The sequence below is a fragment of the Saccoglossus kowalevskii genome, chromosome 5 (assembly GCF_978046115.1).
Source record: "Saccoglossus kowalevskii chromosome 5, keSacKowa6.1, whole genome shotgun sequence".
NCBI lineage: Eukaryota > Metazoa > Hemichordata > Enteropneusta > Harrimaniidae > Saccoglossus > Saccoglossus kowalevskii.
This window is the reverse complement of record NC_140645.1, coordinates 30,085,262-30,157,350: the sequence shown is the minus strand read 5'-3', so window position 1 is coordinate 30,157,350 and position 72,089 is coordinate 30,085,262. Positions and strand designations below refer to the sequence as shown.

The window sequence follows — 72,089 nt, the reverse complement described above, 5'->3', positions numbered from 1 at the left end:
GCAAAACTTAGTGAATTTCCGCCAGTGGAACTGTCTGCGGCACACTCGCCCATTGTTGTGGGTTGTTGGTGTTGAGTTTATGACAAGATTTGAACTTGGTTCTAATGATCGTGAGTCTTATGCTATAACCACTATGTTATGCCAAAATGTTTTACAATCTAAATTCCCACTTTGTAGCCATACCTGAGAAACCCACAATAACTGAGACAAGCGTCACTGACACAACCATAACAATCACCTGGACTGCCGGATTTAATGGAGGGCGCCCTCAAACATTCACGGTGAAATACCAGAACTTGGAAACGCTGGATGAAGCTAAATCAACTGAGATGAAAGGTGATGGTTCAGAATCATATACATATACAATAGAGGGTTTGAAAGCAGATACTGAGTATACAGTATGGGTGCTAGCAACTAACACCAAGGGTGAACAAGAAGTGAAGTCAAGTGTTTTGAAAACTGGCAGTAAGTAATATTCAGTACTAATCTTGGATTACTTTCCTTTCACAAATATGGTTCATAATTTGAGACAAGGTATGTATTGGGGATGGTGTAGCAATTCAGTAACTCCTTTTATTGCCTTGCTCGAATCATAAATGAGCAAGGGTATAGAAGGGGAACGTTTCTCTTAGTGGCATCTGTTGTCGGACTTATTAACTATGGCTTGCTAGTACAATAAGTCAAACAATATGTATTCAACTGCTTTCTACTATGTGCTCACAATATAGTGACATTAGAGGCAATATGTACAACTACAAATACTGTGGGATCTAGTACACCATATACCCAAATAGTATACAAACTATGTAAGTATACAATGTGCTAATAATAGATAATTACAATTCTAGACCAGGGAGACATTGAGAACTGACTGGGATTTATTGTATCCCTCCCAAATATGCTAATCAATAGATAATATAATTTTTAATATTTTTGAGATTGTGCTGGCACCAAAACCCTGCGAAATACTTTTTGTATTTTTTTTCATTCACTAAAAATATCAAATAGAACTACTTGAACCAGATCAATATTATTGTCACGTCAAATGCAAATGATTCTAATGTGATATGTACAATTTTTTTCCTAATCAGTTTCATTTGTTTCGACAACGTTCCTAAAAATATTCACACCTCTTTATTATTCAGCAGTGATAGGATGTCAGACGCACAGTGAAACTGCTTTTGTTCTTGTGGCAACCTTTGTCAATACTCCATATGAACACGCCTGTGTGCTGCAAGTTTTCGACATTGAGCTGTGGAACTGTTAAATTCTTTTTCAATGCTCAGTTTATCTTTTGAAAACAACTAATTTCTTGTCGGAAATCAAAGATAAAATATCACACTGAGTTATCGGTAAAACCCTTCCGTTTTGCGTTCACCATCAAGTCGCTGAACTCTCATTTGCATATTTAAATGAACTAAGGTAATTTAAACACGTGGGCAGCATGCAGCATTTTGATTGGTTAATTAGCGATTTGACCTATCCAATCAAGAAACGTCTCGTGTGCATTCATACAACATGGCGGATATCGTATCGCATCAATCGTTTACATGTGACCGAAATCATTCACTTACGGTGAAACTAAGTAGAATTTTACTTGCATTTGATAACAATAGAACGAATTTATTTTTCGTGCGTTATTGTGATCACTACTGAGTAATAATCAAGAATTTCAACACTTCAAAATCAAGTTAGTTCACTTGTGAGCCGAAGCATGGCTGGATTGCGTTACCGTACCCACTGTACCATACTTTTCTAGTAACCGTATCAATAAGCAATGCATTCGTGTTTATTTTCATTTGAAACTTCTGTCAGAATATACTTTCCGTTACGAAGAAAAAATAAATAAATGCATATTGCATTAAATATACTGACTTTTGTTTTTAGTTGTCAATGCATGCCACACTTATGAGGTCTATAGTTATTTACATCAAATTTTATAGCGTCTGTCAATTTGAGTGGACATTTTGTAGCCCACATGTCATGTGCAAGTTCTTTCATTTTCAATCCAAATATACCTTTTATTTTTATTAGTTTATCGTGATATAATGTACAAATAAATTTGTTTGCTAATAAACCATTTGTCTTTCTGTCTCTTTTTTTCTAGCATTAAAGCACAATGTGAGCTTTTAAGTTTAAGGTGGGTGTGTGGGTCTATTCCACAGAAATCTACAGAACTGTTGATATTTCGATGTAATTTGGTACACACATGCTTTGGGGCATACTACAGACCCGATTACATTTTGAGCTAAATCTGTTGAAGTTAAATACGTAAATTACCTCATGAACAACGCAACAGATTTTGACCAAATGTGATAAGGATGTACATTAATGTAATCTCTATGTCATGTTACTATTGTGGATAATTTGCATATGTAAATTAGCATATTGTTTTTGACTCCCCCGTGCAAAGCACACAATGGGAGTCTTTGCAGTAACCCTGTCTGTATGTGTGTGTGTGTCTGTCCGTTCTACCGATATCTCAAGAACCGTGTGTTGGTTTTTAATGAAATTTAGTGCATATGTGCTTTAGGCTAATGTGCAGATATGATTAGGTTTTAGTTGAAATCCATGCATATTAATTACCTGATTATCATGACAATTAGCTAATTTTTAGCTGTTCCGTGACTCTTCAACTGATATCTAAAGAGCCATTCATAAGATTTTGATGAAACTTGGTGCATAGATTCTCTGGACTAATGCACAGATATGTTTAGTTTTGACATTCCATGCATATAATTAACCCAAATTGCATATTGATTAGTCAATTTTCAGCTTTTCCACTGATATCTCTGGTACTAATCATAACATTTCAATGAAACTTGCATAGCTACATAGTATGATGCACAGATAAGTGAAATATTAATTACCTAATTTGCATAATTCGGCAATTCTAGGTATTGATGTTTCAAGTACTATTACTATTACTATCAGTGAATCTTGGTACATAGATCTTCTAAGATCTTCTAATACAAAGACCTGATTAGTTTTGGGTTAAAATCAGTGTATATTAATTACCTAATTTGCATAATTAGCCATTTCAGCTTTTATCACTTGTACTAATTATTCCATTTCAATTGATACATTGATGCTCTAGAACAATGCACAGACCTGCTCAGTTTTGAATTAAAATCAGATCATATTAATTAATTAATTTGTATAATAAATCATATTTTCGGTTCCAATCACATTTCAATGAAACTTCGTACGTAGATGGTCTGGGACAATAATTTTGATACATATTTACTCTAACACAATGTGATGATCAAATTAGTTATAGGTTTTTATTCGTTATTAATAATTACCTAACTTAATAATTTACTTTTCAGCTTTCCACTAATTTAATAACGATTAATTATCACAATTTGTATAATAATTCATTTGGTTCATTGAGGTAATGCACAGACATTATTACTTTAATATTGATTGTCTATTATTAGCCCATTTCTGATATCTAAAAAAATCTGATTTAAATTGAATTCATTGCAGAGGTGCTCTGAAACTAATTAGATTAAAAACCATGGATGAGAAATCAAATATATTTTCTGTATGTATTACACAGTTTGATAATGTGAGTCATTTTTTTATGTTAGGCATCACAAATAACAGACAAAAATTAGTTCCCAAGCTTCTCGTTCAAAAAGGAAATCCTAAATTTTGAAATGATTTTTATTATGTCTCAAATACTCTCAGCACACGGGAGTTCTTTCTAAGCTTTCTTTGATTACTAATTCGGGATTACCTCATGAACAACTCTACAGTTTGGGATCAAATTTAGTAGTCGTGTGCATTGATGTAATGTGTATGCCATGTTAGTATTGAGAATAATTTGCATATTAGTTAATTTGTATAATGTGGCTATTATAGTGTAATTTCATGAACATGTTACTAAATGATGCCCATATTTGTATTCTGTAACGTATTCTGGATAAATGACAGACCTGTTTATTTCCAACATTTAATTCTTAACCCTTCTAAGCTATCTTTGATTTTATAATTGTGTAGCAGTAAATCCTGAGAATGGTGATAAATCAATATTATTCTAAAAACCAGCAACACATTATACCGTATTTATCCTGGTAAAAACAAGGGGTGCCTGAACGTTCAAATTGTCACTAAAATGTGGGATGGGCCTTTCTTGACCTTGTACACAGAAGAGCATGTGCAAATGCAAAATTGTCAAAATAGACTCGTGGGCCTTTACTAGGATAGTAAATGTAAAATAAAGTCATTGACAGTCCCATATAAGTTGTTTATTTATGTAGCACTATGCATATTCCATTTATATATACAACACAAATGTAGATACATGTAATTCAAGAATTTTTAATATGGCCTTTATTTTTTTATGGATGTACTAAATGGTTCACAAATCAAAATAACATAACAAAATAACTACTTGAATCTGAGTGATGATACATGCCAAGTTAGAACTAAAATTGTATTTCACATCATTTTAGTGTATTCATGGATGTAAAGTAGTATTTACCTCAATGGTGTCTTTCAATGATATAATGTATTTGATTTATTTTATTGCATATTATTCCAGAAACTGACAAAAATTCGTGTATCATATGTGTCAGCGTGGCGGCATTACTTACAGTTCTTCTGTGTTGCTCAGTGACTGGCAATATCGTCGCATTTGTTTTACATAAGCGTCTTAAACAAAGTTTTTCAAAACAGGTATGCTCTATGTTAAATAATGACGAGGAAATTGCCATGTTTTCTATGTTTTTCTGTGTGGTGCATAGCGTGGATATTGACAATTTATTTGAATACATTAACTCATCCACATTACAATTAGATCACAGTATTAGTAAATAGTAAAAAAAAATACTGTCAAATAAACTAGTTTTGAAAGTGTTATTATCAGCAACATCATTTACGTATAAACGGTAGAAACGTGTATCCGTGTATTTATTTAAAGTGTTGTATTGTTTAAGCGTTCTATGTAGGTATTTTGTATTTTGTTTCAAAGTCTATGTCGGACTCGCGTGGTTATTATACAACACTTTCTACAATGACTAAAGATGCAGAACATGTATATGAAAAACCTAAAATAGAGGCAGCCGAGGTAAGAGACCATATTAACACTTAACAATCGCATACAGTCACAAAGTGAAAACATTATTGATAAATTGAATGCAAATTAATTTATAGAAACCTACAAATTCTTTTGAATTGACATTAGCCTGAATGAATCATTATGGTAATAAGATATTGTTGATTTACATTATATTTTATTGTAGAACATTGAAGACATTAATTATGCTTATGAGGTGATAAACACAACAAAGGTAAATACAGAGCAATCTGATTACTTTCTTTACAAATCGATTTATATGACATTTGTTTTCTATTTTATTTAATAAGAAAGTATATTCTGTGGAAGTTCATGTTCTAGTATGTATATGCAATGAAACAATATACAGGATTATGCCGTAAATTCGCCCTGGGCCGTTAAACGGCAGTTTGGGCTTTAAAAAATGGGACCAAGAAAGTCAGTTTTTTGAAATTGTTTTTTCTAATAATTTGGCGTCATTTATTGGACATTTCAAGCTTTCCTGACGCCTAAGATTTATTCAAGATTATGTTTATTGCGACTAGCGTGAATGGGTAAGCTTCGTTTCGACAACGAGCTGTTATCATTGTAAACAATGTTAAAATATTCTTCAATGCTCAGTTTATCTTTTAAAAACAACTATTTAGTCCCCGTTGAGGCGACTATCTCGCATATTTTCTCAGGGACTGAGCAGCAGATGTTAATGAAACTTGGTAGGTTGAGAACAAGTATATGTTACATATGCACGTAATTTTTTTTTCAGATCTGATTGACCAGCTTTGTTATTAGTCCAAGAAAATTGTTCAGCTTGGAATGTGTTTGAACCCCTCATTTAATATGCACGAATGTAGGAATATACCAAGAAAATTGTTTTTTTTTTCTGGAGTAAATTGTAGTGCATTTTACATATAAATGGTCAAAACAGTGCATGGAGATTTTATGAAAATGTGGTGATGTAAACAGAATGATGTCGTTTGGTCACAGTTGCGCAAAAAAGGACTATTTTGCGCGTAGCTATAAAATGTGTCACCGAAGTACACATGTGCTTGATTCCAAGCGTTTGTGATGTGAAGAAACGCCATCGAATAATAAGTATTGTGTAATTTGTAGTACGAATGTATTCAAATAGATTTATGTTTATGAATCATGTTTCTTTTGAAAGTGCATTTTATACAATAAACATTGTTTATGAAAATGTTTTTTTTATAATTGAATGATGAGTCATTTTGTTGTACCATCATTTGAATTATGTTTTACGAATTTCTGATAGTTTTGGCTTTGTGTTCAATGAACTGTTCTTTCAAGTGTCCATGTCCACTGTACGCCACTTTTCCCGTTTGCAAGCGTTTTGTGTTAATTTCGCGGAGGGGGAGGGCTGTTTTCAGTTGCAAATGCTGAAATCAAGGTCGCATATTTTCTTAGCGAACGTATTACAAAAGTTGTGAAATCATTGTACTGTTTTGGCATTATACGACTAGCAGTTTCCTTTTGATGATTTTTTTGTGCATGGCCGTGGTGTTTGTAAACTTATCGAACTGTAGTACATGTAAATCTGCTCCGGGAAATCTGCATGCAAAGTTTTAAATTGCCATTTTCACGCTGCGTTAATCTTATGTTCCCCAACGCATTTAAAACGCATTGACTTTGTGTAACTGACCGTGGTGTTTGTAAACTTTAGTCGAACTGTAGTAGTGTGGAAATCTGCATCGTCTCTTGTGTACCAACTCATTTAAATACGTTTGTGCCTCAACGAGAGCTGAAAAGCGATTTCCATTTACTTCGACGGTTATAAATCAAGTGTATCAGCTTTCTTCGAACTTCCCATTGCCATCTGGAGTATGTCTACTACACTCGGTGGTGTAGTGCGTATCGGTCTTCTTATATATATATATATATAATTATATGAAACGCACTCGAACCCGGAAATCGACGACAAATCGGTTTGGTCTCGTCACGTAATTTATTCCTTTGTTCTTGACCGCAGTACGCTTGGCTATGAACTTCCACTTACCCATGCTTATAGGAATAGTGCATTGGCGATTTGGCTGTGGCCATGCATTTAGTCATTGTCTACTGTTCTTCTCGAATTTGTTGATTGTCATAGTAACATACGCTAAGTACAATTAAATGTCCCAAGTTGAACAGTAGTCATTTCTAACATTCAAAATAAACAAACATGATTATTTAATTTAGTTTAATTCCTTCAGTTAAAATTTAATTTTTAATAGAAAACTTCAGTTGAACAAGTACATTTTTCTACCTTCATCTTTCTAAATTCAGATTCTTGAATTCCTGATTTCTGATTCACAAGTTTCACCAATTGTATTCGATCGGTAGTGTATACTTTTCAGAACCTCAAAGCCTCAGAACTCAGAACTAACTTTGCAGAACCTCAGAACCAATTTCTCAGAACCCAATGTCAAAATCGCTTCCTTATTATCAGAAGTAATCTTTTAGGTTATTATTAATATGACCACACCCTACCCAACAAATATGCAATTGTTAAATTCAGTTATTTCCTTTGATCTCAGCAACCATTGAGCCGATTTCGTTCAAATTTGCTAGGATTGCACCTTCACACGAGTAGATGTGCTTCTGGCAGTAATGACCACGCCCTCCCAAAATATGCAAATTAGATCAATGCAGTTATTTGCTGCTATCACTACCACCACCGTGTTTATTTCATTCATATTTGGTATAATTACACCTTGGCATAAGTAGATGTGCTTTTGGCAATAATGATCATGCCCTCCCAAAAATATGCAAATTAGATCAATGCAGTTATTTCCTGCTATCTCTACCACCACCGTGTCGATTTTATTTATATTTGGTATGATTACACCCTTGCACGAGTAGATGTGCTTTTGGCAATAATGACCACGCCCTCCCTAAAATATGCAAATTAAATCAATGCAGTTATTTACTCTTATCCCAGCAACCATTGAGCCAATTTTGTTCAAACTTGGCAGGATTATACCTTGACATGATTCGATGTGCTTCTGACAGTAATGACCATGCCCTCCCCAAAATATACAAATTAGATCAATGTAGTTATTTGTTGGTATCTCTACCACCACCGTGTTCATTTCATTCATATTTGGCATGATTACATCTTGGCACGAGTAGATGTGCTTTAGGCAACAATGACCACACCCTTCCAAAATTATACAAATGAAAACAATGCAGTTATTTGATCTTTGATTTGATCCATGTCCTGGTAATATACTAAGACCTTAATGAACAAAGAAGTCATGTGCATCAAGGTTCACTCAGATTTATGAATGTAGCTTCTTATACTCGTGATGAGCAAGTATCATCCAGCATTTTGATTGGTTAATTAGCGATTCAACCTATTATGCTGTTAGGTCAACACATGCAAGACAAGGAACATGGCGGATACCCGACAGCATCAAGCGTTTATATGCGACTGGAATCATTTACTTACGATGAAACTAACTTGAATTTTAGTTGCATTTCATAACAATTCAACAATTTATTGTGTGTACGTTATTATAATCACTACTGAGTAATAATCAACAATTGTGAAACGCGGTATGACAGAATTGCGCAACCGTGATCATTTGCTGCTACGCAATGCAGTTGTGTTCGTTTTGAGTCCCCGTCCAAGTTGCTGCCAGTTATCTCTCACATTTTCTCCGGGACACTGCAGCAGATGTCAATGAAACTTGGCAGGTTGATGAAAAAGTCTGGGTTACATATGCACGCGATTTTTTTACAGATCTGAAAATCCTAAGTGGGTCTTTCTCAAGATTTTCATCCAAAATTACCTCTCTCTACTACACTGACAGATCAACTGAGCAGAATAATTGTTTCTGTTAAATTCAGATTCATGAATTCCTGATTTATGATTCAAAAGTTTTACCTAATGTATTCAAACCAAATGAAACAGAAACTCAGTTTGCACTATACATCAAAAATACAGTGCCGTAACTAAGAAACCAAAAATTCTGAGCGTAAGAATTTGTGTTACAGAAAATATTCACAAAATGTATAAAGATACAGCACGCCTTATTATCATAAAATTTAAAATTATTATTACATAATATGTACTGTTTAATATAATGAAAACTTTTCATTACGAAAAACATGAGTATTGTATATGCCCTTTATATGTGCAGTTTTTAAGTAAAATAATTCTGGATTTGCTGAACATTTTCAACAAGTTATAAGCAGATAAACCTGTGAATGTGTATTATAGAAGTACTTGCAAATTATAATGAAGACAAGTTTTCTAATCATGGATTTTCTACCAACAAAAAATTGTAAGAAAAATATTTGTATTATTAGTTCCCGTTCGGACGGTAGTCCGAAACGAGAAGTAGTGTTCTTAGTTTCGTGCTTGCGTGCGTGCTTGCGTGCGTGTGTGCGTGCATCGCCATATTTCAAACACGCGTTGATGGATTACATTAAAATTTGGTACACATACATGTCATGAAGGTATACATACGCACGTGAAGTGGAGCGTTTGGCAGCTATTTTAGACCCAAAAATGTGCAGATTCTGATTAAATTACATACATCTAGCGTCTGTAAATTACATACATCTAACACAAAGTTGTTTTTATGTTGTTAAATTAATGTCCATAAAGTAGTGGTAATAGGTTTGTTTGTCAGAATTTTACCTTTATTAGTATTTTGTTTGATATCCTGATTTGATTATGATTGCAATAAATATATCAGTACTTTTACTACGTACCTCGATCATGGCACCCCCCTCCTCCGCATGATTTCGGGTTCAGGCAATGTGTCCTACTATTGCATCATGGGAGTGAATTCACTTCGTGTACGGCACTTTCTTTATGATGCTCTCTGTAACTTCGCGTTAATACTGAATAGTTTGAAGATCAATATATTATTTGGTAAGTACAATGGTGTAAAATATATCTCCTGTCTACAGGGTTTTATGTATTTAATTAATGCATGCGGCAATAACCGATTTGCCTGTTTTTTATTTACGCTCCTTCAAACCAATTTTTATTTTAATGGCTAAGACAGTAATGTCTTTGTCGATCTACAGAGGTAATTTGTTCAAATCGTCATTTCAACCTTGAGTAATAACACTAAAATGTATTCTATTTTTGCTGTGTGCCATGTGTTCAATGAATTATGCCCGTTTCTAGCCACAAGGCGTGTATTTAACCGTTTTTGTGGACCGGACCCGGGCGGTCCCATGAGTCGTTGTATGTATGTCACAGTCTATGTTCTGGATGTTAGTCGGCAACGGTCGACAGGGTGATTTTAGGCATGTGCAAAGCAGACAGATTTGTGGAAATTGGCACCGGGAAATGTTGTATTTGAAAAAAAAACCACTGTGATGAAACCATGAAATTTCGTAACAAATTGGAAAGATCTTGAAGATTTATCGCTATGTATATATCGACATCGCGTCCCAATGACTGGCTACACTATTCGAAGTCTAATGACTGTCAATATATATGACACGGTCAAAACAAATGAATGGTTTAAATTTCATTATTTAGACGGTGTAACTCGGATTTTATCTAACTGCAATTTTTTAATGACCTGAACTAGTCTACATTAATATCGTGACAACCGTCAGTACTTTTCGTCAAAACGGGCGCCATCTTTAATATTTTAAGTGCGTCTTGTTGCTGTCACAGCGCCATCTACGTCACTGTCACTTGTTTGAACATATTTGTTTAAATGAACTTTGAAAGAACTGAATTATTATTGTGAGGTTTTTGTGGTTTCATGTTATGTTTGTAATTTTTTTTACAGGATCTGGGTTTAAAAGAAGATTTTTTTGTCTTTCATTTTTTTTTCTGTATTTACTACAGCACCCCTCTCACCAACTGTTTTCGAGAAGCTTGTCAGTTTTTAACGTACTGTAACATACACTTACCAGAGTACTCCTGATTGAACCAGTATACATTATACCATTATTATACTATATCTTTACCATACTATTAGTACCATATAAATTATCGTACAACAGTACCGCATCCAATATTATATTATATTACAGAGAAGACTTTCTGACTGAGAAATCATATATGTAGAAGTATGCATTTGGTCTTCTGAATTTGTCATTGTATGCAAACTAAAGTTTGTAATAAAAAGATTTTTTCCTGTCTGGATTATGCAACTTTATTTGTATATATATAAGGATGATTCTGTTGCTAAGTAGTGATATAGAAGGAAATCCTGGTCCCACTTAAAACTGTGACATAACAGGTCAAGGTAAATTGCAGGTAATGTTAATCAAGGGTCACCTAAATATTTGGGTACTACATCTGGGGCCAGTACATGCATGACAAACAGTCTTGTAGCCCTGGTATATTCAATGATTATGGATGTTGCTAACTGGAACAGTGTGAATGTTGATAACATACTAGATGTGGGGCAATTGTTGTATTTAAAACTTTATCCTAACAGGCATTCCAAAAATTCTAGTACGTATTTACAGGTTGCTGATTTAAATAGTAGCATTACATTTGGACCATATCATTTTAGATGTATTCCATGCACATCAATTTTTGGGTGCCTTGCTGAAGTTGACTTTGACCTTACAGTGCATTTCAGACATTGGACACTGCATTAAAAGATGTTTTTTGAAAGTACTGCTCATGCCATTATTGTCAAAGACTAAGGATTAGGCATATTTACTGATAAGACTATGTTCTATCTTTTTTATTCACATAGCAGAGAGGGCAATGTTACATGGATAGTGATAGACTTGCCTGTAGTCTGTTGCGATTCCGATGAAAAAGTCTTCAAGAATAAATAAAAATTGCGAGGGGTGAACGCGAAAGTCATGTGGCCGCGAAATCCAGACAGACTTGCCATCAGTGTAAGCGCCCTCACATCACTGGCCAGATTCGGGCTTGTAATGATTGACATGTCTAATATGTTTCAACCAATCAGAAGACAGGCTAATTAGCATATCAACTGATACCCCGGAATCGGTTTATGATCCGTGACTCGACCGTTCCTCCCACCGTATGACGTATATGCAAATTTACAAGTCACTGCAATTGGAGATTCGTTAGAATTGGAACCAGTATCAAAACATTTATCATCACTTTGTCATCTGTAGAGACAATTGATTAGTACAATTATACCATTCATGAAGATTGTAGCATTACCAACAGGTGCACAACATGGGTTGCATGGCCAATTTGTACTTGTGCCCTCCAATGTACAAAACAACTGTTGTTACTTTACCAATATCAACTTCTCAGTCACAGATAATAGCTCTAAGTTTGAAGAGACGTTTGTCTGACAAACACTCTGTAACAGAGCAGTTCATTCGTCCTAATTGTGTTAATGATGCATTAGAGTTTCTTCAGGAAGACAATCCTCATTATAAGGATGTCATAATTAATGCTGATTGGACAGATATTAGTAAACGAGAAAATCCTGAAATCTGGTCATCTGTTACTGAGCTAACTGAGACCATTTCCATTCTGATATTCATGTCTTGAATACACCTCCCCTAGACAAAAATACTGATAAAGATGTGGTAAATTTCATGTGCTATTCCTGATCAGCAAGAAGATTCGATACTTTACAATTTGGTTGTATGACGTCAAACACATCATCACACTCGAACATGCAAGAAGAGGAAGGGCCTGGAATGTCGATTTAAATGAAACTATTATTGCAAGACAGGAAGCTTCCAAAGATGTTATTTCACATGCAAAATATGTTATGAATAGCGTTATGTAGACTTTGGAAAAAAGTGGGCCTCAAATAAATACATCTGATTTGTTTATAGAGGCTAATGTATCTGTTACAGATTACTATAAAGCTTTGACAGTCTCCTTAAAGCGTACATCAGTAATTTAAAAAAAAAAGAAACCAGTAGAGGCTAATATCAATCCATATATATTAAAAGCTCTTCATTCTAACATGGATATTCAGTTTGTAACACATGTGTGCGCATGGATTGCATATATCACATCATATATGTGCAAACCTGAAAGAGAAATGTCAGTACTTATGAAGAATGCAGTACAACAAGCAGATACTGTACCTGACAAACTCAAATGTATTGGCAATGTATTCCTATGGTCTCGTGAGATTTCTCAGCATGAGGCAATTGCTGGGCTGATTAGTTTGCCATTGAAATATACAAATACGGCAGTATTGTATGTCCCGACTGGATATGAAAAAGACCAAACGAGGATGTTAAAAAGTAAATCAGAACTTGAAAAAATGGCAGATAACTATGAAAGTGTGTACATGATAAGCATTTTAGATACTTCTGCATCAAGACCATTTAGTCAATCATATTTGCTTGGCAGAGTTTACATCGATGTATTCAACATACACACAATCTTAAAAAATGGATGATGGAGAACTTGTTGACACACTGTCAGATGATGTTAGTAACACAACAGACTATGAATCAGATAACAGTTTTAAACTATTAAATGGGCTTGGTTAGTTACACAAACGACGAAAACCTATTATAAGTTATTCGTTACTATTATGTGTCAAAGAAAAAATATCCTGGGAAATACTACCATCGATTGATTATCTTATATTTACCATGGCGATCGGAATCCAACTTAAGCATAATGATATCCATGAATCGAAGTTTTTTTCAGGTTCATGATTCTTTACGACAGATAATTAAAATATTTGAACCCTGTATTGAAGAAGTGGAAGATGCATATCGGAATGCACATAAAGCCGATGACGTCAATGAAGAAATGTGGGATTCAGTGGCACCTGTACATGCAGAACAAACTGACGATAATGAATGTTCAAATGACATCAACCATGAATAACTAGATCAATCTAATTTAGATACAGATCAGTCTTTACCAGATAACATTATTGTTGCCAATATACCATCCAATACCAAGCAATCAGTTTCAGTACATGCTAAAATATTGTCGGATAATGAGTATTACAAATAAATACGAAGTCTAAATGCACAATAAAGACTTGTACATGATTTTGTGTATGTATGGTGCACTTAATATAGAATAACTAAATTCCTTGGCAATGCAACACCTGATTCTTTTTATGTATTTCTTACTGGCGGTGGTGGAGTAGGTAAAAGTCATGTAGTACTTTCAATATTCCAAAGTGCTATTCACTCATCACGTAGAGAAGGAGAAAGTCTTGACACACCAACAATTATTTTGACAGCTTCTACTGGTAAAGCAACAGAGAACATTTGAGAAACAACATTTCACAGTGCTTTCAGTCTTCCAGTGCGGAGAACAGGTGAATCATATGAATATCGCAAACCAGCTACACAGACCTAAATACCCTGAGATCATAGTACATTGCACTTAAGATAATTATTGTGGATGAAATAACAATGATCGGTGGCCAGACATTATCAAATCTTTAACACTTTAAGACATTTTTGAAGATAACAGACCTTTTGGTGGCATATCCATTTTAGCAGTAAGAGATTTATTACAACTGAATCCAGTAGGAGACAGGCCAGTGTTTCACAACCCTCTAAACATAACTTGAATGTTTAGGCTGGATCACAGTGGTTAAACCTATTTAAACTACATGAATTAAAATAAATAGTGAGACAACAACATGATTCAGAGTTTGCAAATATACTTTCAAGAGTACAATTAGCACAGCATACTCAAACTGATATTGAATTATTGAAAAGTACTGAAAACAATATAAAATTAACTAACAAAGTAGTTGATGCATACACTACAAAACAACTGAAAGCAATTACCGGTAAAGCCAGTATTATAGAAATGCATGCACAGGATACCAGGATACCAAGAAATATTCGCTTACAGAAAGAGCAAAAATTGTTGTAACTAACAAAAATCCACATGAAACAGCAGGACTGAGGGGTGTAATAGACATTGCAGTCGAAGCAAGATATATGCATACCAAAAACACTGATCTTAGATGGTCTTGTCAATGGTGCTACATGAGTGATAGAAATTGACACTCGCTATCCATTGAATAGGACACAGAACGAGAAGCTCAGAAAGAATACAAATACCCAGGGTCTGTACCAATAAAAGCTGTAACTGACAATTTTTTCTATTCTGTAAAAAAACATATTCCGTCAAAGTGGAAAGAACCCAATACCCAGGGACATTGGCATTCGGGATGACTGTTCACAAATCACAAGGAAGTACATATGATAGGCGACATATATGATAAGTGACATGAGTTATAACTATGCCCCCAAACCTGGTCAGATGTACACTATGTTCAGTAGAGTAAAAACAAAATCTGGACTTATAATTTGATTTGATGAAAAGAAAACTAAAGTCAAAAAATCTGCATTAAAAGAAATGGAAAGACTACTGAAAACAATGCAAATCAATTATAAGTATCCTACTATGAACAATGTTCCGAACTAATCTCAGGTTGTTGGTCATCTTAATATCAGATCTTTAAAATCTCATCATGAAGATTTGAACAGTCATCTTAATATCAGATCTTTAAAATTTCATCATGAAGATTTGAACAGTAATCCTTTTACAGACAAATTTGGTGTAATTTGTCTGACGGAAACAAAGGTTAACAAACAAAACAAATATAATCTGCAAAATATTTTAGTATTTTTCAGTCAAGTCTGATCATGGTTGTGCAATATATACTGCCGGACCTGTCACAGAGCAAGTTTTCTGGAATCATCGAAATTGACAAAAAAAAAACACTGTTCCACCGAGCTGACCATGGTTTGTGGTAAAAGAAACTTTTACTCAGTTACTTGGCGAATGCACAGCAATCCAAGAGCAGAAAGACTGTGACACTGTAATCATAACTGGTGACTTTAATATGGATCTTCACCAATCAACCCAGAAGATGACAGCCCTATTTCTTCAACTCACAATCACGGAGGAATTCTTGATCTGTTTTTTTACGAATCACAAAACTACATATACATTTCCGAAAATTGACTGTTTGCATATTCGTAAATTTATAAAAATCAAATTCAAATAAAAAATGTCATACGAACATGTGTCGCGTCATTAACATGAACAACTTCTGTATTCAATGTTGGGACAAATCGCTGGGAACACAGCGTAATGAAATACAAAGGCAACTATTTAACTATATATTGAAACATGTGAATACACATTTAATTTATTTGTGTGTTTCTTAATTATACTAAAGTAAAATTACGATAACGTATGTTTATTGTTGTTGAAAATAATAAAATAAAACTACCCTTTGTAAAAAGTAACCAATCATGTGATAAATTCTCGAATAATAATGTTTGCCTAAATATGATGCAAAACATGTGTTTCCATCTTTAAAAAAATAACAGTAAAATGTCAGTATTTAATAGCTAGGCCAGCAATGTTAATGGTAGTAGATATAAACATACTAACGCTGCACTATACGTTGTGCCAACTGTAATCCTTATTTTGTTGGCCTGTTATGTTTTTCTCAATCCATGTCATATATTGTTTCATTTATAATCTGCATATATTCAAATGATAGCTTACAAAAATACATTGTTACAAAAAGTGTTTTTCCCGGCAGACGACGCAGCTTTCGGTGGTAGACGATACAAAAATGTGGCTGTAGGTGAGTTTAATATCAAAACATTTGTCATGAGCATGTAGAATCACAATTTAAGATATTGTAACTTACTTCTTTTATATATGTTTAGAATATTATTCTTGTTTTGTGTTTATAATAATATCTTCACTGTTTGATAATTTTCTTCTTTTGGCAAGATTTGAACCTACACACCTTTCTAAACACACGTGTCCATTCATCGCTCACCACGTCAGTGCCGAATATTTACTGTCAGTAATTAGGGTCATCCATCTAAACTTGGTTAAGGCCTAAACTATTATATCTAGACAAGAAAATGCATTTGCGTTAGTAAACGAGTAAATTGAATACATCTAAACTTTTTATGAGTTGAAATAGTTATATTGATTAATCAGCTGTTTACTTATATACAAGCGGTATGGATCATATTTATATGTTATGGGACTTCTTGTTTCAATAGCATAACTTTGGACTGTATCTACGTGGGCAACCGATAACCAAATAACAATTATTGACTAATCCATGTATGTAAATATCTTTCAAATGGTGTGCATTTTTATATCAAGTGCCATTGGGTTCTATCATAATATTAGTTGAATTGAGTATATGTACACTTTGATAATATGAGCACATGTAGTGTATGATATGCGTTTCTTTGACACAATGTAACGCTTTTTGGAAACATTTGCCTGTGTCGCATACGACTTGTTTACCACTTCCGTGTGACTGAGAATGTTCTAGAACCGTACTGTGTCTGGGTGGAATTTGTAGAAGTTGGTTGAATAGGTAATAGGACACTGTAGAAGACAATAGAAGGTAATGGAACATTCTAGAAATTTGTAGTAAGTTCCAGACTCATTATGTATGCTGATGTAATGGTCTATTTATACACAGTGTGGGTATATATAGGGGAGTTGTTCAGCACTAAAATCAAATCGGATATCTCGTTGAATTGTATTGGAGTTTAAGTATCTATTTATTGGCGTAGTGGAGTTTTACCGCGTTATTGTACTTGATGTTTGCAGAGTATAATAATACCAGTACCAGTTGAAACCTCATATGTTGGCTCCGTGTTCGTATTTTACCATCGCCGCCAGGGAAGTCTTTTTGTTATTGTTGCCATTTTGGTATTTGAACCATCACACTTGTACTATACCAATTACGATAATATTACATTGCGTGTGACATCTGGGGGCTCGTCCGGGAACAGTGTAGACATATAGAAGACAACATAGCCAGCAAGATGAAAAATATGTCGAAACAAGAGTTGATGGAATGGGCGGATGAACGGGGAATGACTGGAGAAGACAAAAGGAAATTTATTTTGAAGCAATTGAGTTCTCAGCGGGCTGGCAGACAAGCGGGGAGGGAAGAGAGAAAGGCAAAAATGGAAATAGAAGTAGAGGTGAGGAAAATGGAGATTGAGGAAAGAAAGGAAAAGTTACGGCTGGAAGCGGAAGCAGAACAGCGAAAAAAGGAAAGGGAAGCAGAGGTAAGGAAAATGGAGATTGAGGAAAGAAAGGAAAGGTTACGGCTGGAAGCGGAAGCAGAACAGCGAAAAAAGTAAAGGGAAGCAGAGGTAAGGAAAATGGAGATTGAGGAAAGAAAGGAAAAGTTACGACTGGAAGCGGAAGCAGAACAGCGAGAAAAGGAAAGAGAATTTGAGTTGAGGAGATTAGAGATTCAAGCAGCAATGCCGGGGTTCCAACAGGCTGTCTTTGGCGGTCAACGAAATGTGGTCAGTGATGCACAGTCACCAAAGTTGCCTGCATTTTTTGATGGTAAGGATGAACTTGATAGTTATTTATTGCGGTTTGAGAGGTTTGCAACGAATGCGAGTTGGCATAGAGATGGATGGGCCACAAAATTGAGTGCGCTGTTGACTGGTAGAGCACTTGAAGTATATTCCAGGATGTCCGACATTGATGCAGTTGACTATGATCTTGTGAAGGTGGCGCTATTGACAAGGTACGATTTCACAGAGGATGGGTACAGGAAGCGATTCCGTGAAATTAAACCTGAAAGTTCCGAGAGTCCTGACCAGTTAATTGTGCGGCTTAGAAATTATTTTGCTAAATGGGTTGAGTTGTCAGGCACTGCAGCAACATATTATGGTATTACCGACTTGATGGTGAAGGAGCAGTTTATTGGTGCCTGTACAAGAGATCTTGCAGTTTATCTTAAAGAAAGAGCACCCAAAGATTTAGATGAGTTGGCAGTAATAGCAAAGCAGTACCTAGTGACACATGGTTGACAGTTATCCACGAAGGACCAGGTGAAGCGTAACGATAATAAGACTGCCATGAGAAATACTGATGTGGGAAAGGGTAGTAGTATCCGGTGTTATGTATGTCAGGGTGTTGGTCATCGAGCAGCACAATGTCCATCCCGCCTTACTAATGTCAACCATGACAAAGATAAACAGTGCCCTCAGTGTGGTGACATAGGACATGTGGCTAAGTTCTGCCATAGTGGACAACACAAGGGTCAAGTACGAAAGAAAGAGTGTCAAACCCAGCACTACTACTGGTGCAGCTGCAATGGTTAAAGAGGAGTCTAATATCAGTGCTAGCTGTGCTGTTCAAATTGGCAGTGATGTGCCTAAAACGATTGAGAAGGACCATTTGTTGTTAGCATCGGGGGAGCAGTTAAAGGTTGTGAATGGTGCATGTATGGAACGGAGTGGCGTTGTGGAAGACAGGACTTTGCCTGTGGGTCAAAGGAAGGTTGGTGACACAGTTGTGACCATGTTGAGAGACACTGGGTGTAATGGCATTATAGTCAAGAAGAGCTTGGTACCAGATGACCAGTATACAAAAAAGATGGGTCATATGTTGATGGTTGATCGTACTGTAAGAAGAGTTCCAGTCGCCATGGTGGAAATTGATACGCCATATTTGAGAGGCACGGTTGAAGCATTATGTGTGCAGGACCCAATCTATGAGTTAATTGTTGGGAATGTGCCCGGAGCAAGACCACCAGATGACCCGGATCCAGTGTGGAATGTGAGTGGAGCAGTAACAACCAGAGCGCAAATGAAGAAATCTGGTAAGGTGAAGCCGCTCAAAGTGTGTGATGTAAAGACTGGAGCACATGTAACAAAAGACAAATTAATCGAGATGCAGCAAGCAGACACATCGTTGAAGAAATATTATAATAAGAGAAAACCAGAAGTGAGTGGGCACCATACAACCGAGTTCCAGGTATATGGAGGCTTGCTATATCGTGTGTATCGGGATCGTTCAGTTCCAGGAGGCAAGACGGTATGTCAAGTGGTTGTGCTAAAACTGTTGAGGACTCGTGTTATGGAGATTGCCCATGATTCAATATTTGGTGGACACATGGGGATAAAGAAGACAGAAGACCGGATTGTGACTAGCTTTTATTGGCCTGGGCTACATCAAGATGTTACCAGTTATTGTAGGTCGTGTGATGTGTGCCAGAAGACTGTTTCAAAGGGATCAGTTGTGAAGGTCCCACTAGGTAAGATGCCTTTAATTGATATGCCATTCAAGCGTGTAGCTATATATTTGATTGGACCAATTACACCAGCCAGTGACGGGGGTCATTGATACATCTTAACTATGGTGGACTATGCTACACGGTATTCAGAGGCCGTTCCACTTAAAAATATAGATACGGAGACTGTAGCCGAGGCATTGATTGACTTATATAGCCGATTGGGGGTTCTAGAAGAAGTACTAAGTGACATAGGGACTCAGTTTGTGTCAGAATGCATGCAAGAAGTATCAAGATTGCTCAGCATTAAGAGACTGACGTCTACGCCCTATCACCCCATCTGTAATGGACTGGTGGAAAAGTTTAATGGTACGTTGAAGAAGATGTTAAAGCGGTTGTGCCACGAACAACCAAGGCAATGGCATCGGTATATTAGTGCTTTACTCTTTGCATATAGAGAGGTACCACATGAGTCAACTGGTTTTTCCCCATTTGAGCTGTTATATGGTCGAACAGTTAGAGGCCCAATGAAGATCCTTAAAGAGTTATGGACCGAAGAGAGCGATACTCCTGAGATAGTTAATAGTTACCAGTATGTGTTTGAGTTGAGAGATCGGTTAGAACAGACTTTAGAGATTGCTCGAGAGGAATTACAAAAGGCACAGAACCGATACAAGTGTTACTATGATCGTAAAACGAAGAAACGAGTGCTTAAGGAAGGAGATATGGTGTTAATTTTGCTGCCAACTGACAACAACAAGCTATTGATGCAGTGGAAGGGTCCTTATGTGGTGGAGCAGGTAATAGGCGAAAACGATTATCGAGTGAGGGTAGGTGACAAAGTGAAGACGTATCATGTAAATATGTTAAAGTTGTATGTTGAGCGGGAGATGTTACCTCAACCAGATGGAAGTGAGACAAGTTACTCACCAAATACTGCCATAGACTTGATGAATGCTGTGCGCGCAGCTACAGCGGGGTGCAACGAGTCAGATGAAGAGAATGATGTAGACGAATATGATCTTCTAGGAACTTGTAAACCCAAGGAGTCAGGTAAAGATGTTTAAATTCGTACAGACCTGACAGAACAACAGAGAAAAGAACTGGTGGGTTTAGTCAATACTTATGATAAGGTGTTTACTGACTTGCCAGGAAAGACCAAGATAATCAGTCATAAGATTGACCTGACAAATGATACACCAATACGATCTAAGCCATACTCACTACCATATGCAATAAGGGAGAACCTTAGGCAAGATATTGAAGATATGTTAAAAATGGGAGTAATCAGGAAGTCCACATCACCCTATGCGTCACCGGTGGTGATTGTAAAGAAGAAGGATGGATCGAATCGCATATGTGTAGATTATAGGAAATTAAATAAGGTCACTGTAACCGACCCTGAGCCAATGGTAACAACAGGGGACATATTTCAGAGGCTACATAATAGTAAGTTCATGTCAAAAATTGATTTAAGTAAAGGTTATTGGCAGATACCAGTGGCTGAAGAAGATATACCAAAGACAGCATTTGTTACTCCTGATGGAACTTATGAATTTTTAAGGATGCCATTTGGAATGAAGAATTCGGGAGCTACTCTGGTGCGGGGAATCAGGAAATTATTGTCAGGTATGGAGGGGGTTGGAAGCTATATAGATGACCTGATAGTTTATTCAAGCTGCTGGGATGAGCATGTTCAAGTATTATCTGAGTTGTTACGAAGACTGAGGGCAGCGGACATAACAGCTAGACCATCCAAGTGTGTTCTGGGTGCAACATCAGTTGAATTCCTGGGTCATGAAATTAGACACAATTGGGTGAGTCCGAGTCACGACAACATGGAAAAAATCGAGAAGCGCAAAGACCAGCGACCAAGAATGGTGTCCGATCATTCTTTGGGCTGGTCAATTACTACAGAGACCATATCCCCTTATTCGCAACTATTGCAGCACCCCTGAGTGATCTACTAAGGAAATGACAACCCAACAAAGTTGTATGGGGAGAGGCCCAGGAGAAAGCATATAACACTTTGCAGGAATACTTATTGGGCAAACCAATTTTGAAGTTGCCAGACCCACAGAAACCATTTGTATTTCGGACGGACGCGTCTCAGGTAGGAATTGGAGCAATACATTTGCAGAATCATGGGGAGAAGCTTTATCTAGTTGCGTATGCAAGTAAGAAGTTATCCGACGCAGAAAAGAAATATTCAACTGTAGAAAGGGAATGTTTAGCCATTGTATGGGGCGTGAATAAATTTCGCCTATATATAGCCGGTGTGGAGTTCATTTTGCAGACGGATCATAAACCATTGTCTTACCTGGATAAAGTCAAGTTTGCAAATGACCGAGTGGTGAGATGGGCGATGACTCTGCAAGGATATAATTATCGTGTTGAGGATATTCCTGGACGGGACAATGTGGTAGCGGACTACCTGAGTAGATTGATGGACTGAGGAACTTTTGAACAGTATAGTAGAATGTTATCCGCTTATGACTGTATTTCATATTTTATTATATTCTACTGTATGTGATTTTCGAATTTTTGTACTCAGAGCTTTATTCAGTTCGATTTGATATATTGTATTGTTGTTTTATTTGAAATTGTTATCGTATTCGTATCATTGACGTCGTTGTTAGTCATGTAATATTATATGTTATAATATTCTTGAGAGGGGAGGCATGTCGCATACGACTTGTTTACCACTTCCGTGTGACTGAGAATGTTCTAGGACCGTGCTGTGTCTGGGTGTAATTTTTAGAAGTTGGTTGAATAAGTAATAGGACACTGTAGAAGGCAAAAGAAGGTACTGGAACATTCTAGAAATGTGTAGTAAGTTCCAGACTCATTATGTATGCTGATGTAATGATCTATTTATAGACTGTGTATATAGGGGAGTTGTTCAGCACTAAGATCAGATCGGAGATCTCGTTGAATTGTATTGGAGTTTAAGTATCTAGTTATTGGAGTAGCGGAGTTGTACCGCGTTATTGTACTTGATGTTTGCAGAGTATAATAATACCAGTACCAGTTGAAACCTCATGTGTTGGCTCCGTGTTCGTATTTTATCATCGCCGCCAGGGAAGTATTTTTGTTACTGTTGCCATTTTGGTATTTGAACCATCACACTTGTACTAGACCAATTACGGTAATATTTCGTTGCGTGTGAAAGCCTGGAATATATATAGAAATATGTTTATGTCTTTGCCATTCATTCGACAACTGACCAAATATCAGTAAAATGAAAAATAACTGAGGGTGAAAATTTTTATTTTGGCCTTGGTGTAACTTTTTCGACTTTTATAATTCAATTGCACATGGACATACATACTTTGGCGCTTTAATTCTACCATATGACACACACATACTTAAAACAATAGTATATATTTACTTTGTTTTAAATATAGTGGTCACTTTGGTTCATTTTGAATGTACTAACTGTAAATACACCATGGCATACGACAGGGATGTGCGTGAATAAATGATTTTTATGTAACATAATTTACTTCTTACAAGTTAAAATGTTTATATTAATTCATCAGCTGTCTACTTGTACACAAGCGGCACGGATCATATTTATATTTTACGGGACTTCCTGTTTCAATAGCATAACTATCGGGCAACCGATAACCTAATAAATATTGATTTTTCTAACATGTATGTATGTAAATATCTCGCTAATGTAGTGTAGTGTATGATAGTGTTTTTGTGACACTATGTAACGCTTTTTGGAAATATTTCTCTGAAATATATATATATAGAAATATATTCACGTATTGCCATTCATTCGATAACTGGCTAAAGATCAGTAAAATTAAAAATAAACGAAGGCGAACAATTTTATCTTGACCTTGATCTAATTAGATGGCCTTTTCGAATGTTATAATGTAATTTCCATGAACATACATCAATGCTGAAAATACCAAGCAAGTCACCTGTATTCCACCATATGACACACACATATTTGAAACAATAATACATGTTTTAGTAACTTTTAAATATATTAATCACTCCGGTTAATTTTGAATGTTGTAACTACGAGTACATCATAACATACGACAAGGAAGTGCGTGAATAAATGTTTTCATGTAACTCTACATAAATTAATTTAAACTGGCTAAACCTTCAACATTCGTGTTATTAGATGGACTTTTCAACCTTTATAATTAAATTTTCAATTGACTTACACATGCTGGTGCTGAAACTATACTCCTTCAACACATACACTATACATAATATTTAGATATACTGACAAAACACAAAATAATATGTAACTCAATTAAATACAGTGGTGCCGTTCCACAACAAAGTCCATGAACCACGAATCGAATATCTCTAAGACTAAATATCATACGATATATTTACAAAAGCCTAGTTGTCCTTCGTCTTGGTTGAAAATGAGCTCTTCCGGTCGCTAAAACTGTATACTCTACCTCTTTTGGGGGTGAGTATTTGTATAATGTAACATCAATATCACGTAATATCATATAACACAACACGTAATCATGTCTCTTAATCATAACATGTTTTACATTAGTACTGCTTATCTGCATTACGGGATGTTAAATACTAAAATATTAACCGTAGATTATGTACGTAAAAGTTTAAGTTGATAATTCTACGTTTTAAAAACTACAAAGTTATATTAACGAGTAAAATCTATTCATGCATGAGATATGGGTTCATGTTGGATTCATAAAACAACCATAAACACCAGTAGCCTAATACGGTTGCCACGAATTGAGCTCAAAATGGTCGCGGTATTGACGATTTCGCTCGCACAGTGTATGAATTGTGGAAATCTAATTTGTATATCGAAGGTATTGAGGACATGAACCTAAGTTGCCAGTCTTTGCTTCAAACACAAATGACCTTTGTGTTGACCTGTATTGTGGACCGCATTCCATGGTATTTAATGGTTGTTGAGCTGTCTGGGCTGTAATGTCTAGATATTTTTTGACGTTTCAATTGAAATGAATTACATACAGACACAATCATATTTATGTAATCTTCACAATTAAACACAAATTTACTCACATGTATATGTGTCGTGTTATAACAAGACGATGAGTGATCTAATAGCCCAGTCGTTAAATGCTGCTGTGGTTAGGGTCAAAGTGCAAATCTAACTTTTGTGTATCGCTTTCTATGGTTTACAATAGTTGTTGTGTTGTTCAATCAATTTGTGGACGTATATTCTCAATGGTGCTTTTGTTTGTTTGCACATTCTCTACAAAATCCGTTAATCTTAGCGTAAATCACGGAAATTGTTAAGTAGCTTTATCAAAATATAAGTGTTCGGGTAAGACAAAATTAAATTAATTAAAAGAAATTTCACTGGCAAATTACATCTAACTTGGATCGATTGTGTGTGCAGCAATTTTATTCGTTTTCTAAATTAGAATTGAGGGTCTATCAAATTGTTAATATACAAATTTTGCTGCTGGTTATTTAAATAATAATACATGTTTGTGAGGATGAAATCACGATTTAGCAACAAATAGTGATATTACCCAAATGACCATGTGTTATTTATGTTATCACATCGAACAGACATACATCATTACGCACAATTACCCTACCATACATCTCTCAAACCCGCTCTCCCACAAAATAACAATACTTATATTTGAAGTATGCAATATTTTATTTTATTATAAGTTTCACATTACTCAATAGCATATATACATTGTTTGCTGAAAAAAAATAACACAGTAAATGTTATTTTTAGCCACGAATACCCTTGTAAGTAACCATGCTTAAGCAGTGTGAATCACTCAATTTATCATGTATAACCAAGTACCGCTGAACTTCAAATATCCACAGTTACAAGTAGTATGATGAGTCACAAAACCGGTTTATTTCACAACTGTACTTTCAATGGGCAAATTACAATCCAAATTGTACAAAAAATGGAACGAAAACGTGGAAAATCCGTTGTTTTAATGATCCTGTATTTCAAACCGCGTGACGCAGTCAGTAAAAGGTCATCTTTTGTTATGCTAATTTTCGTGTTTACGCTGCTCTATTCACTGTGGATACGTTTCGTTTGCAGGAGGAATAAAAGAAATTTGTATTAAATTTGAACTGTGTTGCGTGTTTTTGTGTGTGTGTGCATTCAGTGTTAAAGTACTTACTATTGTTTTTAAATATTCATGGCTGTTCAAGGGCCATAATCATGATTTTTAGTAGATGAAAGTAAACTCTTTTTTATTAGTTTTATCGAATTGTCAATATACTGGTATAATATAATAGTAATAATCCCCCCCCCCACCGATGTCGAGTATACCACTCGATATCCCGTGGTATACACGTCTTCGACATGAAGTTATTGCTTAAATATTCACTTGGCATGTATTACCATGTAATATCCATTTTTATTCAATGTCATGTGACCGACTCTCAACCAATCACAGCATGCGTAACAACGGTGAGATGTGATAAAATATACCAGCATACACTTAAATAATAACACATGTTTGTGGGGGTAATATCATGATTTGTTGCCTGCCTAAGGGATGGTGGTCATGACCTTAATATATAGATGATGCCAAGGCCGAAGGTACCTTTCTCCTGAATTTATCCGATTTACGTGTCAAAAGGAACACGATACACGGCAATATTCATGAACTGATTAGTTTTCCGGGCTTGCGTTCACTATTTGACTAGCTCATTGAAGAAAAACTAGGATTTTGTAGCGATTTCGTGCGATTTTTAGTCACCATTGCCGTTTGTTTTGCCAGCGCGTTCAGCTTCGCGCTTTGAGACATTCGATCTGCGATTGCGCAGTTCGTGTACCTACAAATCATGAGAGTCGTGGACTTACTTGTGACGGCACCTTTATGTTGGACTTTGTTTCATATTGTGTGGGTTTTGATTGTATATCACATTTTATGCACAGTGTATTTGTTGAAAGAGAATGGTGTTGACATAAATCTATACTCAAGCAGTGTGCAGCCCCGTGTTAAGCTAATTTCAGTGTTCTAATGCAAACTGGAACGCAGTGTAGCGTATAGATGCGCACAGAATGGCGCCGAATGTATTTGTGAAAATCAATTCTTTGTCAGACTGAAGCTGCTGAAATTAGGTTTATTAATACAACCATACATTTCAAATTAAAATAATCTTTCAACTTGTATATTTGTGTTCATACATGCATCCATCTCTATGAGGATGACCTGGAAGACTTCCAAAATTGAGTGCCACAATTTCCGTTTTAAGATTTATTCGGTGTAATAATACAAATGTTCACATATTATTAAAACCATAAAAATCATCACAACAAGTGAAATGTATTGAAGTAGTTGGCTTAACGCCAACAATTTTAAGATGTACGAAATCAGGATCTTTTCCAATTACCCCCCAAAATATAATCCCTATCACAAATTGCCATTAAATAAAACTAGTGACGTCTAAAACAAAGTAACTTTGTGCAAATAACTGGAACCACATTTTGGTGCTATCGAATGAAACGAAACTCATCAAATGTTTGTGCCATTAAATAAAACAAAACCAAATTAAATAAAAATGTAAAATGATATCTATTTAAATCCATCTGATTTAATCATATTTTGATGTCATACAATTGGAAGTAGTAGAATATGAGTGAAGCTGCCCATCTCCTCCACATCTTCACTGGTAAAACGCACACACACACACACACACACCCATACACACACACGCACACCCACACTTATTTTGGGGCTGATAGAAGTCGAGAATAAGCAGTCTTTTTGAGAAACTTTCGTTCGTGACCTAGGTCGCAACCCAAAGCCAGTATTTTGTACATTAAATCATGCCTATGATCAAACTTACTCCAAACAATGTTTTGAGACTGCATGTGCAATACAAAATTGCTTAAAGTCACAGTGGTAATGAATAGCCCACTTTTGAAATGCTGAAGCTGATCTTTTTATCTGATTATTGTTGCAAAAACCATACCATCCACTCTTACTTACATCCCAGTGCCATACAAATGACTGATATACATTAGACTAGGAGATATGTAGACACACCATGCGACAGAAAACAGAAAAAAAAAAACATGTCTACATATTTCCAGAAGTTTTCATTTAGCAAACACCCTTTAGGGGCATTCCCTTATTTTAGGTCAGGGGTCATATATCAATATACATTTGTCAGATTAAATTTTGGTTAAAGTTCATTATTACCCAATGTTATTGACCGAGCACTTATCCCTTGGTCACGGATACTGAACGTGTAGCTTTGCTGCTGCATACCAGCAGGTAATTATTCGAGTGGAAATGTCAAAGTTCATGCACCCGGAAAGGCCACGTTATTAAAGAACCACTATGTTTACTGTCAGTGTTGTTCTACTGACTGTCATTGCATGTAAGTATAATTCTATATTACAATATACACATATGGTATATGCGACCTATCTGTAGTAAATCCAAAAAAGTGTGTAAATATTTACTATAAGTTCTCTACGGTTTACAATCATACATGAACATGACCTGATAGGAAGTGGCTTTCAGTTTTATCGGACCAATTAACATTTTGACCGTCAGTACATCATGATTTGTTTAAGTACCATGGGAGTACTGTTTAACCAGATGTTAGCTAAGGGTTCTTTACACCTCTGCTAACTATGTAGTAATAACTAATTTACACTTCTGTATCACGTGAGTGAGTTGTCAATGTGGCGATGTTGACCTATTTAAACGATACATAATACGTGTATTATCTTCATTATTTCAAGTGAATGAATGCTCTTATATGTAAACGGTATGATTTAGTCGCTTCCTCTCTATATTATCTGCTATATCTCTGTTGAAGGCACTCGTAATATATATCTGATGCCCTCTTTATTGTAGGCAATGTTGTTATTTATCACCTGCTTTCATTTCAATACATACTGTGACAGTGAGAGGGCAGTAGTCTTTAGCGGCTCATAACAAACCCTGTCATTAATAATGACAGCTGCTATGTTTCTTTTTCTCTTTTTAGATGCCCCCTTTAATTGAGGTAAAATGTTGTGTGTTGTGTCGATGTTTGTAGTTTTTCTGTGACAGGGTACATTTGAATTTAATTGTAATGAGTCAGAAATAGTTGGTAATTTATAATTAATTAATTAATTAATTAATTAATTACAATACAGAAGTGAAATTGAGAAGGGTGACCGGAAATAAGCAGCCACTGTAAACAATCACAAAAAAACGTTATCTAATTGAATACACGACTGCTTTGAACAATAAAGTCTGACTGAAAAAATTACAGATACTTGCCTACATGGTTTAGAAATCTTGTGTAAGCTAGCTGCCCCACTGTAAACTAATTATTTGAAACATCAATACACTTTATTTGTCAACATTTACCCTGTTGTTGTGTATTTTGAACAACCTAAGCTAGATGACCCATCGTCAGAAGCTACTTATCAGCAGCTGAATAATTAGAAATATTAACCTTTGAAAAGCTCTCTCGTTGATGGAGGGAAGAATTGTATCACCCTACGTATCAAGGTATTGCAATTTTAAAAGCACTTAATGACTGATGTTGATCCATTCCCATCATTAATTGACAGAACACGAAAGAACTTGAATACGTCAACTTTGAAGACCACAAATATGTTTACTGTATGAATAAAAATATTAATCACATGGTTTGTCAACCACTCGAACGTGTGACATAATTTGCAAAATTTGATGTGATGTATGGCCACTCACCTTGGAGTGCCAAAATGTTTGAATTCCAGCATTAACAATAATAAAACTATTACACAATTATCAATATTTTTAAATCATGCTTTAACAATATCTGACAAAGGGTAAATCAGAATGTGTAGAGTTTCAAAGAAAACAAAACAAAATAAGTCACGATTCAATAGAAACAAAGACAAGACCAGAAATATATTGTAAAATGCAATCCATATTTGTTATTTCCAGCATGTAAATCAGTCGATGTTACTGTACCTGAATCAATCATTGGGTTCAAGACTGACACAACATTAATGGAATGTACATATATAACTACTGGTGTAAATCCAATAGTTAATTGGTATAAAGGGAGTAGTCCAGCTACAGGTACTCTAGTTATACAATCAGTTGGTGGAGTAAACTACCCAGAGCCTGGATTCACCAGATATGATATTGAAGACCAAGCTAGTTTACTTATAACTGACACACAGTTGAGTGATGCCGGAATGTATTGGTGTTATGTATCACGGGGTAAATTCTCTTTCTCTCGGGGGTTCTCCACACTGTCAGGGGGAAAACTCGTCTCGTCTCTCTATCTCGTCCCCTTGAGGTACAGGATCGGGAAAGTCACTTTAACTTTACAGTCAAATAAGACACACACAACGAAATACGTTTCAACTCTCGTCTTAGTCGATCTTTTGGAGCACTCTATAAGACACAGCGCCCTGGGGAAAAATATCCCCAAGACTCTCGCAAGGCAGACCCAAGACTAGCCCAAGACTGGACTGCCTCAAGGCTCGCCCCTGGACTCTCTCGGACTGCTTTCGACTCTCTAGGACTGCCTTCTCTCTCTACTGCGTCTGTCGTGGAGTATTCGCCAAGACCAACTCAAACTCTCTTTATTCATTTTCAAAACTCTGACCAATTACAATGCAGTAAAAAGACTCTAGGGCGTAACCTTCAATCATAAAGCCAATCACACTAAGTACTGAATACGTCATATCTTTTGATTAATCGTTCACTACATTAATAACTATGAATGTCAGAATAGCGACGGTATCTGGTAATTAGTTCCAAACCACTGAGCCAAGTTCCATCCAAAACTTCAAATAGACCTAAACGATGACAGACATAACACAGCAATTCGCTAATAATCAGTTAATTAAGTCGGTCAACCGATACGCGAAAACAAATTCATGACATATGTCTCAGCTTTTCCAGATGGTAGTGACCAGGACTCAGTCACACTCACTGTGGAAGGTAAGCTGACTAATATTACATATGGTAGAAATATACCTTTATCATCCAGCACACATTCCATGTAATTTATGGACCTCGATCGTATGATCGTTGTGACGACACACATTGAATTATTTTTTAATATAGTTGAATTAACTATTAATGTTGTTGTGATATGAACTCGATTAGAAAGCGTTCCTATATAGGGTTGCGTTTTAATTGGAGTTTAATTAAACTCAATTCAATGGAATTCAACATATAATTACATTTTAATTCAAATAGATGTTGAATATCAGCTTAGGTTTAGTGAACCATACCTCCCCTTTCATTAAATCTAAGCTACGCAAACGTAACTTAAATTCAATTAAATATTGTAATAACGAAATCATCGGGGAAATGACACAAAAAGTTGTTAAGGCTTTCCCAAACAGTGTTACAGGACAACCCCTACATATACTATATTTATAAATGTGGTTACGCAATATTTACTCACAGTTGATGTTTTTATCGATCAGTCGTTTTCACTTGGTTCTCGACCGGCGTTCCACAGCATGTCGTGCATTGCCCATAGAAATGGTACAGTGGTGCACGTCCATGCTGCTCTATCCCCGAGAATATACAATAACTGCTTTTCCGCCTGTCTATCCAAGTACGATTGGAAGCATATAAATCATTTATACAAGAATTATTAATGTGCATTAGTGCAGATCTAATCTAAGAAACTAGCAAAGTGCTAGAAGTACGCAGGCAGTATTGAAATCTCTATACAGAATGAGAGGAAGTTGTAGTCAAAGTTCTTACAAAACAATAATTACATAAATAGTACCCTAACCAGTTATTGTATTTGCGGAATTTGATTATCTGTTATGGTCATGATATGTTTTATGTATATTTATTCTAGTGCGGTTTTGTGGAAACGTGTGCGCTTGAAGTGTTGACTTCTGCCGTCCGACTAAACGTGGCTGAACCACGAGTATCACCGGTTTTGCTATCTATATCGAAATTGCGACCAGTGTCACATTATGTGTTTTTTAATTAACGTTCAGAATGACACGCTACAACATATGAAACAAATAAATTACAGTTTATTTGTAATAAAAAAAAACGGTTGACACAAGCCTCTCTATGCTGTTGTGTATCTAATTATCAAATACATTCATGTTTGTATTATCCACAGTTGCAACAGAACCATCTCAACCTAGTATAACGTTCATTGATGGCAGTGTTATATCCAATGCAGGCAGTAAAATTACTATGCAATGTACATCATCTGGTAATCCTTCACCAATTTACAGTTGGTTGAGAGATGGTTCACCACTACCAACACTGAATAGATATCAACTCAATATAGATAACAGTGAATTAGCAATCAATCCCAGTAACAGAGATGATAACGGTGGAACATTAACATGTCAAGTGATGAATTTTAAAGGAAGTAAAACAGAAGATAAAACACTGATCATTAGATGTAAGTAAACTTTTTATAGTTTTTAAGCTGTTTTTTTTAGCTAAGTGCTTAACATAATCATACAGATCACCAGAGCAGTCACATAATGTAGTTGCAAAGACAATTACAAAAGAAAATACGTTAATTAGAAGTTTACATTGGCTGCAGCTACTCAGTAGAAAATACAATAACTTGAGTAACGACCATACATTTTATACGTAGCGAAATAAAATGGCATATTGACTGTCTAATTTGAATAATGGATTTAATGTGAATACATTGCTCAAAAGAAATATGTATAAATTTCAGAAGCTGTTGTACCAAAACTTAATGGTTTACATATGTGTATTGATTTTCTTTAATTGCAATGACTTGTAACCGACTGTCGGCCAATTTTAATCAAATATGAAGCCAAATCACAATAATTATTATATCACAGGTTACTTGTCGAATCTAGAGATGAATATTACTTTTGTCATTAAAATAACAACTTAGCATCCAAACGAATATATTTTTGTGACAGAAATCAGAGACTATATGAAGATTAGTTTACTGTAATTATTATATTATCAGCTTTTATACAAATATTATAAATTGAAAATATCTCAAGCAAAGATTGATTGAATAGGCTAAGGGATTCAAACCGTCGATTTGTCACTTTAAAATTTGGAAACCACCAATGATAATTTAGGAATATAGGAAACAACATTTTCATAAATGCAGTTTGGTTGCGCTCTATATACACAAATTTACATTTGCCATTGCTTAACATAATGTCACGTATTAAATCTCAACTCATTAAATTACCGAGAGAAAAATCACGTAAGTGAAATTTATATTGCATTAAAAAATTCTGCAGGCATTCGGTATATACGCCATTTGAATATAAGGGAATTTTTGAGACAAATTAAGTACGTTTTGATTTGTTTTCTCTTAACTTTCAAACCTAGTAATGCGACATTCTGTCAAAAACAGGGCGATTTTTTAGTTGGAACCTTTGAATTTAACACTATGCAAGTTCCAATTCAACGTGGTATTCATTGTCAGTAACCACTTGTTGAGAAACAACAGTATGATGTATCTCACCAGACTAACTGCAGATAATAAATAAATCTACTGAAGTATTATCATTCGTCTTTCTGGTGATACAAAAGCGCAAATATGTTAGTTTGGTAACATTCCTAATATTAAAATTTTGCGATTGTGTATCTAGTACTTTTACTGCTAAAATGTAATTTTCCAAATATAGATTTCTTATACAGCCACAATGGATGTGCAGGAGGGATACAATAAACACAGGAACGTGATGCAATCCATGCGCTACATTGTAAAATATTCTCTTACGTCTTCAAACAGACAAAAGGAATGTTTCACTGAGACATACCAACGCCGTTGTTCGTTATTTATTTTACAACATTTATTTATTAGATGAGTAATATTGACATGATTTTTGGTTAAGTGTTTTAATACCTTGAGTGTTTGCCTTTTAATATCAGCCAAAATCACTAGAGAGGAACCATAACCACAGAGAGTTTGGGAACTATAACAAACTGCACGCCTACCCTGTGTTATAAAAAACAGACAAATGAAAAATCCAATTAGATTTCTAGAAAATGTTATCAACGCCTTTGTTTGTTATACTTTTCGCATAGTCCGTTATTGAAGCCACATAAATTATTGTGTACATAGCGTATAGTTCATTGTGATACCAAGTTACGATGCAACAGTCAATAACCCTTGCGATCTGCTGGTCGCGCTCACCTCGTACGTAGTAGATTCTATTTTGGGGTGTTTTTAGAAGGAAAAACATGCTTTGCCACTACACTTGCAACATAATGCATACCATGCACATTCATTCGTGTTATAAGTTCCCTGAATACCATACAGACAATAATTATTCAAGTTTACGTAATCTCACATATTTCCCCATTCAAATAGGATCACATGTTTCCTTTCCAAACGCTTTCATGCATTTGTAAAAATATATCATCAAACGATGTTCCGGAATAAACAATCATAACAATGTTTAAAATATATAGTCACAAACATGATTTTGCTTACTTTGTAATACAGACACATAACAAAACTAAAAAAAATAAAGTTTAATTTGGAAACGTTTAACTAAAATGTTAGTCAGTATATTATCGAAGTATAAAAATAATTCATTACAAGAATATAATATACTAAAAAGATCCATAAAATTATAAAAATAAAAACTGCTTCGATATATCCGGGTGTAAACAACGAAATCTACACAACTATGAGTTACCATCAACACGTGTTATTATTTATTCAAGCTTATTAATACTTTTTTATAGCACGTAAGAACATTGTATTGATGAACGTACTGCTGATAACTGGTTATCTGTCAATGAGCTATTTAGACTTCAACAGTACAATTAATACAATAATTACTATTTTTTTTCAAACGTTATTCAGTCATTAAATACAGTTCCAGTCATCAAGCTCATTGCATCAACAATCTCACTAAAACAAAACTGTAATGGTTAGTATGATAACAACCTATGAATTTGCCAAGTTACAAGTTATTTACTGTCATGTAGAACAAAAATAAAAATATTTGTTCGTGTTTGGGCTATTTACATCTGGATAATGGTCGGACAATTCACCTAGTTGAACTGATAGTTGTGTCTTGTTAAAGCATTACTTACATGCTGATATTTGCGCACATATGTTGTTACCCCACGGTTAACTCTTTATTGCACACTGACTAAATAGCAGACGGAACCCGGCCTAATAATTAGCCCTTGGTAAAAGACCTGTTACGGAACCATTAAATAACTTACTGCATTACACTAACACAAATAATATAAGTTTAAGGTAGAGATGCAGGTTCGTGGGCACTTGGGAGTGAAATTTCTTTTTTTTGCTTTTTATTATCCAAACAGTCTTGGCTATAGACTGTTCAAATTTTGTAGAATTGTGAATAGTGGAACATACTAAAAAACGATTTTAAAATATAGATGTAGGTGCAAACATTCTCTTTTTTGAATGCTTAGCAAGATTTAGCAAGGCTGTACATAAATATAAAAAAAAAGAAACATAGTGAAAAAAAGAAATGACAGGATCTCCATAGTAAGCACTATATTTAACTTTTAACAAAACGATAATACATTTAAATTTGGAACTGTTACAGCAATTTTAATTATGAGCATTAGCAAACTTCTTACTGAGTGAATTGTTATGCAAATTAGCAATTATCTCAGCTTCTTTTTATTGCACATCCCAGAACTTTAAAAAAAATAGCTCCTAGACGCTTTGACCTTTTGTTTTGAAATTTTCACAAATGATTGACAATGTATTCATCTTCAAAACGCCGTCGGGGCATTGTGTTTGGTTGAACAGTGTTACAACAATCGTACAGAAAACTAGCCTGGGTGTTAATTTATGCATACACTTGAAGTAGTGAAATTTGAGCTGCTGCTCTGCAAAATTGACAACTGGTAGACAGTTTTCAAAACGGCACTTTCTTCATAGTAAACAGATGTACCCATAAACCAATTTTGACAGGAAACAGAAGCATGGTTTAGAAGCTATTTTTTTAAATCACTTTCGACCAAAAAAGCACATTTTTGTGCATATTTCAAAGTACATTGTCCATATAAAAAAATACTAACAAAATGTTTCAATTCATACAATAAGCTTTCCGAATAGATATATATATATATATATATATATATAGAAGCAAGTGCTATCGATAAGCAAGTGCTATCGATAAAGAGCCATTGCTCGAAATGTCTAGCTATTTTTAATAGTTATTTAGGACTACGATTACCAAATATTATCTTCAATATATCATACTTATCAGTCCGAGCAGCGTTTATTTATTTATAAACTACATGTCACTACGATTGATCATTGGCAACTAGTAGTGCGAGGCATACTGATTTTTGTGTGATGCTAGAATGTCGCCACATATTATATGATCATAGGTGAATAGGTGAATTGTAGACATCGATGTTTGTAGTCGAGAATTAACGTAAAGTAACTTATTATATTTGCATAAGAAAGTGTGTAGTCAAACATGTTTTCAGTGGATTTACCTGAAATTACCACTGGACCAACTATAATGATACGGGCTGAGGGTTCAAACGATATCAAATTTGTAATGAATTTGCAAAAACCCCGTCTTACTTACTAAAATAAACTTTGAATCATCCAATTCTTATTCTGTTTTTGATAATAGGTAAATTACTGCCATATTCGTATTGATGAACAATACTCTTGGTAGCAAGTAAGAGAAAGGAATTTGTTTGTGTAGCCATTATATCCATGTTTTCCTGCAACAGATCACTGTGATCCCAATATATATGTTTGTTAATTTCAAGTTGACGAAAGGGCGATTCAAATTGTATTGATTGTACTACCACGTGACATCTGTAATTTAAGGAATGTGTCATTTTGCATCTAGGTACACTGCAATCAGACATTTCTTGAATGGAGTTTGTTTGAGCAGCTTTATTCATCACATCTGAACAAAGTTTTCTTTTTAAAGTCGACCACACAATTACATAATCAATCGAAGTTCACAACACACACTCCAATTGTGAAATACAAGTTTGAAAATTTGCTCAACATATACCATGCATAGTTTAGTATATGTTAAACTTCACAACCATTTATTTTGCATATGAACATTTTAAAAGAAAACAATTGTTTTATTATTTTATTGTTGAAAATATCAAACATTAATATTTTTAAGTACAAGGATATGAGAAATGTTTATCATTTAGTACGATAACGTGAAATGAACAATGTGCAATTTCGAAATCGGAAGGGTCCCAAACGATGATAACAACACACGCTACGAACGCAAATGCCCATGGGTAGACACTTGTTTGTAGATAATGACACGCCATGGTCACCTGACGCATGCTTAGGTCACTCCCCCGCTTTAATAATTAGGTGTGAAACCCAATATATGGTATATTTCATTCAAACAATTTTAATTTAACAAAAGGAGGTAACAGATGTTTCTATTAGTTTGAGCAAAGATTGAGCAGAAAAAATAAGAATTTCTTTTGTCCAGGTTTTATAATGGATTCTATGAGTAATATATAATGGGTATCTTTGTAAAGTGTACCTTTGTGTATCACCGGTAAAACATGCACACCATTAAAATAATAAAAACTTCAAATGCAACCGTAGTACACATACAGAGTTAACAAAATTATTGAGAGTGATTTTGGATTACCGTTACTTAAAATTTTGCCAACATGATGTGACATTAAATATAATTGTTGGTGGGAATTAACAAGCAATTTTATAAATAGTGAACAAACACTAACCGTAAAATACACCCATCATTGTCACTGATGGAAACTTTTATATTGAAATTTCTTAATTTTATTTTGTTGTATTGCAACACATTAGTGATAAGGTGACCTTCGCTAAATCGTGGGTGTCGGGATCAAAACAAAAAAACGCGACATATCAGGGTTCGTGAGGGGAGGTATATGCTTTGAAAATGGACAAATGGCACTTATACAAACATTGAAAAAACATCACATCTTCCATACTAACATGAATTCAACCTATTGTAGTGAATTTTATAGAGCTATATCAAAAGCAGACCAGCCAAGAAGTACGTAAAGTCGCGATTTGACACCCCGTCAACACCTTGAGTCACGCGGCTGTCACCCTTCGTATCTCAGTAATTTACGGACAGTAAGTGTTAAGTTGTCTCCTCCAGCCCATTTACGGCCAATTAAATACAAGATGCAACGAAACATTAGTTCTTTCAATTACCGGGGACAAATACATGCTTTCTACATGTAGCAACTAAAAAAAGTTCCCATATCTCTACCCAACTTACAGAAAATGATAATCAAATTTGTCATTAGCAAATTACAATATTTCTCAAGAACATTACAGTCGGCAGTCGTGACACTGTATAAAAATGGGCCACATCAAATGAAGATTTAAACATTTACTACATTACAACAGTGTGACAACAGACCCAAAATTTCTACACAGTCCACCACAGTTCTACCACAACTGCCACTACAGTACACATTTTTTTGTTTTCCATTTAGATCACACAGAGTTGCATTCAGTTAAGGTTTGAAACACTGGTATACCTGCATTTTGACTTGCAATTAGTTGTGGGTACATTTTAACACACATTAGCCATTGTCACTACTGTCAAACTTCCTGTCATATTTCCATAATATCAGAAAAATCTTTTCTTATAGAATATTAGTAACATTGAAGCTGGCTAAACATGCTTAAGCTTTGTAATAGGTCATTCGAAAACACCTGCTTTACATTTCTTGATATTTACATGTTTTACGAACATAATACAATGTAGTAGGAAAACTGAAAGCGTTCTGACTTACTCGCAGAAACGTTTTTTTTCTCTCCAAATTTCAAAGCAGTGGCAGTTCTTCCTTTTAACAAATATTTTGGAAACATGTTATGCAAATAATGCATACATGTTTAGAATGCAAGACAACCTCAGAAAATTGAATGATTATGTGCATCTGTGCCACTGTTTAAAGCACATGAAGTTTTCTTGACTGGACTGTGCTCATACAGGAAACAGAAGTGGTTGACGTGATCCAGCTTCTGGTATATAGAGTGCTAGGAATTAAGAGTTGCTAATTTGTCATAAATAAAATAAAGCCAAATGCACATTTTTCGGAAATTTGAAAAAGTTTCTCGGACTAGTGATATTACATGTATGTAAAGCTTATTCATATGCATTGTAATTTTAAGTAGCATATAGTTGGGATACGAGTCTGGCCCAAACCCCATCTTTCCAATGACAGGTCTTTGGTTTCAAACATCACTGTCGTATATCGTCATGTGGCAATGTTACTTATGATAACACAAACTACGTAACGATAATTCTATTTGTAAACCAACAAGCTTTGTAGATTCAATAAACATCTAGATTCACATTTTCGTTTACTATTTTTGATTGATTGACAGGCATTATACATACATCAGTCGTCATTTTAAACTCGTGATTTGTGTTTGTCGCAGCACGTTTCGACCGAAAACAACAACATTTATATATCAAAAACCAATCAGATTAGTGCAATTGCTAGCGTACATGTTTATGCCGGAAGAAATGTATTTGGATCACAGCTTGACGTACAAACATCGTAAATGGCAAATTGCCCGGAGGTCCCACCACGATGTGAACGGATTGGTTTGAATTGGCATACTAATTGCGATGGCAATCTTGGCTCTATTTATAATATCGGTTCCCCTTTAAGATAAAAACAAGCTTGTGGCCACTTTTTATTTAAAACCCTAACATTTGTTCGTTCAGTCATATAAAAAAATATTGAACCTTCACTGTTATTGTCAAAATTTGACACTGAATACCTAAATAATAACAAAATGTTTACAGTAGTAGAATTTGTTAGACTCTTTCACTTCGCCACGAACATATTTCCTATTCATAATTAACTGTGGATGTTTTAAATTTATTTTCAACTGTAGATCCCCCCGATGATCCAGTCTGCACTTACCAATCCACTGGTGCACCATTACCATCTTACCTACTTGATGACGAAATGAAAATAAGATGTCAATCAACTGATGGCAATCCGTTAGCAACATTGAATTGGTATCGTGGTAACAGTAAGATAAACGGTTTATCATCATCTACAACTGATGACACAGTTACGAAGGATTACACATGGAATCTGAATAAAAATGATAATGATGCTGTGTATACATGTAAAGCTACTAATGATGCCCTAACTACTCCATTAACATGTCAACTTGAACCATTCAATGTCTACTGTAAGTATATCTATATATGGAATCTAAATAAAAATGATAATCAAGTAATGTATACATGTAAATCTACTAATGTTGTACAAACTACACCATTAACATGCCTACTTGAACCATTCAATGTCTACTGTAAGTATATCTATATATGGAATCTAAATAGAAATGATAATCAAGCAATGTATACATGTAAAGCTACTAATGTTGTACAAACTACACCATTAACATGTCAACTTGGACCATTCAATGTCTACTGTAAGTATATCTTATATATGGAATCTAAATAGAAATGATAATCAAATAACGTATACATGTAAAGCTACTAATGTTGTACAAACTACACCATTAACATGTCAACTTGGACCATTCAATGTCTACTGTAAGTATATCATATATATGGAATCTAAATAGAAATGATAATTAAGTAATGTATACATGTAAAGCTACTAATGTTGTACAAACTACTCCATTGACATGTCAACTTGAACCGTTCAATGTCTACTGTTAGTATATCTTATATATGGAATCTTAATAGAAATGATAATCGAATAACGTATACATGTAAAGCTACTAATGTTGTGCAAACTACACCATTAACATGTCAACTTGGACCATTTAGTGTGTAATGTAAGTATATTTTATATATAGTATCTAAATAGAAATGATATTTAGGTAATGTATACATGTAAAGCTACTAATGTTGTACAAACTACACCATTAACATGTCAACTTGGACAATTCAATGTCTACTGTAAGTATATCTTATATATAGAATCTAAATAGAAATGATAATCAAGTAATGTATACATGTAAAGCTACTAATGTTGTACAAACTACACCATTAACATGTCAACTTTAACCATTCAATGTCTAATGTAAGTATATCTTATATATGGAATCTAAATAGAATTAATAAGTAATTTATACATGTGAAGCTACTAAAGTACAAACTACACCATTAGCATATCAACTTATACCATTTAATGTCTACTGTAATTATATTTTGTATATAGTATCTAAATAGAAATGATAATTAGGTAATGTATACATGTAAAACTACTAATGTTGTACAAACTACACCATTAACATGTTAACTTTAACCATTCAATGTATACTCAGTCTTTAAGTATATCTTATATATGGAATCTAAATAGAAATGATAATCAAGTAATGTATACATGTAAAGCTACTAATGTTGTACAAACTACACCATTAACATGTCAACTTGGACCATTCAATGTCTACTGTAAGTATATCTTATATATATAATCTAAATAGAAATGATAATCAAGTAATGTATACATGTAAAGCTACTAATGTTGTACAAACTACACCATTAACATGTCAACTTGGACCATTCAATGTCTACTGTAAGTATATCTTATATATGGAATCTAAATAGAAATGATAATCAAGTAATGTATACATGTAATTCTACTAATATTGTACAAACTACACCATTAACATGTCAACTTGGACCATTCAATGTCTACTGTAAGTATATCTTATATATGAAATCTAAAGATAAATGGTAATTAGGTAATGTATACATGTAAAGCTACTAATGTTGTACAAACTACACCATTAACATGTCGACTTGGACAATTCAATGTCTACTGTAAGTATATCTTATATATGGAATCTAAATATAAATGATAATTAGGTAATGTATACATGTAAAACTACTAATGTTGTACAAACTACACCATTAACATGTCAACTTGGACAATTCAATGTCTACTGTAAGTATATCTTATATAGGGAATATAAATATAAATGATAATTAGGTAATGTAAACATGTAAAGCTACTAATGTTGTACAAACTACACCATTAATATGTCAACTTGGACCATTCAATATCTACTGTAAGTATATTATATATATATGAAATCAAAATAATAATGATAGTCAAGTAATGTATGCATATTATAATACATATTTTTACATATACATATTAAGTATATGATTATTTCGCATAATTTCAGAACTAATTTCATTTCCAAAGTATTTTTATGAAACAAAAATGATGGCATATATTCTATATTCACAAGGAAGCTTTGCAAATTTTAACTTTGACAGACGTGCACAATTAAATCCAAATTTTATTTTACAGTTCCAGCTGAGTCTGTGACATTATATGGCATAAACAATCATGTGAAGGAAGGTGAAACTAAAATACTGACTTGTACCACATCAACCAGTAATCCAGCATCTCAGATATCATGGTTAAAAGATAACAATGTATGGACTGCTAATACATATGAATCTATTACATCTGATGATACAAGAGATGGAGATTATAATGGTAAAATAAGTGAACAACAGATGACAATATCCATACAAGCAGAACATAACAGTAAATCATATCAATGTCAATCAAGTCATTCAGACTTTTCTGGTCACGTGATTTCTACTGTCATTCATCTTACTGTGTATTGTAAGTAATTTACTCATAATGGTTACATTTACAATATTGCCTTTTTATGTACAATTGTGGAACTATATTTTCATCGTTACGAATATTGTGTTGCAGAACCTACAAATAATACAAATGTAATTTTGGAAATATATTGGATGACAATTTCAAATGTTTATTACATAGTTATTTAAAGACGCATTTGTACTCGCATTTACGAATTCAGAAGATGTATGTACGAACGGCTATTGGGACCAAGTTTTATGTTACACGTGTTTATATACTTGAATGTCTATATGCTAGCCACAAATAACAGTTATCAAAGCCATTATATTTTACGTTATGCTAGTTAGTGGAAAATAGATTAAACTGAGTGTGGTTTCTAAGCAAACAAACTATCGCGATTATTAATTATAAATCAACTACGGCTTTGAGTAATTGTACTGTAATTGTGCAGAAATAAGATCACAATTTTATACAATCACAAGTAATGTGTTTTTTTTCGTTAAAAAGAACTACTTGCTGGTTATTGGATTGTTGTACATTGTATCATATGAGTTTGGTAATACGTTTTTAACATATTTTATCTTATTTAATTGTTCGTGAAGTCGTCAAAATGAAGTTGATATTGATAGAGATAATTGAATACTATTTTCCAGATAAACCATATTTTGTGAACGTATCAAAGAATCAGCGATCCTATGCAAGCAAAGGGAGCGTAGCAGAACTACGATCTGATATTGAAAGCAACCCACTTTCTTCGATAATATGTTATGGTCCGAATAATCAACCAATAAATAATGACAATAGAATCAGCATCAACACAGTGTCACGTGGAACCTTATATGAAAGCATATTGACAATACAGAATACAATGCTAAGTGACTATGGTAGTTATTCCTGTTTTGCAGAAAACGATATTGGCAACACAACATTTATTGTCACGTTCAAAGATAAAAGTAAGTATTGTCATTTACATTTAGACTAAAAATACCTTCCAACATATGCAAATGTGAAAACAGCAATCGTTATAATTGCTAATCAAATAAAAACAATGTAATTATTACAGTGTTATATTAAACTATGCAGCTTGTGTTATATACCGTTTGGGTTTGTTCACATTAATGATAATATTACAGGATTAATCTATGTAGATAACCCCATAGTTACTATTCGCTAATTCCTTTGTGTTTATAATTTGAACTCACAAATAAAACTGTCAATTTACATATAGGTGTTCCAGATGCACCAAAGTCCGTTGTACCAATAACACGATTCTATGACAGTCTGGTTGTCACTATAATTCCCGGATATGACGGTGGAGATGCAGATACAACATCCTTTATACAATATCGTACCCGGAGAAATGCAACCTTCATCGAATTGAACGCTGATAATTCAGAGACAACAAATATCACGATAGAAATACTTCAATTAGATCCGTCAACACTATATGAATGTAGAGCATATGCTGCGAACGCAATTGGTATAGGACCCTACAGTAATACTATTATAATAAGAACATTGGGTAAGTTTGACGTAAACAGAGTAATGCTAACCCTGAATTGTGGAAATCGGCGTAGAAAATGATCGACATATAATCTTAAAACAGTTGAGAATCTTAATGTATTGGGCAAGGTTTGGATGGGTATTATTAATATTATTTAACGCTATCATTATCCTTATGCAGTTTTAGCTATTTTTAATAGTTATTTAGGACTACGATTACCAAATATTATCTTCTATATATGCAGTTTTTAGGGATTGTATCAATATGAAAAACTGCAACGTTACGTTCAGAGGGCGTAAGGGTATCATAAAACAGACCATGTAACTCGCATTATTCCATTGAGATACACTGAGCGGTAACGATTTAAACCTTTGCTTTGAATGACGTAAACCACAATAACTACAGAAATAATAAAATGATTGTTACGTATTAACATTGTATGTACAAGCCTTGTATTTACATCAAAATAATATCGCAACTGTTATTATTTTTAGATGAGCCAATCGTAGAACTGGATCATGATACTACTACATTGAGCTGGACACGTCACGAGAACGAGACATACACATGTGTGAAAATAGAAACACGTCACGTGGATGTCACATGGGATGTTATAGTGAAATGCATCGATAGAAATATACTCGAATACAAAGTAAATGATACAAATAGGGAATACAGAATTACATATTGCACTGCAGACGGTTTTTGTGAAAGTCGAGATTTCTCTGCATTAACAAGAAGAACCAGTAATGGTAATATTTTCCACTTCAGCTAAATTATATATGCATCATTATAATCTATCGAATTGCACCCACATAACCCAACGTTCAGCAAAATTATTTAAAGATGGCTTTCATTCACTAAATTAATAACCCTTTTCAGTGCAGTGAGTGTTGGTAACACGAGACGACATATGTGACACAGAGAAGTATGAGTGATATTATGTACCCTGTCATCACTATAAACGGAGATAGTGTGAGCTCGTCCTTATTTTTCGGGTCATTTGACTTCATGGTAATTATTAATTAAAATTTAACGTGGGCCTGACTTACCTTAAAAATGATATACTATTGTTGTAATCTGCATAGGTTGCAGACTATTGGAGAATGCATAGAGACATTATCACTCACGTGTGACGTCACACTGTGGCGATGTGCTTTTCATTACTTATTAGAATATGTGTGATATTTGTTACACAAGTATACTCAGTGTTTACACGGTCAAATTTTCCGCTCTGGCACACAAGTTAGAAATGTGTTTAATATTCACAAAATGTTTGGTATACAACATAAAAGATGCATGTACCGGTTAAATCCATCGTATTGCGAAAGATCTTGTTTGCTTCTTTATTTGTACTCCTTGTATCTAACTGGCATAGAATAATACGATCGAAAAAGTATATTTCCTACTGAGAAACTGTGTCTACGAACATAATAATAATTTAATCTTCGGTATTCCTCACTCTTATGACGTCATCGTGGTCTCGTGACTGCCCGTACAGCAGTATCTTCCCGAGCAGCACGGCCGCTATTCCGAAATCCGCCATCCGCGATGACGTCACACTCGTGTGAAATACCATTGAAAATATTATTTACTGTCTCTGTATAAGTGACATCGAGCATTCCTCGACAAAAACGCATTTGAACAGTATAAACATTGTATGACATTTCAGGTTGTATCTGTGGTTCATGCAGTGTAGGTATTATTGTTGGGATACTCACAACTTTGCTGGTTACTACTATAATATCTGTTGTGATTAGTTATGTATTACATAAACGTCGATTGAACGAAGAAAAAAGACGATCTGTGAGTAACATTAATATTTCGTTTTCAATATGGAACGTTGAAAATCATTCTTCTCGGCATTATTCCTGATTGATATAATTTTAAAATATTATTTTCAACAGGATGTCGTAGATGATCGCGAGTACACTGGACTTTCAGAAATCACGAGGGACAAAGACCACACCTATGAAATACCAGAGAAAAAGGTAAAGTAAATTAGATTACTATCATGACGAGTTGAACGCCTTATTACTTTATAGTGCTGAGATATAGAAATATTGATCCGGCCATTGTTGATACATATTTGTCGACCCGAATATAGCATAGTTTACCAAGGCGAAGCCGTGGCAAATATGATCATTTACCGAGAATGGTGTCAATATCTATATTATAGTGAATATAAGACACATATTGTAACACTATATTAATTTTCCCCATTCCCATTTATCTGTTTCATCACACTTGCAATTGTTTGTATGTATTTATATAATTTTATTGCATAATTCCTCCCTAAATTATTGTCACACTTGTGAAGACATCAACTAGCTACGGGCGACTGTTTCATTTCAGAGATCGCGATATTTACACATGACGCGCGCACACAAAAATAACACACTACTCTGGGGCCATTCAGACCTAAATAAAACGCAATATAACACATTTCCCTCTTAATGAACAGTTCAGTTCAATGAAACCCATGCCACGTGTATGTACGATACAAAACCAAATGATTAATTCACTTTTATGAAATGAGCACTACACATCGGTACACGATGTCAACAAATCCTGAAATGCTGGACAAAATTGGTAATCTGCACTAGCTGCGTACACTGTGTGACAACTATGGTCGAAACGAACGACCAATATAAGTTATTGGATGACTATATACCGGTGACACATATTCGCATTCGACATAACTCAAGTAATGCAATATATCTGGTTACAGTTGTTCGACCTGTTGACAAATTTCGTGTTCCGAGAATACGCCGACAAACCATAACGGTGAATCAGCATTTTGTAGTTCAATCATTACGTCTATGCATGCGCAGTAGCCTAATTTGATGTTTTTGACGTCTGAAAACTATGCAAATATATCGTCCATCAAATGCTCGAATCTGATTGGCTATTGAGAATAACATTATACTGTACTACTTTATTACTTATATTGTATCCTTATAATGTCATTTAATTATATATTGCCAGGTTGCTGTCAAAGATGGCAGTTATACATCACTCAACCCTGCTACCAGAGAAAAAGAATCCGAGTATGAAATGCCACTACCAAGACCAAATAAGGTTTAAATACATATCTAAATATTATATCAAGTAGTGCTATACTTAATCTTCATCAACTGTGAATATAAATCCCGTGAATGACCAGCCTACAATTCAATTGCTTTTTTCCTGTTTGTGCTTGTTGTCGGAATCATTCAGGATACACGGTATAGTTGTAGTTATAACACACGTCATTTATTATGAAGAAGTCAATCAAGTAGATATAGTACTTATGTTGACATAAGTTGTTTGCTACGCGACAGTCTCACGGATACGCCTGAAGATACGTGTTCTTGGTAAACCACGACTAACTAAGATGACCGACGGCGACGACCGAGAATAAAATCACTCCCGCCTTTATATGGGGAAGGGGTCATGGGCCAAGTGGTATTCGTAATGTAGTTACACTGGGCAAACATACTCGCCGATATGTAAATATAACTAATTGGTGTACTGTGGGTACAGTAGTTGCATTGAGCGTTTGTTATTGGAACAACCTACAATCAATACCAAAGTAATAAAACATCAAGAAAATTGAATGTTAGGTAACGCTTGGTAACCTTTTCAAAATAAACGAGACCGGAACTTCGCGGTAGCTTAATATATGGTTTGAGATCATTCGAGTGTATCCAAGGCTGGTAACACGTGACTCAAACAGTTTTTGACAATTTAAACACGCAAGTTTATTCTACGAGTATTCCTAAAATTGCATTATATTAACTTGGTGGCGGTATTGATTATACTCACATAGGGTCCGAGTTGTATGCACCTAATTTACAAATAAAAGGAGTCACAACAAGTACCTTGGTTGCCAGTCGCTAATTCAATATTGGGTGACCTTCGTGTTGCCCTTTTTTGTATCGTATTCTATGTATTTTAACAGTTGTTGAGCTGGTAGAGAAAGCGTTGTATCATCATGCTGAATGGTGTTTATTTCTACATTCTTCTTTAAAATCCGTTAAACTTAGCGTAATTCTTGGCAAATGTTCAGTAGTTTTATTCAGATATAATTATACAGATAACACCTATCAAATATATGCGTTACTTAAAATATTAAGTGTGTTAATAAAGGGGCATTTGAATAGCGCCATGTATTAATAAAGAATAATAAATGCGCTTACAGACACATAAAATTCTTAGTGGCAATATGTCTGTTTAAGAAAATGGCTGTCGACATCAAATGATAGAATCATCCTTCAATAACCATGTACCCGATGTTGTATTCGAATACAAGTTTGTTCTCTGAATGCATACACGAGGTGGTCTGTCAGGAGGTTACTATATGATGGAGTTGTATTATGACCTGATACGTTTTCACTTTCAGCAGCACTTCAGATTATCACGACCAGAAGCTAAGGAAACTTGTATTAATGATTATGTTCACACAGTTCGAGTTGCTGTAATATAATTTGCATATCAAAGGTACTGAGGACATTGACCCTTGTCAAGTCGTAATAGTCATAATAGTATACTTTTGTGTTTGAAGTGGTCTTGTAGTTATTAGGATCGTCTTGTTGCTATAACCATGCTAGTAAGTTGATGGATTTTACTAAGCAGCTCTCGTCGTCTGTGGGTTTAAGTTGCATTCAAACTGCAAGAAATATCTTACAGACACCTGTTCGCATCTCATCTCTCCTAAAATAAAATAAAGTGATCATGAGTGATTACAGCAACGACAATTATGTTTGATTTGGTGATTAGACACTAGGACTTTTAGTGCCGGTCAGTTCTATTGCTGCACTATTTCAGGATTCGTGTTTAACTGGTATTAAAATGTTAGTAACATGGTAATAACAATAATCGTTGAACTGGAATACAATGTGAAAAAGCAACTTCAAGATTCGATGACACAGTTTCCTTAGCTGATCATAGATGAGTATTAAGCTGGGCAATATGATTAGGTAGTCAAATCTGTGAAGAAATAACCAGACATACATGTATCACTACTGCCTAATGATTACATTGTCGTGTTTCCCCGTCGGAAATTGGTTCAAATACAACGCAATTACTGACAAAACATTACACAAAGTGTATAAATTTGATATGCTGGATGTGATAACTTATTAAATCATATTTCTAATTTCAATTGTAATGTCATTTGTTTTTATCATTGCAAACATTCGTGACACCAGTGTTGGTCTATTAGCTCTGCTTCTATCATGTCAATACTTTAAATAATAAAACGGAACAATGAGATACCACACCTCATTTTGACATTGACTTATTGCCTCTCAGTTCATTATAAATTATACACCTTCATGTCACCAGGAACGTATATTCGAAAAATCAGCTGACCAGATTCATTGGTTTCCAAGTACCAGATGGATAACTACAAATGCCAAATTAACGTATATTGGCGACACAGTATATCGCCGACTCACATGTTAAATACTGAAATAATAATCTTAGACTACGTACATTTCTAAACTCAAATAAATTATAGTGGATAATTTCGCATTTGGAAAGAAACAAATTTATACTATCTAATGAAACCTACACACAATTGTGTACCCATGAGGTACCGCTATGTTGGAATCATAGAACTTTAGTGATGACAAATTGTGGACAAAATTGAAGTGAATGGTCAAAAAAGTGTACACATTTAAGTTTAAGCACACTATGGTGGCAGTAGTCAACAATTTGCTCTCACAATGTCTTAATTGTAGAAATCTAATTTGCATATCAAAGGTATTGAGGACATGTCCCTAAGTTGCCAATCTTTACTTCAAACACGATTAACCCCTGTGTTGACCTGTTCTGTGTACCGCATTCCGTGGACTCAGCGGTTGTTGAGCTGTCTCTGTTGTAAGGCCCAGATACGCGTTCCATATCACACAGACACCCTTTTTTGCTTGGCGTCCTTTCTTTTTTCAATAATTTAAAATGAAGATCATGGCAGCGCCATTCCAGTCTGCGAGCATTTCTACAAGTGCCGCGTCCATGTTCACCGAGAACGCTCTGAGCGGAGTGACGTGTGAATAGAAGGTGTGGTACGTTCATAAGAAAGTCATTGCATTCACTTTCACGGCTATCTGATATTTGTATTTTTGATGTTATGCCTAACAAATTCACACTACTGAAACATGGTTACTGAATTACGTATATATGAATGAATGAAAGTAACATTTGCTGTGCATTTTTCAGTAAACAATGTATGTATGAATGTATGCTTTTACGTCACTTGTTATAATATAAAATACTGCATAAATATAGTGTTTTTATTTTATGGGAGAGCGGATATGAGAGATGTATGTTAGGTGCAACTGTGCATGGTGAATGTCTGCTCGATATCACGATTAGTCTGCTCAATATCACGATTTGTTGTCTGCCATCGAGTGACCTTAGAGTTGTCTATTTTTGTATTGTATTCCATATTTTTTAACAGTTGTCGAGCTAATAGCGTCATGTTTCTATAACATATAATAAATGATTAATTTCGCTTAACAAAGTACAGAGAAACGTTTCAATAATATATACGTGATATTGAACATCACTTATTTACCGCCTATAAGTAATATTCTTATTCTATAAGTAATGCAGTTATTTTGACAAAATTTGACTGGAAACCATTCGTTATGACCATGCCAGGACAAGGCAAGCAAAGCTAAGGCGATGGTCTTCGACCACGTGCAGACAATGGCCGTGCTGGTAAAGGAGAAGACAATGATTACGTAACTACTCAGACTGAAGCAACTCAGACTGAACTCAACAAGAACCTAAATTGGATACAATATTGACTAAAGTGCACAAGCTTGATAAACTGGACAATATAGCATTGAGGTAAAACGTATTGCCAACGCTTTAGTAAAACTTGACAAATGAATGGATGACGTGGCGGCTTCATTGGAATTTAGTCAGAATGATATCCAGGTGTTACAAAATAAACTCGACGAAACAACACACGAGTAAAGAAAAGTCAATTATCGTAATGACGAACTTGATAACTATATTAGGCGTGAAAATCTACGATTTTATGGAATAGGTGAGGAACCATTTATACGTGATGAGCTAAAAATACCTGAGCCAGGCGCCATGGCAATTGAATTTCAACAGGTTCATTAGCTACATGGCCAACGCAGTAGAGATAGACCAAAGGGATAATTGCACGATATACACCAATCATAATCACGGTAAATCAATGCAGTTAAATCAACAAATAACACATTTACAATAGGTTAAACAACGAAATAACACGTGTACATATTGTGGGATTCAGAACAGAAATGACATTAACACACCGAATTGTCAAAGTGACAAATGTATGCCACCATTTTGAATTCATACTGTCTTTGCAGAGTACGAATTGTGGAAAACAACAACCTTAAGATCCATTACAACCATAAGTAACTGCAGCTAAAGAGTTGTCGGGAATTGAGGTCAAGTTAGAACCATTGAAAGTAGATTCCATGCTAACAATGCGTCTGAATATAAATAAGTCTGGGGAGAGTAAGGGAATTATCCCTGTATGCAAATTCGAAACAATTGTTTACACAAATCACACAATGGGGGCGCTATTAACGATTTTGCTCACACAGTCCCATTTGTTGCAACAATTTGCATATCAAAGGTATTGAGGACGTTGACAATGGTTGCAACCAGTCTCTACTCCATGCATAAATGACCTTTGTGACCTGTATTGTATATCACATTCCGTAGTGTTTGTTCAATTGTTAACGCACTTGGTATAGTAGCACTTATTTTCAAAATAAAGACGTTCAGAAAATGTTTATAACATTAAGAAAAATACCTAAAATATTTCTGCAAAAAATATTTTGTACACATTTCAGGGCTATGGTTTAGTGTTAATGTAAACAATTATGTGAATATGTGTACAACAAACTAATAGTCTGGCATATTGCTTTAACAATCTATTTATATAGTTTTATAATGTCTAGTCGGTTCAGAATTTATTCGTGGAGTACGTAATTGACGTTGGTATGACGTCAGTTCAAGAAGCTAGATAACACACTGAGATACCCAAAAATTAGGCAGTTTGAGTCATAATCGTACAATTTTTGTTGAAGTGGAATTTTTGTTATCAGCATCGCCTTATATCTATATCATTGGATTTCTCATGTAAGTTTAAGTTGCATTCCCACTTTATATGATCTGCAGAAAACATCTCACTGACACATGTTCGCATCATAATGGATGTGTACGGTTCTTATTAAACATGTTCCTGAAAATGAGTTTGAAAATCACTCTTAAAATAACATAAAATGAAGTGACCATAACTGACTACAGTAGCAACCTTAGGTTTCGGCCAGCTCTTGTGTTCTATTTCAGGATTTGTGGCCAACTAAATTTGAAATGTTTCAAGGTAATAACAATAATTACTGAAAAGTGTATATATATATACACATTTTAATAATTATTATATATATATATAATATGCCGGGAAAGTAACTTCAAGATTCGATACGACGATATCCTAAGCTGAAAAACACGAAGCTGGGCAATGCGATTAAATAATCAAATCTGGGGAAAAATAACCGATGAGTACTGCCTAAGGATTCACATTGTCGTGTTTCTCTGTCAAACATTTGTACAAATAAAACGCATCCCATACATATGAGTAAATTGATAAACTTTTAAGTTTTTAACTTTTAAATCTTAAATAACAATAAAGTACAAATTTAATTGACGTATTAATTAAAGCGGATAATTCTACGTTTAAAAATGTACAAAAAATTTTACTTACGAGTGAAACCTACACATAATTTTGTATGTATGAAATACCGACATGTTGGATTTATCGACCTAATCGGCGAAACAAATAAAAACAATTGAAAGGGCAATACAGGGCACAGACAACTCAAGCACACTGCAGTTGCAATATTGACAATTTTGCTCAGACAGTGTAAGTTGTTTGCTTAGATGCATTATCTTGGGAAAGCCACTTGACGAAGCGCATAATTGGTAATTACAATCAGCATTTTGTGCATGTGCCTCTGGAAATAATTCGAACGATTGTTGGCAAATATCCGTTTTATCATCTGACAGATGAATCTACAATTTAATTGGGTGAGTGCCCTCATTGTTTTCGGATACCTATAAATATACTCATTGACATAAACTACATTGTAAATTGTAATGGACAATTTCGAATATCTTTGTCCGAAACTATAGAAAGTCAAGTGAGCTATACTGCCACCGTGTAAGTGTCAAAGTTCATGAACCCGGAAACTGTAATAGCAGCAGACAAACCACCATGTTTATTACAAGTGTTATTCTACTAGCTATCCTTACAAGTAAGTATACATTTATTGAACTCGTAGCCTTCATATAATTGTGTAAAATATTATATTGAAGTAACAACAAGCAAGTCCACAATAAAGGAGTAAATATATTCACATAACCATTGATTGGTTTCACATTCGGCAATGTGCCATGATCGTATTTCGGACTGGGACGTAAAATTGTCGGTATGTGCACTGTTCCTCTTTCCAGTGCACGTGAGGGATCCAGTTGTTCATGTCGCAATAAGTAGCGTATGTTTGTGTGTTTGATTTATGTAATCCCCTATTTCTTATTCTGTAAATGCGCCCTGCTCCTGATTACAAGAAATGATAGTACGAGATACATACTGGCTAAGTAAACGCTAATAACCTAATTAGAATATTTAGTATTTCACCAGGGATTTTCTGCTTTGCAGTTTGATTACCATTTGTGCAATACCAGAGCACAGCCTGTGGAGCAATTACTCCTTGAAATATTTGCGTTGAAAGGCAACGGTTTTTACTGCGCAAACACCGACGACTTCATGAGTTCAAATTCCTGTTTCTGCGGTTTTATTATTAAATATCAATATCACACCGAATTTCGCGATAACTATGAATAAGTGACTGATGAATAACTATAATACTAGTGCATACTTCCTGGATACTGTATATATGTTATTTTGTTTCTGATCTAAACAAACAAAATCACGTGTTGGAAAGCCCAATTGTGTACCAATGTTGAATTATATGAAAATGTACTGTTTTTGTCAAAAACAAACTTACAGCAACTCGAGCTGGAACTACTATTACTGTACCTGGTTCACCTATCACTACTCTCGAGACCACAACAACAATATTGGAATGTACATATACTACAACTGGTGTGTATATATCTACTACATGGTTTAAAGGAAGTACTACAAGTGATCGTGTTGCAGTTATACTAAAACAGAGTGGAATAATTTACTATCAGCCTGGATTCACAAGACATGGTATTCAAGACCAAGCTAGTCTAGTTATAAATAATACACAGTTGAGTGATGCTGACAAATATTGGTGTCTGATAACTGCAATAGGTGGCAGTGAAGAGGAATCAATCACACTTACAGTAACAGGTGAGTTTATAAATGTTAAATTGAACATTGTAGAAGCAATACGAGACACAGTCATCGTTGATACGTGTTCAAACTGACTTTGCAGTGTATTTCGTGTCATGTTCTTGTCTCATGAAAACGATAATTGGTGTTTGATTGCTGTGCACTAGGGCTAAAGCAAAGATACACTACTTCGTTATGACAACGTACTTGCTAAGCAGTAATAACGAGACAAGTCGCAATAATGAGATACTACCTCGTTTTAATGAGTTATTAGGTATGAATGTATAGTAACTATTAGTCATGAAGCTTTGTCGGCAAAAAATGTGTCTACTATGTATGTTGTTATTCTCGCTGTAAATGTTTCTATCAAAATGTAAAATATACAAATGTGAAGGTATTGTTTTTATTTACTGACCCAATGTTCACAGTGGACAATTTTAAAATTGCTTCTTAAAACACTGGTGTGGGCTGTCGAAGTCTTGTACGTTATATAGCGATATAGATGTGTGATAAAATCACGAGTAACTTGAACGGTTACCCAAATTTTCCCACATGTATATACTAATCGACATACTTTTACATGGCAGTCCATTTATGCGATTATTTGTCTCGATTATTTTAAAGATAACGACGTAAATAGAACGATGTAATACATCTAGATTTGAATATGCTGTTTGTGCGGATAAATATGTCATCACAAATATTTCAGACCCCAAATTATTACAAATGTAAGGAGCACAATCAAGTGAATAATTTCACCTTTCGATCGTCATGCTATAACCTTACCATATGTTTCAGGGAGCTAAATTTGGCAATTTTGACTTGTCAGTTTTCACGTGAATTGTATAGAAAATTAATTGAAATCTGTTGTACGCTCAAACAGCAACAGTATTCCCTGTGATATACTGGAAAACCAGTGTCAGTTGTCAGTCATCTTGAACTTGTAAATTTACGGGAATGTTCTTTCTTGATCAATGTATAGGAATTAAAATGTAGTCGGCAAAATATAATTGAACTACGTGTATGTTGTTGTTTGTATACTTTTTAAACAGCTGCAACACCACCATCTGAGCCTACAATAGCTGTCACAGGTGGTAATCCATCCAATGTGGGAAGTTTAGTCAGATTGAAATGTACATCAAATGGTACTCCCACACCGATTTACACCTGGCTGAGAGACAACCTGCCCCTACCAGCTCTGATTAGATATCAACTCAATAGTGACAACAGTAGATTAACTATTGACCCAACTGACAAAGATGACAATGGTAAAACATTTACATGTCAAGTGACTAACGGTATAGGAAGTAAAGATGAAGACATAACACTTAGTATACAATGTAAGTGATTTAGTAAACATCTAATTTCTCAATATATATTTTCTCCACAAACGAGTGCTAACTGAAAACCATATTACCTGTAAGATAAGGTGTGGATATTTACACTGTTTTATTTGGACAAAGTCATTTCTGTGCGTATATTCATACTTTTATCTCAGACATGCCTGGACAGATATTACATTCAACTTCGGCCGTCATTTTGTATTAAATAATGCTGTCCGGGGTCAGGGAGATATGCCAGGACCAATCCCGTTCAGTGTTTACTTATAGAACAATTATTAAAACAATTATTAGAACAATTATTAGAACTAATTATTATTGCCGGAATCATGCTATTACGCAGTTAGAGGGGAGCTCTCAATACCTGTGTCGCCATCCTTGACGTCAATTGTAATTTTAGCTACGTATAATCATAAAATATCCGCCAAAATATATGTTTTATATATGTATAGTGATTGCACGTTCACCGCTTCGAAATACATATCATGTGACATATAATGACAGTATACACATTACAATATAATCTTAATTTCAAGAAATATTGGCACAATGTTTCATGACTTGGTTTATATATAATTACCATGTATTGGTGACAGTGACAGTTACATCCATATTAACACAATACTGTGATTTGATTCGATGTACTTGCAAATACGATAAAGAGGGTAATAATAATAAAAAATCATGTATACGTTTTTAACATGCGTTCTTTATTGACAATTTTTGTCAGGTTTGATATAATAGTTTTTCTGGAAATGCTGGAAATGTTTGTGTCGGGGAATAGTTCTAGGACTTATTCAAGTCATAAGACCTGACCCCTATGGTCAAAATGATTAGATCGTATTGAGGAAATACAAAATGAATTCGCGGTAGTCAATTATATATCTGCTATTTGTTTTAATAATAATAAAACACTTTCTGTTCATTGGTTAGTGTCTGATTCAATTTTTCTCCATAGAATTATCAAACGTGTGTACAGCCGTTAATAAGATACTACACGTTCGGGGTCAGGGGTTAAAATTTGTTCAGGACATGACAAATTGCACTGTAATGTAAGTTGGTGGACGTTATTCTTGTTTAATGCCGCGACGCCATATAATCAAACCACACAATGACATAGCATTTTTCCATATAAATGTCTGCTATATGTATTTAGTATCATGACAATTGACAATTGACAGTGGCCCTTATTCAATTGAGCCGGAAAACCCTCCGATGTCTTAAATTTGCGCTTACAAGCAACAATTACTGCGTTAGTTTTCAGCCATCACAAACTGAGAGATGAATTTGTTCTAGTCAAAATTTTGAAACCGATAAAAATTACTGCACTCATTTAATAAATCTGTTATTGCAGTGTCACTCATGACATACCCCTCTCTTTAAATATATATGTATATATATATTTGTGGATAACTATAGTTACTTATAGTTCTTCCAGCATGGCTAGTAAGTGACATTGACATTAGTTAAATTGCATGATTGCATTAGAATTTTGATATGTTAGATACTGATATTCTTTTTATTCAAACAAGCAAATAAACTCACTGGAATGTATTTAAAGGGGAACCGATACTATAAATAAGGGTCAAGATGGCCACCGTATTAGTATGCTAATCCGAACGAAGCCGCTAACATCGTGGCGGGAGCTCCGTGAAATGTGCCATTTACTATGTTTAGAGATCAAGCTGTGGTTCCAAATACATATCCAAGGGGGCATGCATATGTACGCTAGCGATTACACTCATCTGGCTGAGCTTTTGATGTATAAATGTTGTTATTTTCGGGTGAAACCTGCCACGGCAAGTGAAAACCACGAGTATAAAATGGTGGCTGATGTATGCAAAATCCCTGTCAATCACAGTTTGAGTAAACGAAAATGTAAATCCCCTAGATGTTTATTCAATCTACAAAGCTTGTTGGTTTACAAACAGCATTATCGTTACGTAGTTTTTCTATGTCTAACCATCGGTAACACTGGGACATGACGATGGAAGACAGTAAACAATGTCAATAACATTAGGTTACGGGCTTTCGGATATCCATTGCAATGAATTGAATGTAGAAGTAGAAATCATTCACGTGGTTTTAATTTCCCAAAAGCGCGAAAATAAAACCACGCAAAAATGTCATGTTGGAATGTAAACACAATACCCAAGTCAAAACAACACTCACTCCTGACCCACAATCTTACGAATTTTACCGTACTCATTGGCGCCTATTCAAGACTACGATTTTTATCGTGGTTAGCGTGAATGGGTAAAGCTTCGCTTCGACAATGAGCTGTTATCACCGTAACAATTTTAAATTAGTCTTCAAATGGTCAGTTTATCATCGAAAACAACTAATGTTTCGATTTAAAAAAAAAAACCTGCCGTCTTCCCATCAAAACCAGAGGTAAAAGATCATGCTGGAACATCGGCAAATCTCCTCCGTTATGGTAATTTGAACACGTTGGCATCACCGATTATTTTGATTGGGTGATTAGCGATTTGACCTATAAGATGTCGAGCATTTGCATGCGACCAGAATCATTCGCTTACGATGAAACTAAATTGAAATTTACTTGCATTTCAGAACAATTCAACGAGTTTACTTTTTGTACTTTATTAATAATCACTACCGAGTAAAAAATAATAATTTTTAAACGTAGCATGGCCGGATTGCGCTACCGTGATTATTTGCTACTAAGCAATGCGGTGTTCGTTTTTTTTAAAAGGCCAGAACGATGTTGGTTACTATTATGTGGACATTTTTCTTTTGATCGTACGGCAAAGACTTTTCTAAGGGATGAAACTTTGTGTATAACTTTCTAGACAGTCTGGAAAAAGGAAGGGGAACAGTGAATAATTGTCAGACTGCAATGAGCTGCAAATGGTAGTTGTGTAATACTGATAGGCGTGTAGGAAATAACCGTTCTGTTAGAGGTTCAAAGTTTCAATTCAACAAGACATTGGCCTGACTGCTTCGGATGATGTTACCCTTTGTTTTATTTTTCGCAAAATACTTCGACAGCTCAAAACCACAAAATCAGATGTTTCCATAGCACACACCACATAGTACAAGAAGTAAATACGCCATGCTTGAAAAGCACGAACATCCAGGTCTTGGCATAAGAAAATAAATCAGTTTTTGTTTCTGTATTTGACTGTCGGACGAAACGGCACCCAGACAACACGTCACTGGCAGTTCCAATTCATATCTTTTACAATAGATTGTTTTCATTCATGCGTCGCATATATGTCCAGAAAATTTAATCGAGTGTATGTGTGTATTTATACTCTATTTTTGGATTCTTATTTATAATAAATACAACGCTCCAGAATGGTCGTTAGAATTGAGTCTACGGTAAAATTGTTTTGAAAGAACGCTCTTCTCCCCCCTCACCGCTCATTTGATTTTGACTGTAAAGCCACCCCGATGTTCACCCACCAGATCACAAAAACTCAGATCTCACACGAGATTCAAGCCAGTACCATCCGTGTACATTTTGATTTTCCACGCGAGTGTCGTAAACAGGTTACAAGATAAGCCCGTGATGTCCCGGCGACTTTTCTTTACTAATGATTTTGATAACCTGTACTTATAATATACAGTTCTCACACTTGTTATATTAGCAGTCTGGAGGAGTAGTATGTATACAGAATGTGCATAGCAAGTTTCGTTTCGAGATCAGTACCCTCAATAGGCCGACGCAACGGAAACAGACAAATAAACTTGAGTCGGCGGATTTTGTTCGCGACCGTTTAGCAACAGTCTGTCGTGTGTATCTGGTGGACTGCCGCCTTTTCTAGTTGGCCATCATCACCATGAATTAGTTTCGCGTCATATTTTTCCGACGATGTATAAATTACCGAGCGCGCGATGTTTCAAATCATGGCACATGAATAGTGCTCTGTATTTGTTTGAAATTAAATTGCTATGTCAAACAAGCAAATTGTAATCCGTTCTTAGGATGTTTATATCAGTTGTTGTTTTGTGGGATTAGCGGTACAGGGGCAAAGATAAGCATTCATTTACTCAGTGGACAGAGACGGAGTTAATTACCCATGAGCACTTGGTGCAATCCAAAGGATTGAGCGGTTCCCCTTTAAGGTAGAGATACAGGTTGGGAGACATCATTTTTAAAATATAATGTTTACCCATCAAGTGATATATCATTTGAAAGAGTTTTATTTAATCTTTCCAGTTATATGGTTTACAATAATGTACAATAATGAATTGTTAGGTGAAAGCGCACTTAAAACTATGTAACTTTTGAATGCATACGTTGATTTTGATTTAAAATCACTTATTTAAAAATTCTGTTCATCAGGAACATAATGGCTTATTTATTAGTGTTTCCATTGAAAAGCTTTTACACAGTGCTCTTTGAAACTTTATTCGCACTCTATAAATCGTTCACTATTAACATAGCCGATAATTGGTAGCTCTATTTTTTCTGTTCCAGTTAAGGCAGTGAAAGATAACGAAGCCACTGACTTAGAATAGCTCTGAATAAACACAACTGAAATTTCCATTGAAAACAAATGAACCGTCTAGAATTATAAAAAACGAAAATTAGCTTCATATGTGTAAACGAAACTCATGAAAATAGTCTGAATCGTGGCACACATAACTACAGATTTTTGACAAATAGTTTGAAGATTTGTATTTTTACGCTTTGAATTGTTTTTACGCATTTTTCGTCATCGAATGTGTGTAGTTTGTTGAGTGAGCATAATAGACACGCTATATTCCATGGTGTCAACAAAGGGGCAGTCTTTATGTAAATCCAGGCGATAACCAGCTGTGCGTGTCAAAGTCCTTTGTCTGAGACTGAGGTTTGATATGTAAAACATGGCTCTGACCTCTGGGTCAAAACGTGTGCTAGTCAAAGTTTGTGTGTGTTAATAATAAAAATAGAAGAATTAATGTTGTGATCGAATCAACGAACGAATTTGAAATTATTTTACGTTGGATTGTGCAGGCACAGAAGGAAACGTACGGGTGAAAGTTGAAATGTCAATCAACGTTGACGTAAATAGCGCTGTATGCAAATTAATCCATAAAACAATAACAATAAGACACACATGTGCGTTTGTTTTGAATAATGTCTACCCATTTTTGATATGTTCCACTTATAGTAGTACTAGAATATGTAAATTTGTAAATAATAAAAATATGAAAAACGACAATTTAGCCCTCGCAACCTACATCTCTACCTCAAATAATCAGAATATTAGAAAGTAAATATTGCTTGGTATAATTATTGTATTAATTCGCCGTGTCATTATTAACATTTAGATGCCCCGGAGCAGCCATCCTGCACGTACCAGATTATAACATCAATATCTTACCTACTCAATGACGAAATGAAAATAAAATGTCAATCTACTGATGGAAACCCATTAGCGACATTACACTGGTTTCTTGGCAACAATCAGATTCAAGGTTTATCACTATCTACAAATGTCAACACAGTGACTAAGGATTACACATGGGATCTGGATAGGAATGATAATGAGAACATATATACATGTAAAGCTACTAATGTTGTACAAACTACACCATTAACATGTCAACTTGGACCATTCAATGTCCACTGTAAGTATATCTTATATACAGAATCTAAATAGAAATGATAAAAAAGTAATGTATACATGTAAAGCTACTAATGTTGTACAAACTACACCATTAACATGTCAACTTGAACCATTCAATGTCTACTGTAAGTATATCTTATATGGAATCTAAATAGAAATGATAATCAAGTAATGTATACATGTAAAGCTACTAATGTTGTACAAACTACACCATTAACATGTCAACTTGGTCCATTTTATGTCTACTCAAAGTATATATTATATACGGAATCTAAATAGAAATGATAAAAAAGTAATGTATACATGTAAAGCTGCTAATGTTGTACAAACTACACCATTAACATGTCAACTTGGTTCATTTAATGTCTACTGTAAGTATATCTTATATATGGAATCTAAATAGAAATGATAATCAAGTAATGTATACAGGTAAAGCTACTAATGTTGTACAAACTACATCATTGACATGTCAACTTTAACAATTCAATGTCTACTGTAAGTATATATTATATATGGAATCTAAATTGAAATGATAAAATAATAATGTATATATGTAAAGCTACTAATGTTGTACAAACTACACCATTAACATGTCAACTTGGTCCATTTAATGTCTACTGTAAGTATATCTTATATATGAAATCTAAATAGAAATGATGAAAAAGTAATGTATACAGGCAAAGCTACTAATGTTGTACAAACTACATCATTGACATGTCAACTTGAACCAATCAATGTCTACTGTAACTATAGCTTATATATGATTTAAATATACATATTATATAGTAGTTGTGTATTAATTCCTGTAATGTTGATGGCTTCATCATGTATTGTTAGATGTGCCAAATTGCTGAGTCCACATGTTCTTTTATAGTTCCAGCAGAGAGTGTGACATTATCTGGTATAACCAATCCTATGACGGAAGGTGAAACTAAAACACTGACTTGTACCACATCAACCAGTAATCCAGCATCTCAGATATCATGGTTAAAAGATAACAATGTATGGACTGCTAATACATATGAATCTATTATATCTGATGTTACAAGAGATGGAGATTATAATGGTAAAATAAGTGAACAACAGATGACAGTATCCATACAAGCAGAACATAACAGTAAATCATATCAATGTCAATCAAGTCATACAGACTTTACTGATCACGTGATTTCCAATGTCATTCACCTTACTGTGTATTGTAAGTAATTTTGAAATTTATTACATTTATTGTGAGAAAAAATCATACTTGTTGAAAATGCAGTCATGGTTACGTTAATTGAAAGCACAAATGTGGCCGCATGGTTCCATGGTAAGGTAATGTGTACCGTATTTTGTGAAAGTTAACCAAATCTTATTCAACAATTGTTATTTTAGGACAATTTATAGAACATAATTTCAAAATATAATTGTCTTTCTTGAAAGGATAACAAGTATAACATACGGATTAACATTCGCACTCTCCCGGTATTTTGCAATAAAAAAATTGATCATGTGGGCCATTGTGTGACAGGAAATGTTTATTTTATTTATCACTGGGAAACCTTTAACTTTATGTATAATAATTACTGCGTGTGTTAAAATTGTACATACAACAGTACGACATTTACATATATGCTGTGGCCCGCAATGTACGATGCGATCCTGAATTGACTTGAAACTAGTAGTGAAACAGAAAACGCGGCTTGCTATAAATGTAGAACATTTAGCATATAAAACGTCGTAGTTACATTCACCCAGTCATTCCGTTAATTGTTCTTGTTAACCAAGGTGTTTTATTGGAACTAAATTCGTTGTTTATTTACTGTACTAAATATTATATTCAATTATGCAAACACTTGTTTAAAAAAAGAATGTATATATTATCATGGCGCCGCGGTACAGAGCACTTACGTGTGTCTTTCACTGTGCAATTTCAATGAATACACTGTCATCTGTTGTAAAATCATCCTACATATATCTTTGTATGACCATGAAGATATTACACGACATTTCATGTGAAATTACGCCATATCAATTTTGATCTTGGTATGTTACTCTTCGTGTTGCGACACCTTATTGACTATAATTCATTCAAAAATTTCTTAAAAAATGAAACAATATAGCTGATATATAGGCTATATATTAAGTTTATACATTACCAGGGATTAAATTTAATTATTTCAATACACACTTTTACTAGCAGTTTAGAATTCATTAAATGGTCGAGTCTGCTTTAAAGAAAAAAACAACATAACATTTTTGGGACATTTCCCGAAAAAAACAACTTTGGCCTAAATAATTGTCATTGTGTGCTGGAATATGTTAATAATATCATAACTAGATGATACGTTTACTTGATTCCTGATATTCTTTAATTGTGTACAAGATTCTCAGCCTACTTGATTAGAAATGTACAGCAATAAATAATACTGTTTTCCAGATAAACCATTTGTTGTGAATGTATCAAACAATCAGTGGTCGGTTGCCAGTCAAGGAACTGTAGCCGAACTACGATGTGAGATCGAAAGCAACCCACTTTCCTCGGTAATATGGTATGGTACAAATAATCAACCAGTTAATATTGGCAGTAGAGTCAGTATTAAAACAGTGTTACATGGAACCTTACATGAAAGCATATTGACAATACAGGATACAATGCTAAGTGACTATGGTAGTTATTCCTGTTTTGCAGAAAACGATATTGGTAACACAACATTTATTATCACGTTCGACGATAAAATTAAGTATTATCATTTTTTTTATTTTTACACTTGCCATTCTATGCAAATTTAAAAGAACAGTCATTATAACTCAATGATTAATACATTGATCGCAAATATATTAAAGTAAATATTAAATCTGTTATTGTTACACCATGAATCCATGATGCAAGACACATTAGCTACAGTCTGAGTCTGTTTACATTACTGAATTAAATTTGGATAACAATCTAGAGAGCGTGTTTTGTAACTACTGCGTAACATGTTTCTATTATTACCTAATAAATGTACAATTCACACATAGGTATTCCAGATGCACCGACGTCCATTATTCCAATCACAAGGTACTATGATAGTCTGTTTGTTGTTATATATCCCGGATACAATGGTGGAGATACGAACACAACTTATTTTATACAATATCGTTCATGGATAAACGAATCTTTCTTAGAATTGAACACTGGTATCTCAGATACAATGAATACCACAACAGAAATACTTAAATTAAAACCATCAACACCATATGAATGCAGAGCTTATGCTGCCAACACAATTGGTATAGGACCATACAGTAAAAGTATTATAATCAGAACATTGGGTAAGTTGAAACCATAAGAGAAAATATTGTTAATCAAAAACGTGCTCCAATTAATAATAATAATAATACAGTAAAACTATATAAACATTATTTTAAATAGTATTTATGAAATATAAAAACAATATATGAATATGAGTAACTTGCATATTGTTATGATTGTTACTTGGTTTAATTACGAAAAATTCAAAGTAATGCAGTTTTGAATAAAGTAATGAATACAGTTGTTATAATTCAATCTTAACTAACTGTATTTATTTTTAGATGAACCAATCGTAAAACTGGATCATGTTACTGGTAAATTGAGCTGGACACGTCATGAGAACAAGAAATATACATGTGTGAAAATAGAAACACGTGACATAGATGTCACGTGGGACGTTGTAACAAACTGTGTCAAACTAGATGTACTGGAATACAAAGTAAATGATACAACTAGTGATTATAGAATTACATATTGCACTAAAGATGGGAATTGTGAAAGTTATGCATTCATTGCATTAACAATGAGTACAAGCAATGGTAATATACTATAGCATATTCCAATTTATTTGACTTGCATACAGCGCACGTTAGTAAATGTTGTCATTCATGTTAAGTGCCGTGAGTGTATACACACTAATGCAAATAGGTCGTTATTATCACTGGATCTGTTATCTGTCTTGAAATTGTTTTAATATTATATGGCTAAGTGGGTCATTAATGACAGGCGTAACTCGAAAAAGAGATACATCTGAACACAAATATTGAGTACGCATGTTCCGGCTACCGATTCTATAATAAAAACAAAACACTGAACGTAATTACAGTTAACACTGGATGTAATTATAATAATTATGACATTTCAGATTGTATCTGTGGCTCATCTAGTCTAGGTATTATAGTTGGTATACTCACAACGTTTCTGGTAACTACTTCAACTACTGTCTTGATTAGTTATGTATTACATAGACGTCGATGGAGTCAAGAAAAAACCCAATCAGTGAGTAACATGTTTAATATGAAATAATATTAAATAGTTGTTAATACTAAGAGATATGATGTCAAAATACTTAAGCAATAACCCCCCCCCCCCCGCCTAAGGCGGGTATACCACGAGATATTGCACAATTCATGACATATATGCGGCGAGTGCATATATGGAGTGAATTGTGCAATATCAAGTGGTATACCCAAATTCGGTGGGGGATTATTGCTATTATATAATACCAGTATATTGACTATTCGATAAAACTAGTAAAAAGTTTATTTTCATCTACTAAATGATCATGATTATGGCCCTTGAACATGAATATTTATAAGAATATTATGTAGTTGTACGCTGAATGCATACAAAAATGAAATGCGCAACACAGTTCAAATTGAATATAAACTATAATTTTTATTTCGCATGAAAAAGAAACGTATCCACAGTGAATAGAGCAGCGTAAACACAAAAAATTAGCATAACAAAAGATGGCCTGTCTGATCTTGTACTGACTGCGCCAACGCCTTATGAAATACAGGGTCGTGTACAGTTTGGATCATCAAAACAACGGATTTTCCACGTTTTCATTCCGGTTTTTGCACAATTTGGACTGTAATTTGCCCATCGAAAGTACAGTAGTGAATTAAACCGGTTTTGTGACTCATCATACTACTTGTAACTGTGGATATTTTACGTTCAGCGGTACTCGGCTAGACCGATGTTTGACACGCAGCGGTACGCGGTCCAGTGGTGTATCATGTACGACCGGGACGGCGACCTCAGTCCCAACATCTGACCTACATACATCTTTGGTATAACCAAAGTTTTGTGACAGTATGCCTGACAACTTTTGTCGTTGTTCTAGAGTGAGTTTGATGGTGTAAGATCGGATTCTCGCATTGTTTTTGTGATACGTCGCCTCAACTCCAGCCGAAAGAAAGACTGTGCATGTCGTCGCTCTAATACAGTGGTTGGTGTACACTCGGCACAAATCTGCAGCTTTCGAAATTACCTTCATCATCTCCTGTAATTTATTTACCCATAGTGGAGAATTACAATACCATATATCGTCGTCGAATCATGCGTTGTCCCGTGTTCTTTGAAACAGATAGCAATAACCCGGGTGCAATTTCACTGCAATTTTGTCAGCTAGAATTCGAACGCCACCACGGGACGCCGGTTGTTATTGGTGGCATACATTTTTGCCTGTAACTCGTAGTTTTTTGCATTTTGTTTGTCCTTCAGTCCCTCAATCTCATCTAGTTGGTCACCAGTTGAACTTAAAGATCATGTTTTCTTTGTTAGAGGTTCGCAATCCATTTCAAAATCACGACATGGAGAACACAGCCTTTTGGCGTTCGTGTAGGCACCTCACGGTGTTAGGGACGGTGGTTTAGGTTTGTGTGGCGAACGACAATCACCCAACGACCGACGCTAATAACTTGGATCCCGCCATTAACAAAAGCAATATTACGGTATTTTGTTTTTAATTCGGTGTTTTTTTCAATATTCTTTTTCCAAAATTCAACCACAATATTTTCCTGAAAACCAAATACTACCGGTTTTGAGGTATGTACGGGTGCATAAATACGCCAGTTGCGAGTGGTGAGATGCGAGTAGCAAGTAGAAAAATGTGTCAGTTGCGAGCGCTCGAAAGTGGCAGTTGCTAGCGCTCGAAAATGGCAGTTGCTAGCCCTAAAAATAGCAGTTGCTAGTGGCGATTTGTATGTAGTTGCGAGTGCTAGCTACCTCGGCATTGTGTGAAATAAAATTAAGTCCGATGTCCTACCCACTTGTTTTCGAGTTACATGTGTTGAAATGTAGCGAAATGTTGAATGTCTACGAGGCTACACTAAGCCAGTGCCAGCGAGTCTGGCCGCTAGATCAATCGGAACTATGTGTGGTACGTACACTAAACCACCGTCCCTCATGTGTTGAGGGACGGTGACTAAACGTAGCGAGCGAGTCGGGCCGCTAGAACTGTGTGAATAATAAAAATAACCCCTCGCCTCCGATGTCTTAGCGGCATATTTTCTTGTTGCCGACGATTTTAAGCGGACTTGTCTGAGATTGTTTGTGGAAAAAACAAAGCTTCACTCAAGAACTTTGTACTCTCGTTCCCGTAATCGCCGTTTTTTTAACCGAGAAAAATACAAAATCACTGTAAACAGTGTCATATCGTCGGTTCATTCGAAATATCACTTTGATCTTTGTTTGAGTTTTATGTACAGCGGACGGTACAATGCTCTGATTTTAAGTAACAGTGATATTTGTTAGTACATCCATGTTCTCACTAACAGTCTTATTTTGCGTTAAAGTGACTGTGGTTGAATGTCATTTTTATGTCAGAAACGAATCATTGGAATGCAATTTTATGGCGGCCCTGTTACACATTCAGAACGTACTGGTAGGTGTCATGTTCGGGAAAATATAACAGATAAAACTGATCCCATGCTAGTCCCTTGGTGTGGTATTAAACGCATCTTGGTCTGAGGTCGCGAAACAACGAGACCGACGGCATTTTATCTTAAACCAGCATGCACATTATTGATGAAGCCGCTATATTGGTCTTTATTGTTTGTCACCAGTTGACGCCTTCACAACAGAATAAAGTGGCAAGCGGTTAAATGCTGAATAAAGCTAACTCTAAACAGCACAACAATAACAAACGCGATGTGCTGTCAATCTCCGCCCACGCTTCGCCTGCAAAATTTTGCAAGAAGTGACAGACGACTCATCAAACTTTAGGAATAAACATTAAACTTCAATTGTTGCAGTAAAAATAACGCGAGGTGTCTTTGAATACAATTTATATACATACATGCATATTTATTACACATAATTTTGCTTTTGGGAGTGAACCTACCACAACGGGAAACAATCGTTCCACATTGCGTTTTTTTAATGTATGCCCTTTTTGTAATGAAATGCTTTGTCATATTAGTACAGTGTATGTAAACAAAGAATATTATTTTGACACACTTGAAGTAAAACGTCAAGGAGCGACATACTCTAAACAACGACAGTGGGTGACTTGATTACGCTTCATTGCGTTCAATATATATTTTTCGCCGGTCATTGTATTCAATCATGGTCCTACATATTTTTGTGACAACATTATTTTCTGTTAACGAGTTGAACTTGCCATATTCCATTGTATCCAGTCGATAATTATTCTCTTTCAACAACTGAAGCCGCCCACGCCCCATTGTATTTATTCGACAAGTGCTTTCTGTCAACAAGTGTGTATTCTCACACACTTGTTATATGCTTTAAAGTTTCCATTAAACCACGGAAAAAACGTGCATTATTTCATTGATATTACTGTCATCCTACCGACGACCCACTTGGACTTGGCAACATCGACGCAAATCGCACGAACTAAACGCATTTATTTATTATTCATCGTCTGTTTCTGTCCTATAGGCCACCGTCCCAGTGGTGTTGAGAGACGGTGTATAGACACAGGCGCCACGACTTGGCGATCAGGTCATGGGACTGTTATCTCTATTCTGTGAAGACATTCACATTGACCGCACGTGGACACACATTCAAGATGTGTTTTATACACCTTCGTGAGACTCCATCCGTTCGCTGATTTCGCTGTAGTTAGTTTTTTTTTCTTGTCGTCTCAAGATTATTGCAAGTTTACAATTATCAAAACGCTTACATTGTTGGTTTAACCATTTAGCTCCATGATTTAACCCCGCGTTTAACCGGATGCGTGTCACACAATTCTCGATGAATGGAGACACCGGGATTTCACACCTAGAGTCGGCTTCACCTCCATCCCAACCGACCTCGTGATTTAGACAAAACATATTGACTCAGTTCTAGTAGGAATTACATATAATTCCCTCACTTTAATACTTGAAGATGCAATTCAGAATTTCCATGTAACAGCCGAAAACCTGAACACAGTCGCCCGACCGTGAATAAAGGCAATCGATTTATAGCATGTCGGAACTATCAGCGATTTCGGGTACTGGACATCTCGACCCCCAAAAATATCGACCCATTTTTCGTTGGACATCTCGACCCACCTACACCTATAGCCAAAACAAAGTCAGCTTGAACATTCAGTTGTGATACATGTCAAAACAATCGCTGCCAGTGATATATTTCGGGAATAAAACAAAAAACAAAATAAATGCAATCAAAGGCGCCGACCACGCGCCTTGGAAATAAATAGAACACGTTGTGACAGGTACAGTCTCACCAGCCTCTTTCGTTCATGCAAACGCACAGACACGCGTGCTATTTTCGTATATTGAATATGATGGCAAGGGAAAAGAAACACCGGAAAAGACAAGTTTAAATCATGACACCACAAGAAAGCAACAATCTACCAGTGAATGTGTATTTATCAATCATCAAACTAAACATTCAATGTTATATAGTATAGTATAGTATATTTTATTTGACTCAAATTAATGAATTGGAAATACATTAACCATGGTCAATAATCATACACAACAAACACACAATAACAAGAAATACAGATATAAAGAATAAAATAAAATGTTAAAACAGATAACACTAACAACTATTAGGTATTACATTGTAAAAATTATGTTAATATACATGAAGCGGACTGTGGCGGTTATGTACTTTCGTTGTTCATTTCACAGCACGCAACCCTTGAACATTTTTTGAATTGATCCATTGCACTAGATTGCTCTCTGTAGCCGGTGTTTCAAATCAATAGATGTCGATCAACTTTGAACTAGATAGAGGTTTGCGTCGCCACATTGAGATAAGGGTCGTCTCGATGCGAAGGGTCGAGATGTCAAGGGTGTCTGTGTCGAGATGACCAATTTGGGACGAAGTGTCTTGGGTCGAGATGTCTAGAAATCGGCGATTTCAATGAATAGAGATTTAGAATATCAATACATGTCAACACTCGCCACAAGAAAATATGCCGCTAAGACATCGGAGGCGAGGACTTATTTTTATTATTTCACATAGTTCCGACTGATCTAGCGGCCAGACTCGCTCGCACTGGCTTAGTGTAGTCTCGTAGACATTCAACATTTCAACACATGTAACTTGAAAACAAGTGGGTAAGACATCGGACTTAATTTTATTTCACACAATGCCGATGTAGCTAGCACTCGCAACTACATACAAATCGCCACTAGCAACTGTTATTTTTAGCGCTAGCAACTGCCATTTTCGAGCGCTAGCAACTGCCACTTTCGAGCGCTCGCAACTGACACATTTTGCTACTTGCTACTCGCAACTCACCACTCGCAACTGGCGTATTTATGCACCCTTACATACCTCCGGTTTTATGTATTTCCGTATTAAACCTGTAGTCAATTCATGTTCAAGGGCCACTTGGTTTAGCCGTGCATTATCAGCCAATATACCATTAATTGCATATGCAAATTTTGTGTTTGGACCAATTAAATCGATGGATTAACACCATCAATATACTGGTATAATATAATAATATATATTAAACAGGCTGCCAAAGAAGATCGTGACTATACGGGACTCTCATCCATTGGAATGGAAGAAAAATACCACACCTACGAAATACCAGAAAAAAAGGTGAAGTAACAATCATGTTGAACAATTTATTATTACATTATTTTTTACATTCAATTATTTTTATCCTTATATCGTCGTTTATGTACTTGTATATTGGCAGGATGTTGACAAAGATGACGGTTATACGTCACTCAGTCATGCTACTAGAGAAAAAGAATCCGAATACGAGATGCCACTACCAAGACTAAATAAGGTATTAGTACATGTATCAGAATGCAGTTTGTAGTGAAATGAATTATTCATAATGTGCCATACTGATGCTGTAGCGATCCATGATTGAACTAGCAATTTGTTAATTTACAGAATACTCCTGGAAATGCCTGATGGAAACACATAAACCAATGAAACACCTGAAGCAGATTTTATATGAATTCATTGTTTCACTAGAGAGACCTGGTCATAATATTTATTGATCAGCCAACAAGGTAACTACAGTGATAATAAAATGGTCGTGTTCTGAAATATACTTATAACACTTACAATATATATATATATATATATAATCAATCACAAAAGTATAAAGATATATACTCACAATCATTATGTAAGTCTTCCAATTTATAGGATACATGAAGTAAATAAATGAATGTAAAACTAAATGTTATACAGCATTTTATAACACAGATTAATATAAATACAGTTGTGTTTTTATTGTTCGCTTTCGTTTTGAATTGAATTGTTATTTTTTCAGGTTGATATTCAGATTTTTTTTTAATTTGTTTGTTTTATTCTAGATATTTTTGTTTTCAAAATCTAAATTTTGTTAAGCTGGGCATATCACTAGTCAAATAAATGTACGTCATAATTCCGTGTTTTAATTTTTGAAAAATTACATTGATTTAAATGAAACAGTGTTTTCTATTACAGGCGAAGCTTATACAAAATGATGTATTCAAGTTAAGTACCGTAAAATT

General features: G+C 34.9%; 4 protein-coding genes across 4 annotated transcripts in view; all 4 read left to right on the top strand.

The window, feature by feature from the left end:
* LOC146746011 (nephrin-like) overlaps positions 1 to 6,157 on the top strand; it is a 13,883-nt gene extending 7,726 nt beyond the window's left edge. The window contains exons 7-11 of the mRNA XM_085498892.1: positions 178 to 465; positions 4,550 to 4,683; positions 4,979 to 5,074; positions 5,250 to 5,297; positions 5,826 to 6,157. Of these exons, the coding sequence (XP_085355018.1) occupies positions 178 to 465; positions 4,550 to 4,683; positions 4,979 to 5,074; positions 5,250 to 5,297; positions 5,826 to 5,831 (572 nt within the window). The 3' untranslated portion in view covers positions 5,832 to 6,157. The remainder of the gene's footprint in view (positions 1 to 177; positions 466 to 4,549; positions 4,684 to 4,978; positions 5,075 to 5,249; positions 5,298 to 5,825) is intronic.
* Positions 6,158 to 43,376: 37,219 nt separating this feature from the next.
* LOC146746010 (uncharacterized) lies at positions 43,377 to 47,920 on the top strand. Its single transcript, XM_085499303.1, has 6 exons — positions 43,377 to 43,507; positions 43,783 to 44,076; positions 44,553 to 44,810; positions 45,731 to 45,864; positions 45,966 to 46,049; positions 47,047 to 47,920. The coding sequence occupies exons 1-6, from the start codon at positions 43,423 to 43,425 to the stop codon at positions 47,143 to 47,145; spliced, it is 954 nt and encodes a 317-aa protein (XP_085355429.1). The 5' UTR covers positions 43,377 to 43,422; the 3' UTR covers positions 47,146 to 47,920.
* A 5,409-nt stretch (positions 47,921 to 53,329) lies between these two features.
* LOC102806383 (peroxidasin homolog) lies at positions 53,330 to 64,130 on the top strand. The gene is made up of 6 exons (XM_085498891.1): positions 53,330 to 53,369; positions 54,125 to 54,454; positions 55,489 to 55,776; positions 61,060 to 61,359; positions 62,233 to 62,556; positions 63,778 to 64,130. The coding sequence occupies exons 1-6, from the start codon at positions 53,330 to 53,332 to the stop codon at positions 64,128 to 64,130; spliced, it is 1,635 nt and encodes a 544-aa protein (XP_085355017.1).
* Positions 64,131 to 64,249: 119 nt separating this feature from the next.
* On the top strand, positions 64,250 to 71,733 carry LOC144345379 (uncharacterized). Its single transcript, XM_085499304.1, has 6 exons — positions 64,250 to 64,655; positions 64,917 to 65,174; positions 65,501 to 65,634; positions 71,089 to 71,175; positions 71,276 to 71,368; positions 71,479 to 71,733. The coding sequence occupies exons 1-6, from the start codon at positions 64,343 to 64,345 to the stop codon at positions 71,497 to 71,499; spliced, it is 906 nt and encodes a 301-aa protein (XP_085355430.1). The 5' UTR covers positions 64,250 to 64,342; the 3' UTR covers positions 71,500 to 71,733.
* The last annotated feature ends 356 nt before the right edge of the window (positions 71,734 to 72,089 follow it).

Coding starts and splice junctions, on each gene's coding strand:
- LOC146746010 (XM_085499303.1), top strand. CDS start 43,423: ATGCTAAGTGACTATGGTAGTTATTCCTGTTTTGCAGAAAACGATATT. Junction 44,811..45,730: donor AACAAGAAGAACCAGTAATG/GTAATATTTTCC, acceptor ATGACATTTCAG/GTTGTATCTGTGGTTCATGC. Junction 45,865..45,965: donor ACGAAGAAAAAAGACGATCT/GTGAGTAACATT, acceptor TATTTTCAACAG/GATGTCGTAGATGATCGCGA.
- LOC102806383 (XM_085498891.1), top strand. CDS start 53,330: ATGTTTATTACAAGTGTTATTCTACTAGCTATCCTTACAA. Junction 54,455..55,488: donor AATCACACTTACAGTAACAG/GTGAGTTTATAA, acceptor CTTTTTAAACAG/CTGCAACACCACCATCTGAG. Junction 62,557..63,777: donor CATTCACCTTACTGTGTATT/GTAAGTAATTTT, acceptor ACTGTTTTCCAG/ATAAACCATTTGTTGTGAAT.
- LOC144345379 (XM_085499304.1), top strand. CDS start 64,343: ATGTACAATTCACACATAGGTATTCCAGATGCACCGACGTCCATTATT. Junction 64,656..64,916: donor TATTATAATCAGAACATTGG/GTAAGTTGAAAC, acceptor ATTTATTTTTAG/ATGAACCAATCGTAAAACTG. Junction 65,175..65,500: donor AACAATGAGTACAAGCAATG/GTAATATACTAT, acceptor ATGACATTTCAG/ATTGTATCTGTGGCTCATCT.